This window comes from Hyaena hyaena, unplaced genomic scaffold (assembly GCF_003009895.1).
Source record: "Hyaena hyaena isolate Hyena2069 unplaced genomic scaffold, ASM300989v1 scaffold_965, whole genome shotgun sequence".
In the NCBI taxonomy this organism is placed as follows: Eukaryota; Metazoa; Chordata; class Mammalia; order Carnivora; family Hyaenidae; genus Hyaena; species Hyaena hyaena.
In genome coordinates this window covers 104,372-176,460 of record NW_024081598.1, presented here as the reverse complement: position 1 = coordinate 176,460, position 72,089 = coordinate 104,372, and the positions used below count along the sequence as shown (strand labels likewise).

At 34.9% G+C, this 72,089-nt stretch overlaps 1 pseudogene; it reads right to left on the bottom strand.

Annotated features, from left to right (window-relative positions):
- Nucleotides 1-57,795: 57,795 nt before the first annotated feature.
- On the bottom strand, nucleotides 57,796-58,782 carry LOC120223187 (annotated as a pseudogene).
- Between the last annotated feature and the right edge of the window lie 13,307 nt (nucleotides 58,783-72,089).

The window sequence follows — 72,089 nt, the reverse complement described above, 5'->3', positions numbered from 1 at the left end:
TTGAGCCCTGCCTCTGTACTGATACCTTAGAACCTGGATGCTGCTTTGGATTCTGTCTCCCTCTCTCTGTTCCTCCCCAACTCGTGCTTTGTCTTTTTCTAAAAAATAAATAAACATTAACAGAATAAAATAAACACAGTGCCTTATGATGAAAAAAAAACAAAAACTTAATTCAATTTTCTTTTTTTAACAAAAGATTCAATGAAATGTTATTTCATTATTTTTTAAAATATAACTTTTTTAAAAAATATTTTTATTTATTTCTAGGAGAGAGAGAGAGAGAGACAGCGTGAGCAGGGAAGGGTCAGAGAGAGAGGGAGACACAGACTCCAAAATAGGCTCCAGGCTCTGAGCTGACAGCACAGAGCCCGACGCGGGGCTCCAACCCACGAACCGCGAGATCATGACCTAAGCGAAAGTCGGCCGCTCAACCGACTAAGCCACCCAGGCGCCCCTATAAATTTTAATATTATTTTTTAGCACTATGTCTGCAAAGCAGTTTTATCTTTGGCTTCTTATTTTGAAGAGTAACTTTGTTTCTTTGGATTTTTTTTCTTTCCTATAAAACTTTTTAAAAATGTATTTATATATATATATATATTTTTTTTTTTTTTTTTTGAGAGAGAGAGAGACAGAGACAGAGACAGAGACAGCACCAGCTGGGGAAGGGCAGAGAGAGGAGAGAGAATCCCAAGCAGGCTCTGCACCATCATTGCAGAGCCCTGAAGCAGGGCCCAGTCTCATGAACCATGAGATCACAACCTGAACTGAGATCAAGAGTCTTTACTGAGATCAATACACTAAACCACTGAGCCATCCAGGCGCCCCACCATTTTTTTTTCTTTCTAAACATATTCATTCTTACAAGTTTTGCCATAAAATGGCTTATCCATTGGCATAAGAGGTTTGTACCAGTCAATTGAGTCATGTCAAACAGACACACAATTAATTGTTGATTAAAATGAAATCATTGTGTTGCAGAGTTTAAAAAGAATCATAATAGTTATGAAATTTACTTTAATGAATAATGTATTTATTCTTATTTTGAAACATAACTGAATGTAAAAGGAAACCTTATTCTCATTCTATCTGTAATGAAACTAAATTAAAAAATTCACACACCTATGTTTAAATTGAATTTACAGTACTGGAAATAGTATAGGTGCAGTTGCTACTTATTTTTCCCATAAATGTTTACAATATTTTATAACCAAAATTTTAAGCATAATTAAAATCAGGCAATTACTAATAAATCATAGAAATAAATCATCATATTAAAATCTAAATAGTATCACCACTATTATTTTTCATTTATTTGACAGGGTTTTCGTGTTAGTTTTGTTTTGTTTTTTTTTCTTTAGCTTTTATAATGCAATAATTTATTGCATTATGTGTTTTTTCTGACTCTTAAAAATCTTAAATATAAAATTAATTTTCCACATTACACTGATCAAAATAGTCTTTCTAAATCTTACAATTTTTATCTACTTTTTATTCTGATTTTAATCTATTATCTTTCTCAAAAAAAAAAAAGAAAAAGAAATAAAGCTTACCTTCTTTTTCTCCTGTAGGCATTAGAATCTTGGGATCCTTTATTCAATTTTGGGAATGTTAGAGAGCAACAAGAGTAAAGGTGGGTAGTTCAGTTGTTAACCTGTCAGTCAAAACCCTTGTTATTCAACTATAGTGTCAGATTTACGTATAACAAACTTTCCTGTCAATCAAATACTTTTTTGAAAAGCTTTATATATTTCATCAGATTCACTGATAAGGAGTCTATCTGATTGACAGTTGAGGCACATAGTGTTTGGGGGAAAATATGTTACAATTAGGTGTACTTCCCTTTAAAAAAAAAAAAGTCTGGTGTGGCCATGATTTCAGTGGTTGTTAAATGGATTCTTCAGAGAGAGCAGTAGTGCATATGACTTTTGAAATTTCCTTTAAATTTAACAACAAATACTGTACTCAACATTGCAAGGATGTAGATAATCAGGAGCCCAAACAGGTTGGTTTGTGGTGAGTCCAATTACCAAAAAATGCTAATCCAGCAGTAGCTGGTAGTCCTTGCTAATGTCAGTACTACTTTTATTTATTTTTTATTTTACTTTTTGTAGGACATTTTTTATAGTTTGTTGTCAAGTGGTTTCCATATAACACTCAGTGCTCATCCCAACAAATGCCCTCCTTTATGCCCATCACCCCTTTTCCCCTCTCCTATACCCTCATCAATCCTGTTTGTTCTTAGAATTTAAGAGTCTCTTAAATTTGCCTCCCTCCCTTTCCCCAACTGTTTTTCCCCTTCCCCTCCCCCATGGAACTCTGTTAAGTTTCTCCTGTTTCACATATGAGTGAAAACATATGGTACTTGTCCTTCTCTGCCTGACTTATTTCCCTTAGCATAACACCCTCAGGTTCCATCCATGTTGGATTTCATTCTTTCTCATTGCCATGTAGTATTCCATTGTACAGATAAACCACATCTTCTTGATCCATTCGTCAGTTGATGGACATTTAGGCTCTTTCCATGTTTTGGCTATTGTGGAGAGTGCTGCTATGAACATTGGGGTCCATGTGCTCCTATGCATCAGCACCCCTGTATCCCTTGGGTAAATTCCTAGCAGTGCTATTGCTGGGTCATAGGGGGGTTCTGTTGTTAATTTTTTGAGGAATCTTCACACTGTTTCCCAGAGGGGCTTCACCAGTTTACATTCCCACCAATAATGTAGGAGGGTGCCCGTTTCTCCACATTATCACCAGCATCTATAGTCCCTGATTTTTCATTTTAGCCACTCTGACTGGCGTGAGATGTTATCTCTGTGTGGTTTTGATTTGTATTTCCCTGAAGAGAAAGGACTCTGAGCATCGTTTCATGTGTCTGTTGGCCATCTGGATGTCCTCTTTGGAGAAGTGTCTGTTCATGTCTTCTGCCCATTTCTTCACTGGATTATTTGTTTTTCGGATGTGGAGTTTGGTGACTTCCTTATAGATTTTGGATATAAACCCTTTATCTGATATGTCATTTACAACTATCTTTTCCCATTCCATCAGTTGCCTATTAGTTTTGTTGATTGTTTCCTTTGCCATGCAGAAGCTTTTTACCTTGATGAGGTCCCAATAGTTCATTTTTGCCCTTCATTCCCTTGCCTTTGGAGATGTGTCCAGTAAGAAATTACTGTGGTTGAAGTCCAGGAAGTTGTTTCCTGCTTTCTCCTCTAGGGTTTTGATGCTTTCTTGTCTCACATTCAGGTCCCTCATCAATTTGAGGTTTATTTTTGTGTATGGTGTAAGAAAGTGGTCTAGCTTCATTCTTCTGCATATTGTCCAATTCTCCCAGAACCATCTGTTAAAGAGACTGTCTAACTAATCTTTGACAAGACAGGAAAGAGTATTCAATGGAAAAAAGTACTACTTTTATATAATCACACAGAAAGCAAACATATTGATGCTGCAATGAACACAGGAGTGTACATATCTTCTCAAATTAGTGTTTCCATTTTCTTCAGAGAGATATCCAGAAGTGGACTTGCTGGATCATAGTGTTTTTTTTGTTTTGTTTTGTTTTTTTAGTTTTAATTTTTTTGAAGAGCATCCATGCTGTTTTCCTTAGTGCATTATCAGTTTACATTCCTACCAGTTTACCCAAGCCTTCTGTTTTCTCCACATCCTTGCCAACATTTGTTATTTCTTGTCTTTCTGGTATTAGCCATTCTGCTAGTGTGAGGTGTTCTCTCACTGTGGTTTTGGTTTGTGTTTCCCTCATAAATAATTGATGTTGAGCACCTTTTCATGTATCTCTTGACTATCTATATATCTTTTTTAGAAAAAGGTCTATTCAGGTCCTCTGCCCATTTTTTAATTGGATTGTTTGGGATTATTTTGTTGCTGAGGTATATGACTTCATTATATATTTTGGATATTAACCCCTTGTTGGATATATCATTTGAAAATATCTTCTCCCATTCAGTAGGTTGTCTCTTTGGTTTTTTGTTTGTTTTATTTGCTGTGGAAAAAGTTTTTAGGGGCACTTGGTTGTCTCAGTCATTTAAGCGTTCAACTTTGGCTCAGGTCAAGGTCTCATGATTCAGGAGTTCAATCACAGCATGGAACTCTACTGACAGCTCAGAACCAGGATCCTGCTTCAGATTCTATGTCTCCCTCTGTCTCTAGCCCTCCCCTACTGTCACACACACTCTCTCTATCTTTCTCAAAAACAAATAAACATTAATTTACAAAAAAAAAAAACAAAAGCTTTTTAGTTTGATGTAATCCTGAGTATATATTTTTGTTTTGTTGTCTTTGCCTGATGTGACAGATTTAAAAAAATATATTGTTAAGACCACCGTCCAAGAGTTTACTACCTGTTTGTTTAATTTTGTTTCTCATCACCTCCACATATCATGAGCTCCTTGATGTCAGAAATTGTGTAATATTCATCTATATAATCTCAAATAAAACATTCATAAATATCATAAGTGCCAAAACGTATAGTCTCACAGAATAAATCCCAGTATATTGAATGATTTGCTAGATATAGTGAGAAGTGCTATACTGCATTAAACCTATTTGTAAAGATAAACTACTGAACAGATTAATATATGGGTCGTCATAAATTCATCACAATTTAAAGTACACTGAAATTATGTAATCCTAGTTATAAATTCTGTAGGGAATCATAGAGGTGAATCAATGAAGGATGAATCATTAAGAGTAATAGCAATGTAAATATATTTAGAACTTATATAACTGACAACTTTAAACTACTTTAAATGCATTGTTTTGGTTAAACTTTGCAATTATATTAAATAGCAAGTACTATTATTACTGCACATTACAGATGCAGGAAAATGAGGGTTGAAGTTTTTATGAAAGATAACACAGCTAGTTTAGGATAGAGGCAGATCTTGAGGCAAGAATGACTGATTTTTAAAGACCCTATTTTTAAACATTGTTCACTGGTTTCCAAGAAGGTTTTGAAATAATATGTGAGCTGAACCTCAAAATTATAAATGATGGTAGGCAACAAGAGAGAGATTTCTTAAAAAAAAAAAAAAAAACATTTTGAATAACAGGAAATGGTGTTAAAAAGAGATCAGAGAAGTCAGGTTTGACTACAACAGAAAGCACAATTAATAGATGAGAAATAAATGAGTCTGCTTAGTTAGAAATTAGCCATATTTATTTAAACCAGAGAATACAGGGGGTGCCTGGGTGGCTCAATCAGTTAATCATCCAGTTTCAGCTCAGGTTATGATCTCACAGTCTGTGGGTTCGAGCCCCATGTTGGCTTTGTGCCGTCAGCTTGGAGCCTGGAGCCTGCTTTGGATTCTGTGTTTCCTCTCTCTGCCTCCCCCCACCTCTCAAAAGTAAAATAAAACATTTAAAATTTTTAAATAAACCAGAGAATACTGAATATCAAAAGATTAAGTTCCTCTGTGTCTTCTGTTTTGGTCTTGACATATGTGAAAGTAATAGCATCATGCAGTAAAATATTTGGGCACTTACAGTAAGTCTACAGTCAATGTTATCATGTTATCATAACACTCTAGACTTTGATTCTGGATCTGAAACCACTGAGTCAGGACACAAATATCCCAGCCACAGAATTTTGACCCTGAAAAAAATGTATATATGTATGTATGTATATGGTCTGTCGCTGAAACTATTAGTTGCAATCCCGTTCATTTTCCTCTTTAATATCAGAGCTCCAATTTTTATTCTTTCATGTTCCCCAATGGTTGCAGCTCAGTGTGATGATGAGATTACATTCTGACCTATAAAATGTAAGGGAGGGGCACCTGAGTGGCTCCGTTGGTTGAATATCCCATTTGTGATTTCGAGGTTCATGAGTTCCATCTTCTCATTGGCCTTGCTGCTGTCAGCAGGGAGCCTGCTTGGGATCCTCTTTCCCCCTCTTTCTGCCCCTCTCCAGCTTACATTCTCTGTCTTCTCAAAAATAAATGAACATTAAAAAATAAGATGTAAGGGAAAATGCTATGTTGGACTTTTAGGAAATCGTCTTAAAGCGAAGGCATGCACTCTTCCCTTTCTTTCTTTCGGAAAATCTGGAATTGTTGCTGCTTCACCAACTTGTTATGAGGTGAGCTTAAGAAACAATGGAAAAAATATACAGAGGATAGAGCATATAGACATGAGCTTGGATCCTTCACATCATTGAACAGAAGTCATACTAGCCCTGGATTGCCTACTTCTGGACTTGGTTTGTTTTTTTTTTTTACATGAAGAGTAATTCACATTTAACTTGCTTAAGTTAGAGATTTCATTTTGCTTGAAGCTAATCAATTACACATATATTACTGAAGTAGAAGCTTTATGCAATTGAAACTTTGTTTATACAGGAAATGCTGCATGATGCAAGCTACTGCTTGGATAATTTTAGCATTACTGTTATGTACATGGTTGATGGTTAAGATATTTTCATGATTATGTGGAAAATAGGAAAATGAAAAACGTAGTTGCACTCAGAACAGTTCAAAGGCATTTGAAAATTATCCTTATTTTGAAGATAATAGATAATGCAACTATGCACTGAGAGCTTTGGTTCCACTTTATGTTTTTTTTTTTTTTTAATGCATCTGTTAATTGTTTATTACCTTTGGTTTTCACTCTTTAATTTCCACATCAATTCTGATTATTTCTGTCCTGAAATATTTTACATTTGAAACTGTTTCCTTTAGAGTCTTCTTTTATTGGCACCTGCGGCATTTAGATTTTTTTCTAAACCTCAGAGTCTAAATTAAGGCTAATTCACTTCATTATTTGTAAACAAAGCATCAGTCCTCTATGAATTCAGAATTAAAATGATGTGGCTATTCTGAAAATATAGCATGAGTCCATTAAAATGCTTTTATTAGAACAGATGCCAGAATTCAAGTATATTCATATGTTGCCACATAATTTTGATTTGTTACCTTCCATTTAAGTTTCAGATTGTGTATACATAAAGCAGAATCTTTAAGTACATACAAAATCTTAGTTGAATATTTTGGAAGACACTGCAAACTCATCAAAGATGATTGAGCTGGAGAAAACTGCCTAGATGTTGGTTTTCCACAGATGTACTGAGAATCATTAGTACTAGGTTATGATGAGCTCAAAAACATTTCAACTTCTCAAAATATAAACATCACTGGTAATGACATGCAGATTACAGTAATGGTGGTAAAAAGTTTTAGCACCATCATAATATTCCATTTTAAAGTGAAAACATCTGTGAAATGCAGTAATTCATTTTCATCAACTGATTTTGCAGAGATTATTTCTTTTTCCATAGGAACATCTATTTTCTAATGAGCAACAGCCAAAAAGCAAATAAAATTAATGATATAACTTTTTATGTTCCTTGTTTCAGAGTTGTAACCATTTCAGCTTCTTTTTTCAATTTCTTCTTTATGAACAACAAGGAAAAAAATCATAATGAAATTACATATTGGCTTTCAGGTTAGGATGGGGCCCAGAGGATCAGGACCAGAGTCATCTTAGCTTGTTTTTATCCTAGGCAATTTAGGATTTCCTTGCTCAGGCAAAAACAACATTTGGGTCTCCCAAGATTCACCTTAGCTCACTAGGGTCATGGGTTTGACTTCAAAGTTTGGCTATAGAACCATATTATAAGACAAAGCGTGATCATTTCCCCAGGATAGCCTCTCCTATATTTGTCCTTCAAATCTGTATCTATAGGAGAAATCATAGGTAGTCTGAATCATAAACTTCTGAGATATGATAACATTGATCAAAATTATTAGTTAAATAAAGGATAAAAGTATCTTCCATTATTATTATTCTGCATAATACTAATCAGATTTTGATCCATGGATATTTCCCTTTTTTTTTTTAACTGTAATTGTCTTTTTAAAAATTATTTTACTTTATTTTAGTCATCATAATAAGTATATCCTTTAATCCCCACCCTGTATTTCCCCCATTCTCCCTACCCACCTCCCCTTGGTAACCATCAGTTTATTCTCTATAGTTAAGAGTCCGTTTATTGGCTTGTCTCTGGATATTTCTATGAATGTATTGCAAAAGTCAGCATTTTATCTACCTCTGACAATAAATGAAGAAACCTATTTTGAGCATTTTACTTATACTCTGCTGGAACACCTAAAGAAAACCACTAGGAGGCATATTTACCTACAATGCAGAGACCACACAAAGTTAAAAAAAAAAAAAGATTGTGCATGAGATGCTTTTGTATAGGCTTTATTTCTTTTTTCTTCACAAGCTGTGCTTTTATTTCATCAGTTTCCTTTCTAAAACTTTGGGAGCCACCTTTGAAATAATAAGGAATTCTATCAGCACCCATTGTGGCATTGTAAATATATTTCTTTAGCCTACCGTGAACAAGAAGATAACAAGGGACAGTTCAGTTTTTCCTAAATCTTAACAAAAAAAATTATCTAGACACTTCAACTGTCATGTATTGTATTTTCATTATGAGAAAGAATGGAGTTGAGTAAGCGAGAACACTAGTCATAAAATGACTTTTTGGAAACACAGTGGTGGAAACAGTCATCCCTGCTTCAACAGTGAGAGAACATTTCTTCCTGGAGTACACAGTCCTGGCAGAGGTAATAAATTTCACCTTTTTATGTGTTGTCTGGGCAGGCTGCCACAAAGACATTTCCATTAGGATCTGAGAAGGAGGAAGATCCTATTGCCCATATGGGGGGAGGGGGTGCAAAGATAACAATAGTAGAACTAAGTTTTAAGGAAATCCTTAAACCTTTTACAAACTAGTTACCCAGAAAATTTTAAATATTATGTTGAAATTTGAAATGCTTAATAGCTAGCAATGTAGTATACCAGAAGTTCTTTCTTATAAATGAGGAGCTAGACATTTTTTTGTGTCTGCTGGGATATAATAGATTACATTCAATCATTCAATATGTCCATAAAGCTGGATAGTTTTTTTTTTTTAATTAGTAAGTGATTACTTAAAATAAAACAAAAGTGGGACTTAGCCATAAAAAAAAATGAAATCTTGCCATTTGACATGGATGGAGCTAGATATTATAATGCTAAGTGAAATAAGTCCATCAGAGGAAGACAAATACCACATGGTTTCACACATATGTAAAATTTAAGAAACAAAACCAATGAGTGAAAGGAAAAAAAAAGAGAGAGAGAGAAAGAGAGGCAAATCAAGAAATAGACTCTTAACCGTAGAGAACAACTGATGGTTACCAAAGGGGAGGTGGGTGGGAGGGATGGGCTAAATAGGTGATGGTGAGTAAAGAGTGAACTTGTGATTAACACCGGGTTTGTATGGAAGTGTTGAATCACTACTTTGCACTCCTGAAACTAATATTACAGTGTATGTTAACTAACTAGAATTTAAATAAAAACTTAAAAACTAAAACGAGAAATTTCTGCAATGATTTTTATTTTTAGTAAAAAAAAAACAGAACTATCATAGAAGCAGATTCCTAGGGGCTGTGGGAGAATGGAGTGATATTAGTCAAAAGGCACAAACTTCCAGTTATGAGATTAATAAATTCTAGTGATCTAATGTACAGCATGGTAATGATAGCTAATAATATTGCCTTATATACCTAAAAGTTTCTTAAAGGGTAAACTTTAAATGTTCTCACTACAAAAAGAAATGTAATCACGTGACAGGATGGAAGTGTTTGCTGATGCTATGGTAGTAATCATTTTGTAATATATGTTTATCCAATCAACAGGCTGTATACCGTAAGCTTACAACAATATTAAAAGGAGCTAGTTTCAAGTTATATTCCTAGAGACTGCTCAGGTCGAATATTTGTGTCCACCCTGAATTCGATATTGTTGAAATCCTAACCCCCAAGGTGATGGTTACAGGAAGTAGAGCATTTGGGAGGTGGTTAGGTCATAAGGGCAGAGCCCTCATGAATGAGATTAGCATTCTTATAAAAGAGAACAGAGAAAGTTCTTTTGCAGTGAAGTTACACAGAAGTGAAGACAGCCTTCTAGGCAGAGAGCCTTCAGGGGACACCAAATCTGTAGGTGCCATGGTTTTGACTTCCAACCTCCAGAACAGGTGAGAAATAAATATTTGTTGTTTTTAAACCATCTAGTTTATAGTATTTTTCTTATAACAACCCAAATGGACTAGGACAGGGCAAATTATCATTTTGAAAGAAAATAGGTGTTTTTAAATATTTACAGGGCAAGTGGAACAAAACAGCATTTTGTTCAAAAACTTAGCCATGTTAAAGTCCATACAAATACACAAACCACAAATAAAAATTTTGATATTATTGGAGGTTACCAATTTTTAAAAATGTTTTATTTCTAAATTATTTTTGGTACATATCCAGAAATAAAGATAGATATTATAAGACTAGGGTAATGTCTATAGAAATACATACATTTGCAATTCCCCTATGCTCCTGCATGCAAAAATAATTTTGAGAGAATATATGCAGCCTAACTAAAGTAGTAAGAAAATTGTCTACATGGGTGCTGTTATTCATTTATTATAGTTTGTTTGCTATAAGCAAATTACAGTGAGAAGGTGTTAATTAAAATATTTACTTAATATAAATAAAAGTGATGAAACACTCTTTGGTACAATATGACACAATATTTAATTTTATCCAAATATTTTTATAAAGTTAGTTTTCTCTTGCATCTTTGGCTGGTTAGATGAATTTTTAATTAAAAATATTTTTATTTCTAAATAAACTACTTGTTAGAAACTGATGAACTGAATACAATTTCTGATTCCACTCATGAATGCTTAACCACTTTAGGAATTAGTGGCCCCCTCCATAAACAAAGCAAACTAGATAAAATATAGGAAGCAATGATTTAGTAATTTTATAAGAGTATGATACCTAAGAGAAACAGATTGGACACTACACTTGCCTAACATATAGCTTGGAGGTAGTTTCCAGACCCCGTGCAAGTAGATAGAATAAAACACAACCATGGGGTTTCACCTGGGTTGAGGAGAAAGAGATCAGAACTCAGAGAGGCTGAGAATTTGCCTGACAGAGTAAAAGAAGACAATGCCACACATTGTCTGTGTGTGAAAGAGCTCTAAAAATCTTCCAGAGGAGCAGCTGGAGGTGTTGGCTGAGCTACTGATGTAAACAACTGAGAGAGGAAACCCTCAAGGATGGACAAAGAACCACCAGAAAAGAGTAGGATGAATAAATCTCAGAGATCAAACAAGGCTGAGGATCATCTGTGTTCCTGGAGTATAGGGATCTTTCTATATGGAGCATGGGATACAGCCTCAGGAATATGCCTTCAGAAAAGGGTTAAATTGACCCAGAATAAAAGCTGCCATGGAATCACTATTAAAATAAAAATAAACACTTTAAAAGGAAGACTTACAAAGACCAAACACATCTGCAAGTAATTGAACCACGTACTAGAATATAACTTAATGTTCACCAAAGGAACGCAACAGATGCCTTTCGGTCAAAAATGTTAAGTTTCAATATCTGGAATCCAGTAAAATATTGTCAACATCAAAAAAGCAGGAAGATATGACTCATAGACAGAAATAAAAGTAATAGCACTCAGTAGAAATAACCCAAAAATTGTGGGGAAGATGGAATGAATAGACATAATAAATCTTGCAAATAGATTAAAAGATGTAAAGGAAAACATATACATAATTGAGAATGAAATGGAAGGCATTAAAAAGACCAAATGGAATTTTTAGAGATGAAAATGAGAATATGTGAAATGAAAAATACATTATATGGTATTAAAAAGAAGATTAGACACTTGTAGAAGAAAAGACCAGTGAACCTAGAATAGCAATAGAATTTATATGCAAATGGAGCATGAAAAGAAAAGGACTAAATATAAATGAATATAGCCTCTGTGGCCAGTAGAATATCAAGCAGAAAAATATACATGTACCTGGACTATTAAAAGGAGAAAGAGAAGAGGAAAAAGTAGTAAATTATTTAAAGAAAGAATGCCCAGAAATTTTTCAAATATGTTGGATTCTATATCCCATAAACTTAGGAAAGTCAACTAAATCCAAGCAGAAGAAAAAGAAAACCACATAAATATACATCATAATAAAATTACTAAAAAATAGAGACAAAAAAACACATTCTGGAAAATAGCTGTGGTAGAAGATATAAAAACTTTCAAAAATGGAAAATATGTGGGAAAATGTAATACGCATATTTTATGTTAAATCTACTTTAAAGATTATTGAGAAAATAGGATAAGATGACATTTATAACATGTATAGAATGAAAATGCATGAAAACCATTATAGAATATTTGGAGTGGAAATGTAAGTATATACTGTGTTTCTCTAACACTATACATGAAGTTTTGGGTAGACTAAAAAGTTACAGATGTTTGTAGTAAAACCTAGAGCAAACATTGAAAAAAATCTAATAAAATGAGTAATGATTAAATGGATCATTAAAAGTGTAATTTAAAATAAGTAAAGGAAAAAGGAAGAAGAAACAAAAAATACAAATAGAAAAATGTCACAAGATTGTACAGTCATACAATCATTAGAAAATTAGATTATATAAACATGCAAATAAAAAGTTAAAGGTTTTCTAACAGGTTAAAATTCAATACCGACTGTATCTTTTTTGCAAGATTTGCAATTTTATAAAATGACAAAGATGAAGTAAAAGTTGAAGCATGGAAAAATATTAAATTAATTCCTAATTCAAAGAAAGCAAGACTTGTTATATTAGTATCAGAGAAGGTAACTTACCAAACATGTAATACTAATAGGGATGAAAAAGCACACCTCATAATAAAAAAAGGGCCAATTTAACAAGAAGAAAAACGTACATCTGTACGAACATAGCAGAGTTAAAAAAAATGAAGCAACACCTGAAAGGACTTACATGAAAAACAGATAAATCCAAAAGTATAGTTATTTTATGAACATTTCTTTCTTAGTAATCAGAAGGACAAATAGACAAAAATAAATAAATAAGTAAGTAAGTAAATAAATGTGTAGAAGACCTGAAGAACAACAAAACAACTTGTTCTAGTTGACACTTAGGACACTTGTAGTATATCCAGCTAACATTCTTTTCAAACAGTATTGGAACTAGAACCATATTCTTGGCCGTAATGGAAGCCTCACCTTATTGAAATCATAGACAACATTCATTCTGATTAGAATAGAATTAAACTAAACATCTGCAATGAATAATTATCTGGAAAATCCCCCAAATGTTAAAATTAAAAGGTGTACTTTTAAATGAAAAAGAAATCACAAGAGATATTAGAGGTATAATTAGATCAGTTAGTATAAAAAATCATTTCAAAATTTGTAAAACACAAATAAAACACTGCTTTGAAAGATATAAAGATGACTATAACATGCACTGCTTATATTAGGAAAGTAGAAAGGGATGGGATCTACCTATCTTTTTCTACATAGGAAAACATAGGAAAAGAGAAAATAAGTTGAGCAACAAAACCAAAAACATAGTATTGATTGTAACACAAGTATGAAATAAGTATATGAGTCTATCCTGTTATCAATAAACAATAGACTCAAAGACAAAAGAGAGAGAGAAAGAAACATCTTCCTTAGAAAAGATTTCCAAATAACATATCTGGATAGTCTTCTTTCTAGGAGATTAAACTTAATCATGTTCCCTACTCCCCTTGCCACCTGAGTGGGGCTTGACTTGGTGATTCGCTTTGAAAGAACAGAGTATGGAAACAGAAAGACAGTAACTTTGACATGAATAGACCTGGCAGATATATCTTAACACTACTTAATCACATGATAAAGGTTAACATCACTGGTGGTGTCATTCATGTTGACATTTTTTATCTCTCTGATATTATGTGATGAAAAGGGCAGCTTAACCTCTCTGACCTTCTTCCCCCAAACCTGTAAACTCTGTCTAAACATAAAAAGATCATCAGAGAAACACAAACAGAGATATTTTACAAAATAACTGACTAAAGGGTCTTCAAAACAATCAAGATCATGAGAAATAAGGAAAGACAAAGAAATTGTTAAAGACCCGAGACTAGGGAAACATCAATAAATGCAATGTGACGTCTTGACTTGGATCCTGTAAAAAAATGGCATTACACACGAAACTGCCAAAATCCAAAAATGTTTGGAGTTTAGTTAATAGTAATGACCCAGTGTAATCTCTTATTTTTTTTTTTAATGTTTTATTTACTTCTGAGAGAGAGAGAAAGACAGCATGAGCAGGGGAGGGTCAGAGAAAGAGGGAGACACAGAATCTGAAACAGGCTCCAGGCTCTGAGCTGGCTGTCAGCACATACCCTGACACGGGGCTCGAACCCATGAACCGTGAGATCATGACCTAAGTTGAAGTCGGATGCTTAACCGACTGAGCCACCCAGGTGCCCTTGTAATCTTTTAGTTTTAACAAATATACCACAGTAACGAAAGATCTTAATATTAAGGGCAGCTGAATAAAGACATAGGGGGGCGGTCTTTCCTATCTTTTCTAAATCTAAAGAATTCCAAATGAAACATTTATTTTTAAAAAGAAAACCATTAGGCTATATTATTATAAGACACAGGTTATTAGGCCAAAGAATATTACCAAAGATAATAAGCTCATTTCTTATTTATAAAGGAGACATTTAATGGAGAGAACATAATCCTAAGTGTTCTTGCACTTTAAATAATAAAAGTTCAAAATACATAGAACAAAACCTGTTAGATCTGAAAGGAGAAATAGACAAATTCACAATTATAGTCAAAGATTTAATAATTTTATCTTAATAATTAATAGAACAAGTAGACAGAAAATCAGTAGAGATATAGAATACTTGAATAACTATCAAAAAAGTTACCAATGAATAAATCATTTTTGAGAATCTTAGAGCAACACCTTGCACCTTGATAGGAAAACAGTAAAGGCTGAAGATACAGACAACTAGCTTTTTATATAAAAGTTGTTAGAGTTCTGTTGCAATTAGTTTTATAAGAACCACAGAAAGAATTTGATATAGTTTGCATGAAATTTAGATTAATATAAACTTATAATTTATTATACCTGCCATAAACTTAGAGAACTTTATCCTAAAATTGTTGATTGTCTCTTCATATGTCAACTATTTTGTAAGATATTCTATTGAGAAAGGAGAAAATAACACGTTTTCTTCTAGCTTTTCTTATTTTTATTTTCACATAAAGTCAGTTGAGGAAAAACAATAGCATCAGGATTTGTTTTTCACAATGATACATTCCTAACTTACACTTCCAGTTTTTACTCTGAATGTGCTTCTTTCAGCATAGCCCATAAATCTGTTTTTGAAAAATTGTGCCAATGGGGCTAGGTCCTCATAACCCACGCTCCTCTCCCACAGAGATAGACGTGCAGGTGGAAGTTGGTGCTAACAGGAAGCAGGGAGGTGGATGTTGAAAGCCAGGCTGAAATGAAAGTAATTCAGATAGTTTACCAGGCACTTTCTTTGCCCAAGACAACCACAGACCTCTGACACTTACATGGAGATTTCACTTTGTCCTCTTAATAGAACCAGACTTGATCAAGTGAAGCTCCCTACATCTAAAGATTCATCAGCTTCATGGTTTACTTTTTCTAATCATCATAGTCTGTTCCCTCTAGTCTTAAAAGATGATTTGGGTACTTCTTGATTTTGTAGTTTTATAATTTTTTTCCAGCATGTTTCTATTCCTCAGGCAATTGAAGATAATATTTTCAAAGTTCCTCAAAGCTGTTGTATTCTGGTAAGTATAAGCAGCCTGAAGTAGATGTTTATATTGTGAACAGTGGTGACACCTGAGTCTTGTTAAAAATTCATATAATTTCTCTTGATTTCTGATATCAGGAATGTTAAAATGAAAGACAAAAGGAATAGTTTTGTTTTTTTTTATTTTTTTTAATGTTTTATTCATTTCTAGGAGAGAGAGAGACAGTGTGAGCAGGGGAGGGTCAGAGAGAGAGGGAGACACAGAATCTGAAACAAGTTCCAGGCTCTGAGCTGTCAGTACAGAGCCCGACGCAGGGCTCGAACCCCACGAACCGTGAGATCATGACCTAAGCAAAACTCGGACGCTTAACCTACGAAGCCACCCAGGCGCCCCTGAAAGGAATAGTTTTGTGATCAAAGATGGGTGGGTCAATGAAGAACTAAGAGGCCAGGAAAAAATTTCCTTGACCGATAGTATTATGGTGTGTTGCTGACTCCTTGTAATGGGATGGTGCACAAAACTAATGCTTTCTCATGTGAGGTTGTTGGGGCAGGTCATCCAGATGATGCAAGTTGACCTATGAGCTGGACCCAGGTAATTGTATGCTCTTCCCTACTACTAGTCTTTGGAATGTACTTCTCACCCAACATTCCCATAGCCAGAGATGTTTCAAGGATGCACCCTTGAGAGAACAATATGTTGTTGATACTATCTGGACAGTACATTTGACTAAACTTAGTTAAGGTCTCTATATAGACTCAAGATTCTTGTGGGTGGGTATGGAGATCTACTCATCTTGAATTACTTTCATATCTGCTTGGATTTCAACAGCCACCTCCCTGCTTCCTGTTAGCACCAACTTCCACCTGCACATCTATCTCTGTGGCAGAGGAGTGTGGGTTATGAGGACCTAGCCCCATTGGCGCAATTTTTTTCAAAAACATATTTATGGGCTATGCTGAAAGAAACATATATGGAGTAAAAACTGGGAGTGTAAGTTAGGAATGTATCATTGTGAAAAACAAATCCTGATGCTATTGTTTTTACTCAACTGACTTTAATGTAAAAATAAAAATAAGAAAATCTAGAAGAAAACGTGTTATTTTCTCCTTTCTCAATAGAATATCTTACAAAATAGTTGACATATGAAGAGACAATCAAATTATAAACAATCAACAATTTTAGGATAAAGGTACTTTAAGGTTATGGCAAGTGTAATAAATTATAAGAATATTAATGTATTTGTGTTCTGTTGATATTTATCTTTCCAGTTTTTTTAACAAATCTATTTTTTAAGTTTATTTCTTCATTTTGATAGAGAGAGAACACGCAAGAAGAGTAGGGGTAGAGAGGGAAAGAAAGAGAATCCTGAACAGTCTCCACACCAACAGCAGAATACAAAGCAGAATTTGATCTCATGAAGTCATGAGGTCATGACCTGAGCTAAAATCAAGAGTCAGATGCTTGATGATGACCAACTAAGTCACCCAGGTGCCCCTACTTTTTCCAGTGTTTTAAATTTTGTAATTTGGTTTTAACTTATTTTTATTTTAAATATTCACTCATATAGTTAATTTTGGTCATTATTATTCCTCTTAAAAAAGAGTTTTCAAAATTATATAATTTTATGATCCCATATATTTAGATCCTAAGGGAAAGGAAGATGAAAAAATAGAGTTGCACTACACTTAGAAAAACTGAGTTAATCATTACTGGAATTATACAAATCAGTGATTGATAAAAATAACACCCACATTGGGGTTCCTGGGTGACTCAGTTGGGTAAACATCTAATTCTTGATGTCAGGCTAGGCCTTGATCTCAGGGTCACAAATTCAAGCCCATGTTGGGCTCCATGCTGGGTAAAGCCTACTTTAAAAATGCAATATTTGGGGCACCTTGATGGCTCAGTCAGTTAAACGTTCGATTCTTGGTTTTAGCTCAGGTCATGATCTCATGGTTCATGGGTTTGAACCCTGGTATCAGAGCAGAACCTGCTTGGGATTCTCTCCCCCCTCTCTCTCTCTCTGCCCCTTCCTTGCTTTTGCTCTCTCTCTCTCTGTCAAAATAAATAAATAAAATTTTAAAAAGTGAGTATATTTCTAAAAAACAATAACACACACATTTCTGTATTATCCTTGTAAAAGATCATCTGAATGAGCAGGTGAAACATCCTAGTTGTGTCATTATGTAGCAAACTTGTTCAAGAGAAATCTCCATAGTTGCATGGTAGAGAGTATTTATAACAAGCATACCCATGGAGATGATTATAATGAACTATAGGTGTTAGTCTAGTTTTCCCATATCCATAGCATTAGAAATTTTGAAAGAAGTTTGATATATAATTGTGTGTGTGTGTGTGTGTGTGTGTGTACAGTGCATGTGTACTCCATCTGTACTGTTTTTTTAGTTTCCAAATCCGCTAGGTTTGCTTCTACCTCAGGGCCTTTGCTTTTGCTCTGCTTGAAAATATTTACAGTAAATGTTTGCATAAGTGGCTCTCCCATATCATTCAGGTGTCAATGCACTTCTTACCTTTGAGGGAGGCTTTTCTTATTATTCAAACTAAAGGTGGTGTTTTCTACTACCAATCATTGTTTATTCTCTTTCACTATTTATTTTGCCCTTAGAACTTTATATCTTATCCTCTATACCTGAATGGTCCTGTACATAGACACTAACTACTTGTGACTTTAAATTTTATAAATTGAATAAAATTTAAAATATAATTTTATTTGGTCAGTCACATTGCCCACATTAAATAGAAATTTAAGATTCTTCTGCTTTAATATCTAAATGTGGATAGTGGGTACCATATCAAACAGACTATCTGTTATTACAGAAAATTCGATTGGGGAATGATGCTCTATCACGAAAGCATCAAGAAATAAGTCTTTGCCAATTATTTCAGTCATATGTGTAGAGCCTGAACAAATTCTAGGCACAGAGAAAGTATTCTATTAGTTTTTGTTGAATAGATTGTTAAGTAAAATCCATCACTCTTTAGCTTCCTCCAAGAACAAGAAACTGAACTACTTTGCAAATTAGCAAATAACAGAATAGCACAAAAACCATTAAAATGTGAAAGATATTCCAGATCCTAGGTAAACATTTAAATTTCAAAAAATCAATCCATTATTCTCTTGTTTTCTTTCACCCTCTTTCTCTCTCAAATAGACATATGTAAGGAAACGGGACATTTAGAGAAATTTTCTATTTTCTATTCCCTAAAAGATATAAGAAAATGCTGCATCCATAAAAATAGAGAAAGCAGTTATGGAGAAAAATCAATTTAAAATAAAAAGTAATTACATGTAAATGGAAAACTTGATTGGTAAATGCAAGTCCTTGATTGAAGCAGTAAATAGTAGACTGATTGGTACAGAAAACTGAAAAACAAAAGTAGAACACAGTCGCCTGGGGCTCAAAAAAAAAAAAAAAGACACTGGAAGTTAAGCTTGTATAAATTTATGTGAAGAGCGTATCTAGGAGATCCTATCTCTGTATAATAAGAAACAGATGATAGAATGGAACAGAGGTGATAATTTAAAATGTCAAGTAACAATAGAAGGAAACTCTTGATTTGAAGGAAAATCTGAGTCTTCAGATAGAGTTCCAGATAAAAATTAACTTAAAGGAGATAAACAAGTTGTTACAAAAAATTGAATTTCAAAGGGAGTTGTAAAAAAAGTTTTAAAGCTTACACCCATAAACTCTAATCCAACAAACTCCCCATTACTTTTTATACAAAAAAATTAAGACTCTTCTGGCAAAATAAATAAATGTAGAGATTTCTTTTGGTGGGAAAGATACCAAGGAGTTGAATGGTGAGAATTATGCAAAGCAATGCTATTATGTCCATTCAGTTATAGTCATTTACAATAAGAATTTTAAAGTAACCTTTGGCTTCCACACTGTGTGAGACTTCCAGACAAAGTGAGTTGCTTATTCTATTAAGGACCCAAGAAGGGTCAACAATGGCAACAGCACAGAATCCACAACAGTGGAGTGTGTGGGTATAGGTGGGTATGCATGGGGCTGTGTTTCTGATTTCTATCAGACTTCTAATTGTTCAAAAAGGGTAAGGAAATTAAGGTTTTTGATTATTTTATCAAGAAGTAGTATCCCAAGTATTTTTCAGAACCAGTTTTAATGTTTCTTTCTGCTTGACTTTTATATAAGAAGAATGGGCATGTATAATAAGTCTGGTTTGTGTTAGACCCTACAGTTGAACTTTCAAATGTTTAATTTACGAACGTATCTATACTACATGATAACCTTCACGAAAGAAGACTATCATAGACCAGGGCATCTGTGTCGCCAGACCAATTGTTTCTTCTCCCAATTGGAAAATAGGCAAGAAAGAGGAAGATGAACCCCAAACCAACAAACAAATACATGACAGAAACTTTATACTGCCTCTTTTATCATTTAAGGAAAATGTATTATTATCTCCTTTAAGAAGAAATCCTGAGGCAGAGTGATTCATTTGATGACTAAACTCTTTTATCATGGATCCATGATTGTTCTGTCCATCCATTGTCAGCTTTGACCCCAGGCCAGCCCCTTGTAGAGTACTAAAATTCCGGTAGCTTCAGGCATCATTTACTGACACAAAAGCATTCATTGAAGGAAAAGGGACTATATATTCTTGTATGTGTTCCTTTTTATGAGTCTAGAAACCTTTTCCAGAAGCACCTAGTGAGTGTCCTCTTTTATCTAATTTACTGGAATTGTATCATATTCTAATTTCTAAAGCAATCATTGGCAAGGGGAATGAGACAATGAGGATTGTCTTCACTTCTCAGCTGGAAGTGGAGTTACTCAAACATATTTACCTGTAAAAGTCTGTGGTTTAATTATGGAGAAAGAAGAGAGAGGTTGGTGTTGAATAGGCAACTAACAGTGCTGCTATACTACCCAAACCCTTCAATAATAAATGGCACTTGTAGCAAAAAGCTGCATAGCCCAACAGAGTGTTCTGAAAATCTATTGTGTTATTGCGTGGTAACTGCTGGTTTAGTGTCATCTCTGCCAGTTGAGCATTGATAAACAATAGCTAGGCTATAGTGTTTTTGGCCTTCTTTGAGAGTAATGACATATGGCAGCTCTCTGGGCATAGAAGACAGGAGATTGCTATTTACAGTTTCAAGTAGAGAGACAGGTTTTAATGTGAGGAATCTGTAGGTCTCTGGGGTTTAGCTAGCCTCCACTTTGCTGACAGATGATACCATGCAGGGCAGAATCAACTATTGGTCCCATGAGGCTGATATTGAGTTAGGCTCACTAGCTGCACTAGTGAATTTTGAAACTGAAATGGATTTGGGTTAGAGAGCAGAATTTACATTTCAGAGAAGATCGGTCTCCCAGAAAAATGATGGTTGAACTGTATATGTGAGAACTTGGGTGAAGATTTTTCTTGTTATTAAAACAAGTCAATATAATTATTGACTAAAATATTATGTATGCATGTACATGTTTATGTGCATATATGTGTATATGCAAGTATGGTTATATATGTATGTGTATACATACATCTGTCTTTTGTATGGGTCGAAGAGTAGTTCAAGGTTGTGAAGTCCTTCAATTTGCTGTCTGTAAATCCAGTGCGAGTTCTATAGATTCAAGCCTATTTAATAATGTGCTCCAGGTTATAGAAAGTCAGCCTGTGATTCTCTTCATGAGAGTATTGGCCTGGACTCATCTCATGCATTATTTTATGAATATAATACAAAGGAAAATACTTTATTTATTTATTTATTTTTACTGGAAGTTTTGGTGTAGCAAATGGTATAGTGTGATTTCTGTTTAGGGAAGGGCCACTCTGGCGTCTTCTTTTATTTTTTTAATTAATTAATTAAATAATTGATTCATGTATTTATTTGTTTCTAAAAATAGTTTATTGTCAAGTTGGTTTCCATGTAACACCCAGTGCTCATCCCAACGAGTGCTCTTTCCCATGCCCATCACCCCCCTACTCCTCTCCCCCACCCCCATCAGCCCTCAGTTTGTTTTCAGCATTTAAGAGTGCCTCATGGTTTGCCTCCCTCCCTCTCCCCAACTATTTTTCCCCTTCTTCTCCTGCATGATCCTCCATTAGCTTCCTTCTAATCCACCTATATGTGCAAACATATGGTATCTGTCCTTCTCTGCCTGACTTATTTCGCTCAGCATCACACCCTCTAGTTCCATCCATGTTGCTACACATGGCCAGATTTCATTCTTTCTCATTGCCATGTAGTATTCCATGGTATAAATATACCACATCTTCTTGATCCATTCGTCCGTTGATGGACACTTAGGTTCTTTCCGTGTTTTGGCTATTGTTGAGAGTGCTGCTATGAACATTGGGGTACATGTGCCCCTATGCATCAGCACTCCTGTATACCTTGGGTAAATTCCTACCCAAGGACCCAGCAACTGCTGGGTCATAGGAGAGTTCTATTGTTAAGTTTTTGAAGAAAGAAAATACATTATTTATTTGAAAATATTGTAAACTATAAAGCTTTATAGTTAGAACTTTTAAAATGTATGCCTAAATACTTTTTAGGAAAAAAAAAAGTTGGATTTAGCAGTATAACATAAAGTAACAAGTCTAATCAGTTTACATAACAAAAGACTAAGTTGTTGGAAAGTCTTCTCTGCTTGCCTTCAAAAACAACTTAAGTAATGTTGCACCTATTTTCCATTATAAAGATGAAATGGAAGCTTAATTTTGAAAGTTTGATTGTATTTTCTTCCCTAGCTTTTAACAATAATAAAAGAGCAACTATGAGTGCAAGACTTATGTTTTTGATTTCTATTGCTCTTTTTTGTTTCTATTTCTTATGCAAAAGAGTAAGCTAATTAGATGCTATCTTTGACCCTTTACCTTTAGATCCTTTATGCATTTTGCAGAGGTATTATGAATGTAAGAAATCATTTGGGTATGACTTGGTCCTTTAATTGTTGTCATGAGAACAAAATATCAAATTATTCTTCTGAAGCATTTATTTATGTTCTACTAATAGGCACTGAAAAGAAAAGATTGCAATCCTCAGAAAAATGGTATACTAGTTAGCATATACACACTAGATACATAGAAGTCATTTGGAGAAAGTATCATTTAATTAACTGAGGTTTTATCACTGTTAGTTTCTTGTAAACTGAAAATATTAAAAATGCATCAAGCAGAACATTCAAGAACAATGAAAAGAGAAATTTATCTGAAATAACACAAATAGCCCGAATATAATACATGCTTAAATATTATACACATTGTAGTATATTTACAATAATTTTAGTTGTCTTGTGTAGCAGAGACTATTTGAATTGCTATCAGTAAGGATATAAACAACCAAGAACATTTTGAAAAATAAATTGAATGTTGCAGATGATTATTTGTCCCATATGTCAGTCTATATCAACAATTACATTAAATTTTATAAGAACTACTAAATACTAAAAATCAGTATTTGCTGGCTTGCTAGTCATTTTCTGTTGAAATAGCCCAATGCTCTATATTTTCTATAGTTCTCCATAGGTTCAAAAAAATCACCTACAGAATAATAGAGGAAACAAAACCTTGTTATTAATTTAGGTTTCTAAAACATGGTTAATGTAATGATTTGCAAATGTGACTGAAAATTAGAAAAATAATAGTAGACTGATTTTTGTGCCATCTCAAAATTTCTTTACTTTAATGATGAGTCAACACCTATTTATTAAATAGTGTGTATTCAAAACTAACATATGAATGCATAATCAGTATAATTCATGGGAATAAATGGTTAAAACTGCAACTATAGAATTAATTCACTGTTTTTATCTAAAGGAGTGGGACTCCTGATGTTGGTTTCTTATAGGCATACTAATGACAGATCATCTGGAACAAGAATACCTCTAGTTGAAAAATGCTAATCTCTAGGCTGCTTATAGCAGATAGGATTACTTACAGTGAAAATTGTTTATGTGCGACTTGCTAAAAAAAAGTCACACAATTTATGTAGATGTTTAAGATGGAGAGGTTTTATAACCTAAGTGGCTCCTTCATGTAAATGAGGTGACTCCACATTTCTCTTAGAAAGCTGACCCTGTGCCTAATGCATCTGCTGTGAAAGAAAAGAATCTGGGGTGCCAACCTGAACATCCTAGACATTTCTCTGCCTCTTGATTTAGTTATCAGTAAATTGATAAGAGCTCTGGTTCTTTTCAGGATTTCATTATTGTTTGTGTCATCTTACTTTGCTCTCAGGCACTTAAATGTGTAACTCGGGTTGAAAGGGAAAACATGCATGTACAACATTAATATACCACTGCCTGAAAATAGTTGGTCTGCTCAAAATTTCATTTGTTTAAGTTCCAAACAGTTGTTTTAAATTTTTGTTTTAACTTAACATCTTATGTAAAGTAGACAACATAGCATTATGGTTAAATTGAAGTTTGTGATGTCAGATAGGATGCATTCAATTAAAGAAATGCATCTACTTTCACTTTACTTTTCATTTTGGTGAAATGGATATATTACTAGGACTTTGTGTATTTGTTCTGAGAATTTTGTAGCATATCACATATAAAGCTTAAAAAATAATGTTATAATTGTAAGATATTATTCCATTTAAATTTCATTGTTATTTAAGAATTTTATCCCTCCAGAATACCCTAAATTATTGCTTTTAGACATATATTACATATGTCATGAACATTGGACAAGAAAGTTTACTGAACAAAATATATCTGCATATATATTCATATGTATTAGTAATAATTTTATGCAACAATTAATTTCTCATCAATTTTTGTGTGATATATGCAAGAATTCAAATATATTTGAGTTTGTCTTTTCTTTATACCTACGTTTTTATTTGTATGTCTTACTATACTCAGCACACATTATTAGGAACTGAAGAAAGAGAGATAACAGTGTGGAAGGAGTCACACTTCCCTTCCACAGTATAGATTTGTTTCTGGGAAGCTGATACCCATCCAAGAAATACATTTTCCAGAAAGTTTTACATTTAAGAGGAGCTTTGTAACTAATTATTACTATTGGAAAGAAGGCAAAACAACAAGTATCCCTTTAGACCATAGTTGTAATGATGTAGTTTTTTCTATTGTCTTTGGCTGTGAGCTGACCAGAAGCAGAGAACTCCAGGGCTCTCTCATGTCAGAGGTACAAAATGGGAGAAACCAGGAACCCCAAATCACAGCATTGAATATCACTCACCAAACCCTTGCATTGAAACATTGCACATGGGGAGAATTAATTTTTTTCCTACTGTGTTACTCTGTGATGTTATGTCTATTTTTATTCTGATAACCAACTGCTGAAATTTGCTGGGTTATCTAGTATAGCGTTAGCATGATGGCAATGGTGCATATTTAAACTGTGTCAGAGTGAAACAGTACTCTTTGTCTCTTCTACTTTTAGTGAGACTGTTCATATCTGAAAGTGTTTAAGATCTATACGTGTTCTGTTCCAAATATCTACCATGTTCATAATAGGAGGATGTGTCAATAAAGGGAAAGGCTGTAATGTGAATGCACATTATAATCATTTCCTATTTGGAAATAAAATCATGTCCTATTTTTGATCTATCAACTATATTCTATTAAACCAGTAAAAATTATATTTTTCTTTATGTACATTATCTGATAGTGTCATTTGTCCATAGATGTATTAGAGTTCTTCATGAATGAAGTACAGACAATCCACTAACTCTTTATTTGTCATTAAAATAATTTCAACACTACAGAAATATAGAAATATGGTATGATACTTGTTATATTTTAAAAAGCTCACTATCTTAAGGAAGTGCAACAAAATAAAATTGTTCATCTATATGCATGCTAACAAGTAAAAGCTAAACTATCAGTTTTACTAGGTTTGTGTAAGAATTTGGAGGCTCTTCATTATTTTAAAAGATTGACAGTTTTCTATTCTCTTTTTAATAAAATTGCTTGAATTAGCTAAAAATTAAAGGTGCTTGACTTTTAAAAGAGAAGAATTATATAGTACTATAAAATACCTAACTGAATCTAAAATTACTTCACTTCACATTTCCTGAAGGACAATTTAAGTATTAACAGTCACATAGCTAAAACTTGAATTTGATACTTTTTCATATACTTAAAATTTTGCAGTTCCTCATAGAATATATATTTGACAGATTTTCTACAAGAAAAAGGAAAAAAATAACAGATTTAAGGTACTACTTGGACAGAACTGTCCATATGATCCCAACATGTTTTGACATCCCTTAGTTTAGTTCACTGTTTCTGAATGACATTAGGTACTTAGAAATCAGCACAAATAGGGTGAAAAATCATTACTCTCTAAGAATGTCTTGTCCATACAAACTAAAAGTATCTATTATAAGGGAATATTTGATGGTGCAGATAAAACCAGTGAGATATAGTTCATTGATAATTGGAAAATGTTTTGAGAAGTCCATGATCATAACCATTTTGTGCATTCATATATATAATATTTATATTACATAAATTATATACGCTTATCTTATAAAATATCCTAAATGCTGGCCAAATCATTTTGTTGAAAATTTACATATTATATTTAATGGTACGTTCTTGTTCTTAAAAATTGATTCACTTAAATATTGCCATCTAAATAGTGCCAGAGGACATTGAGAAAGAAATGAATTACATAGGCCCATTTTGTTCCTGGAACTGGACCAGAAACTTCTGAATAAAATTAATAGGCCACACTGTCTTATGGGCTGCTAAGTTATTTTCTTAAATGCTAAAACTCTTACTGGTTTCACACATTTGTTGTGTTAGGACATTCTTTAGGCCTACAAAAAAATAATGGTGTTGCTGCGCCTGGGTGGCTCAGTCGGTTAAGCATCTGACTTCGGCTAAGGTCACGATCTCATGGTTCATGGGTTCGAGCCCCGTGTCAGGCTATGTGCTGACAGCTAGCTCAGAGACTGGAGCCTGCTTCGAATTCTATGTCTCCCTCTCTCTCACCCTCCCATGCTCACGCTGTCTCTATTTCTCCTTCAAAAAAAAAATAAAAAAAAAAATAATGGTGTTTCACTGGCCAGCCAATTGAGTCTGATTACCATTTCTGTATATTTTAAAATATTGATATATATTGTCTTTCTTTCAAAAAGTCAGTAGAATTATCCTTTGTATCATGCTTTCATCATAAAATTAGCTTGGTCATCTATGAATTTAACCAAAACAACTTAACTCAGATATTTATCATTTCTCCAAACTGATATATAATTATTAACCTCTGTCATGTTTAAAAAATGTATTTCATTCACATAAATTAAAATGCTATTTAATTTCACTTTTATCAGGAAATATTGCAAAGATAGACTGGTCATGATATGCAAATTCTGATGTCCTTTTGGTTCTTCATTTCACCAAATGCATGTATCCTATTTTCAATGTTTTAAATACTGAACCAAAGTATTTAATTATTACAGCATACAGGATATCTTTGTGTATTATGTAGCATTACTTTGGGTGACATCAAATGGGAATTCTTCAGCATGCTTTATTTGTAAGAACCAGGAAACCGAAAGGAAAATTAAAAGGCCTACTTTTGAACAAGTACAGAGCAAATTAGATGATAATTTTTGTTATACCCAGATCGCAGTATCCTCAACGACCAGAGACCACCGGGGAGACCGAGTCACGCATGCAAAGGCAAAGGGCTTTATTACGGGCTCGAGCTCGGGCTCCCAGACCTCACCAACGCAGTGGATCCGTGCTGAGAGCCTCGAACAAAGGTAGAGTAGGGTTTTTATGGGGTTTGTGATGGGGGAGTTACAGAAGTTGTTGACATGGAAACAGTGATCTAATTATAATTATACAATATTATTGACAGCGGGTTTAACCATACACATTGTCTAGAGTATTTGTTACTTTTGGCGAGACCCAATTACAACATTTAGAGTACTTTTAAATTCAACCAATTACAGAGTGAGCCTAGGGTCTTGTTTGGTGACTAACGGGTTAACTTTAACATTAGGTAACAGAGTTTTATCTATAGTTGCTGGCCTTTCTGGATTGGGCGTTGCCAAGGTAGTGTGAAGTGGTGGGCAGTTTCTTTGGCCTTGGGCAGTGTGTAGCTGCCTGATAGTTCCAGGGAAATTGAAACTTAGGCCTTCTAGTTTAGAGGAGAAACTTAAGGCCTGTTATGGAGTTTGTGTGGTTTAGACTTGTGTCCTTACATTTTGTGCCAAATGATATCCAAAATAATATTTTTTGTGGAATATACTTTGAATAATCCAAGGAAAATGATAAGATACAATAATGTCTGTGGTCTGTGCCTTAGAGGAGCCATCATGGAGGAAGTAGCATTTATGAGGAATGCAAATTGGGAAGAGAAAAGAATTTCACTAAAAAAAAAAAAAAAAAAAAGCATTCCCTGTGGAAATGAGTGGTTATTTGAAAGAGCAGCATTCATTACAGGAGCTGCAGTTAGTTTCAGGTTATTGGTGTTTAGTATGACAACAGAGGGGTGAGTATGCCAGACAGAGATGAAGCGTGTACATTGAGGGTTATGGAGTAAATCTTCATTTTTTAAAACCATCAGCAAAGACACTGAACCTTAGTTTGAGGTCCAAACTGTGATGTACCTAATTTACGAGTTTTAAAAGTTTTCCTTTGTCTCATAGTGATCCCTTAGGTAGGATTCATGACCAAATGGTCAAACTAAAATTTTCAACACCAGTTGGAGAGGTCAACTGCCAGGAATAGACTAAAACTGAAAGCTGACATAAAGCAGAAGCTATTTCTGTGGAAACTTGTTTTGTAGCGTCCTTATGTAGCACTAAATAAATCGGCGCTAAATGTTCCAACTGCCTTTGCTAATGTGATCACTTATGTTAGAATCTTCTCTCTGATTATTGCCCATTTTAGCTTATTAAATGTACACAGTATGCTTCCTTTTGAGGATAGACGTTTCTGTATCAGTCCTGTGTCCTGCTTTTACACTTTATTTTCCATCTTTTAAGTTTCTGATCTGATTTTATAAGGACGTAGGCACGTCAGAGGGCCTTTATATTTCAATACAAACATTTGTTACATCTGAAAGTTCTTCACTATTTCATTATTATTAAATCTGTATATTGATATACACATATTGTTATTTTCCAAACATTATATAGTCTGTTTTATGAAATGAGCTATAACTGGAGCTGGATAAATTGATTTAATTTCTCTGTATCGACCCAGGAATCTGTAAGTGAATCAAGCACTTCAGTTGATTCTGTTTCACGACCTCTTTCACTGACCACACTTTAAGAAATCTGTGTATTATATACTTAAACATCATCAAAGCCATCTATGAGAAGCCTTCAGCTAACATCATCCTCAACGGGGAAAAACTGAGAGCTTTCCCCCTGAGATCAGGAACACGACAGGGATGTCCACTCTCACCACTGTTGTTTAACATAGTGCTGGAAGTCCTAGCATCAGCCATCAGACAACAAAAGGAAATCAAAGGCATCAGAATTGGCAAAGAGGAAGTCAAACTTTCCCTCTTCGCAGATGACATGATACTCTACATCGAAAACCCGACAGACTCCACCAGAAGCCTACTAGAACTGATCCAAGAATTCAGCCAAGTTGCAGGGTACAAAATCAACGTACAGAAATCGGTTGCATTTTTATACACCAATGATGAAGCAACAGAAAGAGAAATCAAGAAACTGATCCCCTTCACAATTGCACAAAAAACCATAAAATACCTCGGAATAAACCTAACCAAGGATACAAGAGATCTGTATGATGAAAACTATAGAAAACTTATGAAGGAAATTGAAGAAGACACAAAGAAATGGAAAAACATTCCATGCTCATGGATAGGAAGAATAAATATAGTTAAGATGTCATTACTACCTAAAGCACTCTACACATTCAATGCAATTCCAATCAAAATTGCACCAGCATACTTCTCAAAACTAGAACAAACTATCCAAAAATTTGTATGGAACCACAAAAGACCCCGAATAGCCAAAGTAATACTGAAAAATAAAACCAAAACGGGAGGTATCACCATCCCAGACTTCAGCCTCTACTACAAAGCTGTCATCCTCAAGACAGTATGGTATTGGCACAAAAACAGACCCATAGACCAATGGAACAGAATTGAGAACTCAGAAGTGGACCCAAAAGTATACAGCCAACTGATCTTTGACAAAGCAGGAAAGAATATCCAATGGAAAAAAGACAGCCTTTTTAACAGATGGTGTTGGGAGAACTGGACAGCAACATGCAGAAGAATGAAACTAGATCATTTTCTCACACCATGCACAAAAATCAACTCAAAATGGATAAAGGACCTGAACGTGAGACAGGAAACTATCAACACCCTAGAGGAGAAAGCAGGAAACAACCTCCTTGACCTCCACCGCAGCAACTTCTTACTTGACACATCCCCAAAAGCAAGGGAATCAAGAGCAAAAATAAACTGTTGGGACCTCATCAAGATTAAAAGCTTCTGCACAGCCAAGGAAACAACCCAGAAAATTAATAGGCAACCAACGGAATGGGAAAAGATAGTTGCAAATGACATATCAGATAAAGGGTTAATATCCAGAATCTATAAGGAACTCACCAAACTACACGCCCGAAAAACAAACAACCCAGTGAAGAAATGGGCAGAAGACATGAACAGACACTTCTCCAAAGAGGACATCCAGATGGCCAACAGACACATGAAACGATGCTCAGCATCCCTCCTCATCAGGGAAATACAAATCAAAACCACACTGAGATACCACCTCACGCCAGTCAGAGTGGCTAAAATGAGCAAATCAGAGAACTCTAGATGCTGGCGAGGATGTGGAGAAACGGGCACCCTCCTACACTGTTGGTGGGAATGTAAACTGGTACAGCCCCTCTGGAAAACAGTGTGGAGGTTCCTCAGGAAACTAACAATAGAACTCCCTTATGACCCAGCAATAGCACTGCTAGGAATTTACCCAAGGGATACAGAAATGCTGAGGCATAGGAGCACATGTACCCCAATGTTCATAGCAGCACTCTCCACAATAGCTAAAACATGGAAAGAGCCTAAGTGTCCATCAACAGATGAATGGATCAAGAAGATGTGGTTTATCTATACCATGGAATACTACATGGCAATGAGAAACAATGAAATCTGGCCATGTGTAGCAACATGGATGGACCTTGAGGGTGTTATGCTGAGCGAAATAAGTCAGGCAGAGAAGGACAAATACCATATGTTTGCACGTATAGGAGGATTAGGAGGAACTTGACGGAGGAACAAGGGGGAGAAGAAGGGCGGAAATGGTGGGGGAAAGGGAGAGAGGCAAACCATGAGACTCGACTCTTGAATGCTGACAAAAACTGAGGACTGATGGATATGGGGGGAAGGGGGGGGATGGGCATGAAGGAGGGCACTTTGGGGATGAGCACTGAGTGTTATGTAGAAACTAATTTGACAATAAACTATTTGTAAAAAAAAATAAAAATAAAAAAAAAATAAAAAAAAATAAAAAAAAAAGAAATCTGTGTATTATAGGTAATGATGTCTTAGAAAGGAAAAAGATGTAGGTTCTTTGTTGTTGTTTTATTTTATTAGAAATTTTCATATATAAGACTAGCTAATTAAATAATGCAATAAAGAAAATAATTATGTATAAGACAATAGATTTTACATTTGGTAATTTATAAGGTACAAATTAATGCAGTATTTTTTAAGTGATAAATAGGTCTTCTGCACTGCTCTGGGTGACAATACATATTTATGAATGAATAATGGTTTTATAAACCTGTTTGTGCTGAGGGCAAAAGTGAAAATAATTAGCTTTAATTAGAATCTGATTTAGGTAAGAGAATGCCAGTTTAGGCTATGTATGGTTCTATGGTCATTGCTGTCCTTGCTGTTTTTGAACTTCTGAAACTCTCAGATGGGGCTCTAGTAACTGTATATTGTCATGCTTATTAGTAGCATTGCTGTTTTAGATGGCATGATAGCTACGATAAGCTGACCTGTGATCCCTGAAACATGGATTCATTCTATATTTTCTCTCTTCTAAATTAACTGTATTCATTGTATTAAATCGGCACACAAATGGAGATTTATCAGGTAATTGCAGGGAAACTGTAAGATACAAATCACTATTTTAAAACAAGAATTGACTTGTTTTATGGTTTAAGACACTTCTGACTATCTCCTACTGCTTGCTCACATCATTAACTTCATTTTTCCTCCAGGGGGTTTTGTCTCCATCAGGGTTTAGCCAGAAAAAGAGACACAGCTTTATATTTTTATAGGAGAGAAAATGTAATGCAGGGACTTGGTGACATAGGTCAGGGAAAAGCGGAAACCACATTAAGAGTAGCAAAAGCAGGAAGCCAGTGCTTTCGCAGGGTATTGAAGAAAGTATAGATGGCACTCCTGGAGGCCAGGCCTGTGTCCCTGGGGTGAAGGAACCATGGGGCATCCTTCTTCAGGGCCAGACCCTGGAGACATGCTGCCAGAGGCAGAGAGGAACAGTGAGAAAAACCCCGACTTGGCCTAGTTTCCTCCCTCTAATGTTGCTCAAATGCTTTCGTTGAAAGTAACCAGACAATATCTGAGCCAGGAAAGCAACTACACTGAGTTACAGAGCAGAACAAGGAGCACAATGCTTGGACCCGAGGACAAAGGCCCAGGATGTGCACAATGTTTCACAGAGCAGACTTTCCTTCTGCATAGACACCTCATTCTGCTCGGACTTCTTTGTAAGAAAAAAAAAATTAATTAAAAAACACCAGGTTTGCACTGACATAAAAGTACAGTTTTTAGCAGCTTACAGAGAATATTTTTCTAAGAATTTGAAAATAAATAATAACATATGAGCTGAATAATCAGTGCTACTTTCCCTTAGTGAAATGATGGTGAGCAGTGTCATTAGATTACTTCAATTCAGAAGCTCAGGTGATCTAATTATACTTACAAGATATTTTTGTTCTCTTGTCCAAAGATAATAAGTACAAGGGCATGATAGGTCTTTTTAAGGCCATTCCAAGAAGTTAAGAAATAGATCTAAAGTTTTCTTCAGTTCTCTTTGCTATTCCATGTAAAAGATGAAGCTGGGTACTAAAGTGGTAAGACTATATTTTATTCAATAACTTCAATAAAGAAGAAAGTCCAGCATGATAGAAATGAATTTTGCTGAAACAAAAACCGAGAGACTTGAAAGGCTGAGGTGTGGTAAGGGGAAGGCGCTGATGACTGTTAAAGGGTTGACTAGACCTTCTAGGTTTGTCAGTTGACACTTCCTTGAAGGGGAAACAGACTCCTCCTATCTTTATGGCAGGAGGCAGTGGTGTAAGTTAGAGCAAGGCACTCATCAATTTATGCCCTTATCCTCCACAGGGACTCGTAGGGAGAGGTAGAGTCCTCTCCCTGAATGTTTACATTTCAAAGACACAGCTCTCAAGTCCTTGCAGAAAGAGTATTCAGTGGTAGATTTACTTCTCTAAGGACACAGAAAGGATTTAAAATTAACAGCCTTTTTAGAGTAACTGCTCTACGAAAGCGTTCAGGAGCCTATCTGTCTATCCTCAGGTTTGGGCTGGAACAAACAATAAATTCTCCTGGCATTTTAAGGGGAGCTGAGGTCATTCTAGGAAATGGCTTTACAGGGCTAGAAGCCATGCTGGCTTGGCCACGCCCCTTCATGCAGTGGTTTGGAAGAAGTTGTTCTGTGCTGAGAAGTCTGCAGTTCTCTTAGTTCATTGATAATCATACCTCTATGATTTAAAAGTGGCTTAAAATTATTCTGTAAATCATCTGCCTCTACACCTCTAGCCAGAATTTTGGGGTAATCTCAATTATGGTACTTACTAGATTGCTTTGTATTTAGAATATCAGAATCTCCAACTGCAGAGTAAGCACTCAGAGGGCAGAACCTATACTTCATTCACTTTTTTAATCTTTCTGTTTAGCAAGGAACCAAGTATAGATAATAAAATTTAAACTGTAGTAAACTTTATTGCTTGCATTAAGCACTCTGGTAAGTGCCGATGATACCTCATCTTATTGAATCTTCACAGTGTCCTCTTCAATAAGGGCCTTCAGGGCCTTACTAGTCACGGGTATTCAGCACGGAAAATAGAAATTCAAAGTGAATCCGCTTACAATTGAAAGCAACATTTCATATTTAATGTTAAAAATATATTGGCCATTTAGCTTGAAAAAAGAAATAAGTGCAATGAAAATATGTTTATTTTACCTTTCGTTTAATGAAATGTAGGTTGTAACTGCCACTGGATGAGAATTCCTAAACAGAATATTATTTGGCACAATTTTTATAAGACATGACAGTAAAAAGATGGCATTCATTGTTTCTCACTTCACATAATAGTATAATTATGAAAAACAGTACTCTTGTAAACAAATATTTGAGGGCTTTATCAAGTAAGACAAAGGCTTTTTTTTTGAAGCATGCATACTTGTATATTTTATAACTTTTCTTGGTAGACTTTCTCTTCTTCATTGTTATTTGTCTAACTCTGTCAGACCTTCATTTTCACTTTACTTTTAATATTTTTTTCTAAAAATAATTTCATCAGAATTAATTCATCATGAATTCCTACATCTTTGACCATTTTTCTTAATAACTTTCTATAGTAGATTAATGTTATGTTTATATTTTTATCAGATATATTTTAATCATGTAATCTGTTAAGAGTCTGTTAGGTAAGTTGATCACATACTTAACTTTTCCTGGGAGTGTCTTGGTTTATGTCTGGGAATAATTATTAATGAAATAATTTTTATCTCAAAAATATTGTGATTTGGATCATAAATTATATACTTGTCTTAATAATAGTTACCCTCTGAGGACAATTATGAAACCCAATCATGTTTCTAAGTGGTCACATAAGTAGACCTTTCTTAACAAAATGACACTGTAAGGTAACTGCTATTGGTAATTCCATTCTACAAGTAAGGATACTGAGGCACAGTTGACTTGGACTTCTTGCCTGATAACATAGTTCATAGATATTTTGGCTATTACCCAAACCCAGGTGGTACAGCACCAGGGCATATGCTCTTAACCAAATTCACAATATACTGCTCCCTTTGCCCAAGAAGACATTTTATTGAGGGCATCTAGGTGGTTCAGTCTGTTAAGTGTTTGACTCTTGATCTCAGCTTAGGTTATGATCTCATGGTGATTCATGGGATCTAGCCCTGTGTCACTCTCTGCACTTACAATGCAGAGCCTGTTTAGGATTTTCTCACTTCCCTTCCCCCACTTGTGCACGCAAGTGCTCAATCTCTCTCTCTCAAATAAAGAAATATTTTGTTGATTATATTTATTAAATTATTATTTTATTTATATATTATTAAGTAAATAACTATTTTGTTGATAAGCATCTGTAAATGCTAATCATTGTTTTTCTATAAAATTATAATCTACAAAGAAAACTATATTGTTATTATTATTAATTAATTAAAATATAGTCTAAGAGAAGCTAAATCTTTTGCCCACATTTACTGGATGAACAAAATAGAAAATCCAGAAATAAATTTATAGTTATATGGTCAATTAATCTTCACAAAGTAGGAAAGAATATCCAATGGGAGAAAGACAGTCTGTTCAACAAAACGTGTTGGGTAAACTGGACAGCACCACACAGAAGAATGAACTTGGATGATTTTCTGACACCACACACAAAAATAAATTCAAAATGAATTAAAAACTTAAATGGTAGTTGGGAAACTATCAAAATTCTAGAAGAGAACACAGGGAATTAATTCTTTGACATCAGCCATAGCAACTTCTTTCTAGATATGTCTCCTGAGGCAAGGGAAATAAAAGCAAAAATAAACTATTGGGATTATATAAAAATAAAAAGCCTCTGGCCCACAAAGGAAACAATAGAAAATACTAAAAGGCAACCTGCAGAATGGAAGAAGATATTTTCAAATGATATATCCAACAAAGGGTTAGTACCCAAAATATATAAAGAATTTATACAACTCAAGACCATAAAGCCCAAAAAATCAATTAAAAATAGGAAGAAGACATAAACAGACATTTCTCCAAAGAAGACATCACGATCGCCAACAGATACATGAAAAGATACTCATCATCACTCAGCATCAGGGAAACACACATCAAAACCACAATGAGATATCACCTCACAGCTGTAGGAATGGCTAAAATTAACCACACAAGAAACAACAGGTGTTGGCAAGGATGTGGAGAAAAGGAACCTTCCTACACTATTGGTGGTAATACAAATTGATGCAGCCATGGTGGAAAACAGTATGGAGGCTCCTCCAAAATTATAAATAAAACTATCTCATGATCCACCAATCACACTACTGGATATTTGCCCAAAAAATACAAGAACACTAATTCAAAGGGATACATACACCCCTATGTTTACAGCAGCATTATTTACAATAGGTAAGATATGGAAGCAGCCCAAGTGTCCTGTATCTGTATCCATTGATTGATCAATGGATAAAGAAGATATGATATGCATACACAATGGAATATTATTCAGCCATAAAATGAATGAAATCTTGCCATTTGCAACAACATGATTGGGGCTAGAGTATAATGCTAAGTAACATAAGTCAGTCAGAGAAAGACAAATACCATATGTTTTCACTCATCTGTGGAATTTAAGAAACAAAACAAACAAGGAAAGGGAAAAAATGAGAGAGAGAGAAATAGAGAGAGTGAAATCAAGAAACAGACTCTTAGTTATAGAAAACAAATGGAGGGTCACCAGCGGGAAAGTGGAGGCGCATGGGTGAAATAGATGATGGGGACTAAGAGTACACTTATCATGATGAATACCCAGTAATGTATAGAATTGTTGAATCACTGCATTGTACACCTGAAATTAATAAAACCCTGTATGTTAACCCTGTATGACAGGAATTAAATTAAAAAAAAAAATGTGTGGTCATCAATTGGGAATGGTTTCTATAAAAAATTTCAAACTGTGTCAATACATATATATATTGGGATTGTGTGTAAAATTTTATTTGAAACAAAGTTTTGGTACAAAAAAGGGAAGGTTGGAACTACTAATGTACTAATTAAAAAACAACAACTTTAAAACAAAAAAAGGTCTATAAGGTATAAATTAGAATTTCACAGAGAGAATAAAAACAAATATTAAAACAACATAAAGATTTTTTTACCTGATAGTTAATTTGGTTTATACATGGCATAATTCTGAAGATTATTTAATTTCATACCAAAGAAAATGTGATTGATGTTTTACTTCTTGTATAATATTCAAAGATCAAGCATTTTGGAATTAAATTATTTTCATTTTTAGGAATTATTCTGACTCACCAAAGAGTATACAAGACTGTTGGATAAAAAAAAAATCTTTGCTTTTAAATCATGAATTATTGATCTTTTTAAAAATTTATAAGCTTTTGAAAGTAACATTTTTTGCTTATTTTTCTAAGTAATAATAATGATGCATTCTACAAAATGGAATGTAAGAAAGCCTGATGCCAAATCTACAATGTTAATCAGATGGTTTAATAAAAATTCTTTTTTTTAAGGTTAACAGTCTTTTATTTTAGTTGATTTATTCATTTCTGAGAGAGACAGAGAGAGAGAGAGAGAGAGAGAGAGAGAGAGCATTCCAAGCAGGCACCACACTGTCATCACAGAGCCTGGTAGGGGCTTGAACTCACAACCTGCAAGATCATGACCTGAGCTAAAATCAAGAGTTGGTTGCCTAACCAATGGAGCCCCCCAGGCCCCCCAGTAAAGAGTCTTTATGGAAAAATGTACAAACCACAGATAAGCAAGAGAGGGCACAGGTCCTGCAATCTTGCCATCAGCCTGCAAGGTGTGTACTGTGCCAGTACGATCAAACATTCAGTGGGTTTGTGCTCCATAAAAGAGACTGCCTGCTGTTTCTTACATTTTATACTAAAGTGTGAGAACCATGCAGTTTGCTTTATACACAGTGCTATTTGAATGACCTGGCGTTTATAGTACCTGGAGAGACTGGGATCTTTTGGTAAATTGCAGTGCCCTTTTATATGGGTGAGGAAGCCACCCTATGGGAAGCTGATTTCTGTTGAAACCCCTCCCGCTGGGAGAAAGAGACAGCTGTGTTTCTATCCAGGATGTTGTCTAGGAAATCCAGACTGAGCAACTTTTGGCTGAATCTTTTCATTAGGCAACAAAAACACTCATGAGCCTAGTAAAGAGAAGCTCTAGAAATATTACCTAAACACCCATCAATGCTTTCATTTAATCAGACTTTCACACTTTTCCAGCTTATGTTAATGTGTATGTCTTTTTTTTTTTTAAATCAGGGTTACCATGGATGATATGAAAGTGGAACAAAAACATTTGAGAAAATCTTGCAATTCCATCTATAACTTAAAACTTAAAAGAGGCACATTTTATTGATTATCTTCCTAGTGATATAAGAACCATACAGGTATCCTTTGGCAAAAAAGAAAATAAATAAATTAAAAAAAAAACAATCTGTACATTGAATGAAACAACAATTAATTCTGTGGTGACAAATTCATTGTTCTAGTTCCTAGTTTCAAAATCGCTTTATGAAATATGTGAGGAATATATATGTTGCTGTAAGAAGTCAGTGTTTCTGTGATTTATTTAATGTTTTATTTTTGAGAGCAAGAGATCACGAGTGGGAGAAGGCCAGAGAAAGAAAGGGAGACTCAGAATTGGAAGGAGGCTCCAGTCTCTGAGCTGTCAGCACAAAGCCTGACACAGGGCTCAAACCCACTAGCTGTGAGATCATGACCTGAGCTGAAGTCAGAAGTTTAACTGACTAAGCCACCCAGGCGCCCCATGTGATTTTTGTCCCATAGAGATATAGGTAGGCATTTTATCATTATTTTAATAAAAATCCAGGGGTATTTTTAAAATTATAGTGATACAATAATTTACAAGTGTATTTAAGAACAAGTATATATGCTCAAACTTCTCAGAAAGATGAAAATAAGATTCAGAGAATGTATGTGAGAATTATCTCTGGCAAAGAAATCTGATTATTTTACCTGAGCTACAATACCTCTGACCTAAAATATGTTTTAAGACAATATAAAAAATATACTAGGAAGAAGGAAAAACTTTAAAAATATGTAGATTTATATATTTCTGCTTTACAAACAAAAATCAAGACATTGCTAATAGTTTATCCTGTGTAAAATAATTTGTAGTGTAACTGTTTTCTGCTGAACACACAAAATTTGTTTCTCACTTCAGCACATTTAATCTATATATAAATTGAAGTAACTTTCAGTCTCTAGAAACTAAACGTAACTAAGTAAAATAATGGGTACTTAATAATTTGGCATTTTTATTTAGTTATTTGTTGCTGGAAAAGTCTATGGTTGTTGTTGCAGTATACATGTATATCTTAGCAATCTGGATAATAATTACTTATACTGTCATCTAATTATTTTGGGACATACTTGAAATATTCTCAGAAAAAGTAATATGTTAATTTACAGTATCGATAAAGAGGCAGGCCTTTTCTTTTTTCTTTTTATTTTTTTAATTTAAATTGAGGTTAGTTAACATATAGTGAGTAATCATTTTAGGAATAGAATTTAGTGATTCATTATTTACAATGACACCCAGTGCTCCTCTCAATATAAATGCCCTCCGTAATGCCTATCACCCATTTAACCCATTAGCCTACCCACCTCCCCTTCAGCAACTTTCACTTTGTTCTCTGTATTTAAAGGTCTCTTATGGTTTGTCTCTCTGTTTTTTTTTTTTCTTTCTTTCTTTTAATGTTTATTTATTTATTTATTTATTTACAAATAGTTTATTGCCAAGTTGGTTTCCATATAACACCCAGTGCTCATCCCCACAAGTGCCCCTCTCCGTGCCCATACCCCCCCACATCCATCAGTCCTCAGTTTTTGTCAGCATTCAAGACTCTCTCATGGTTTGCCTCTCCCCCTTTCCCCCACTATTTCCCACCTTCTTCTCCCCCTCGGTCCTCCGTCAAGTTCCTCCTAATCCTCCTATACGTGCAAACATATGATATTTGTCCTTCTCTGCCTGACTTATTTCACTCAGCATAACACCCTTAAGGTCCATCCATGTTGCTACACAAGGCCAGATTTCATTTTTTCTCATTGCCATGTATTATTCCATCGTATAGATAAACCACATCTTCTTGATCCATTCGTCCGTTGATGGACACTTAGGCTCTTTCCATGTTTTAGCTATTGTTGAGAGTGCTGCTATGAACATTGGGGTACATGTGCTCCTATGCCTCAGCATTTCTGTATCCCTTGGGTAAATTCCTAGCAGTGCTATTGCTGGGTCATAGGGGAAGGAAATTGAAGAAGACACAAAGAAATGGAAAAACATTCCATGCTCCTGGATAGGAAGAATAAATATAGTTAAAATGTCATTACTACCCAAAACAATCTACACATTCAATGAAATTCCAATTAAAATTGCACCAGCATACTTCTCAAAGCTAGAGCAAACTATCCTAAAATTTGTATGGAACCACACAAGACATGAATAGCCAAAGTAATACTGAAAAATAAAACCAAAACGGGAGGTATCACAATCCCGGACTTTAGCCTCTACTACAAAGCTGTCATCATCAAGACAGTATAGTATTGGCACAAAAACAGACACATTGACCAATGGAACAGAATTGAGAACTCAGAAGTAGACCCGTAAGTATACAGCCAACTAATCTTTGACAAAGCAGGAAAGAATATCCAATGGAAAAAAGACAGCCTTTTTAACAGATGGTGTTGGGAGAACTGGATAGAAACATGCAGAAGAATGAAACTAGATCAATTTCTCGCACCATACACAAAAATAAACTCAAAATGGATCAAGGACCCGAATGTGAGACAGGAAACCATCAAAACTCTAGAGGAGAAAGCAAGAAACAACCTCCTTGACCTCCACCGCAGCAACCTCTTACTTGACACATCCCCCAAAGCAAGGGAATCAAGAGCAAAAATAAACGATTGGGACCTCATCAAGATTAAAAGTTTCTCCACAGCAAAGGAAACAACCCACAAAACTAATAGGCAACCAACAGAATGGGAAAAGATAGTTGCAAATGACATATCAGATAAAGGGTTGATATCCAGAATCTATAAGGAACTAACCAGACTCTACACCCTAAAATCAAACAACCCAGTGAAGAAATGGGCAGAAGTTATGAACTGACACTTCTCCAAAGAGGACGTCCAGATGGCCAACAAACACATGAAACGATGCTCAGCATCCGTCCCCATCAGGGAAATACAAATCAAAATGACACTGAGATACCACCTCACGCCAGTCAGAGTGGCTAAAATGAGCAAATCAGAGAACACGAGATGCTGGCGAGGATGTGGAGAAACGGGCACCCTCCTACACTGTTGGTGGGAATGTCAACTGGTACAGCCCCTCTGGAAAACAGTGTGGAGGTTCCTCCCTCTCTGTTTTTATCTTAATTTTGCTTCCCTTCCTATTTTCATTGTTGTGTTTCTTAAATTCCACATATGAGTGAAAGCATATGATATTTGACTTTTTTGACCGACTTATTTTGCTTATCATAATACACTCTGGTCCCACTGACGTGTTGTAAATGACAAGATTTCATTCTTTTTGATTGCCGAATAATATTCTAGTGTGTGTGTGTGTGTGTGTGTGTGTGTGTGTGTGTGTGTATGTGTGTACATTTTTATCCATTCATCAGTTGATGGACATTTGAGCTCTTACCATAATTTGGCTATTGTTGATAGAGCTGCTATAAATATTGGGGTGCATTGTGTGTGTATGTACCACATCTTCTTTATCCATTCCTCAGTCAATGGACATTTGGGCTCTTTCCATAATTTGCTCAATGCAGATAATGCTCCTATAAATATTGGGGTGCATGTTCCCCTTTGAATGAACATTTTTGTATCTTTTGGATAAATACCTACTAGTGTAGTTGACGGGTTGTAGGGTAGTTCTATTTTTATTTTTTAGGGCACCTCCATAGTTATTTCCAGACTGACTGCACTAGTTTGCATTCTCACCAACAGTGTTAAGTATTCTCCTTTTTCTTCATCCTCGCCAACATCTGTTGTTTCCTGAATTGCAAAGCTCACAAAATGAGCAACCGTCATTTAGCAATAAAATGCAATTAAAACAAAATATTTGTGATTATATCAGAACGTTGTAAAATTTCGTGAAAGAGAATTGTCAGAACACTTTTTGAGATACTTCTGCAGAATTAATGCCAAAACGATCAATTTAATAGTATAATTACTAACCGGATATCAGAACAGTAAAATGCTTGTGCTTTTTGACATTGAGATGATGATTTGCTCCTTTAACTGCTACCATATAAACCAGTTGAAAAGTAATGTAAGTTTAACTGATTTATCATAAAATTTCTGTCCTATTTAAATTTTGATTTGGTTTTAAGATGTGTGAAAATTGCTGTGAGTACAGAAATCTATATAACTATAAAATGATTAGTATTAGAAGTTTCAGCATTTTACATAATAATAAAGTGAATAAATGATCTATATCAGTAACCAAGTACCTTCACTTTGCAAGTTGTACAAGGAAAGCCAAGCAGTGCATACCCATGTTACTTTAAGGAATTATAAGTCTTCTCTAAATTATCTTTTTTTGTTTGTTTGTTTGTTTGGTGTTTTAACTCCTGATTGTTTGATATGAGTTATTTGACTTGACTCCTTTTTTGTTTTTAAATTGATACCTGTCCATAGTGCCCAAAGTAAATGCTAAGTTTAGTTCGTAGAAAATCTTAAATTTAACAAGATAAAATACACAGAAAATGATGTGGTCTCATCATGTAATGTTTTGTGGATTATCTATATAAATAGTTTTTTAAACTTGGTTTATTAGACAGTTAATATATTAACATCTCTACTGATCACATCCTAGTACAAACCCTCCTCCAGCTCACCCTATTATACAGTAGGAGTTACAGCAACAGCTGAAGTGTGAAAGGAAAACAATATTTCTTTAGACAAATTTCTAGGCTGTTGCTCAGTACTTCTTTATCTCCATTCCCTGTTTGTCTCCTCGGTGCCCACTTCTATGCTCCTAAATTTGGTTGTGTTGTCTTGCTCTTCAGTTTTAGTGATACGTTCAGATGGTAGCTCTCTTTTCTCAATGCCCCTGACTCAGATGCCCACTGAATTTTTACTTTCACATTTACTTCCGCTTTACTTCTCCTTGATTTTGATGGCAGCTACCGCTGCATGTGGGAAGGTCTCTGAAACAGCAAAGACTCACTTAAAAAAAAAAAAGTATTTATTTATTTTGAGAGACAGGAAGAGAGAGAGAGAGAGAGAGTTGCTGGAGGGGCAGAAACAGAGGGCACGAGACAGAATCCCAAACAGGCTCCTCACTCTCAGTGCAGACCCCGACACAGGGCTTGAACTCAAGAAATGTGAGATAATGACCTGAGTGAAATCAAGAGTCCACTGCTTAATCGACTGAGCCACCCAGGTGCCCCAAGACTCACTTAAAAAATAATTTATTGATTTATTTTGAGGGAGGGACAGAGAGAGGGGGAGACAGAATCCCAAGCAGGCTACAGGCTGTCAGTGCAGAGCCGAATATGGGGCTCAAATTCATAAATTGAAACGCCTAACGGTGAGATCATGACCTGAGTGGAGATCAAGAGTCTGACATGCCCCAGCAAAGACTCACTTTTTTTTTTTTTTTTATTTTTTTTATTTTTTTATTTCTAGGAGAGAGAGAGAGAGAGAGAGACAGCATGAGCAGGGGAGGGTCAGAGAGAGGGAGACAGAATCTGAAGCAGGCTCCAGGCTCTGAGCTGGCAGTCAGCACAGAGCCCGATGCGGGGCTCGAACCCACGAACCGTGAGATCATGACCCAAGCGAAAGTCGGACGCTTAACCAACTAAGCCACCCAGGCGCCCCAAAGACTCACTTTTTAATGCTAACCTCCATATCCATAATGAAATGAGAATTTCTTCATGTAGTTAGAAATCATTTAATGTGTGTCCACATCAACTAAGTATGTAGTTCTATTCTTGTCACTGGAAACTTAGTATAAGAAAGCTCTAAATGAACTTTGTAAAGTTAAACCTAAAGTTCTCAAAGAAATAAATTTCTATCAGAATCCTTATATAATGAGTACATAATAAATAACTATATAACCCAAGCCATGTTGTGTAACATGCTGTGAAGGAATGTAAAGTGGGCAAAGGATAAACAGTGGCCTAATGGACAGTATTTTTATTTTTATTATTTATTTTTTTAAGTTTTTTTTAAATGTTTTATTTATTTCTGAGAGAGAGAGAGAGAGACAGCATGAGCAGGGGAGGGTCAGAGAGAGAGAGAGAGACACAGAATCTGAAGCAGGCTCCAGGCTCTGAGCTAGCTGTCAGCACAAAGCCTGATGCAGGGCTTGAACCCATGAACTGAGAGATCATGACCTGAGCGGAAGTTGGACGCTTAACCGACTGAGCCATCCAGGTACCCCTAATGGACAGTATTTTTAAATAGCTCTATTGAGGTATAGTTGAAAAACAAAACTTGCATTTATTTAAGGTGTGCAATTTGATGTTTTAAATATGTGTAAATTGTGAAATGAGCACCATAAATGAATGAATACATATGTCACCTCATATAGGTATTGTCTTCTTTTTTTTTTTATCTTTGTGGTGAGAACATTTAAGATATATTCTTTTAGCAAATTCCAGGTATACAATACAGCACTGTTAACTTGTGTCACCATGATGCATATTAGAGCTTCCAGAACTTACTCATCTTGCATTACTGAAACTCTGTACCTTTTGAGCAGCATCATCCCATTTCCCCCTCCCTTAAATCCTAGCAACTGCCATTCTACTCTGTTTCTAGGAGTTTATTTTAGATTACACTTATAAGTGAGATCATGTATTAGTCTTTCTACGTCTGGTTTATTGGATATAGTGTAAAGTCCTCCAGGTGCATCCATAGTGTCACAAATGGCAGATTTTTTTTTCTTTTTCTTTTTCTATTTTCCTTCCTCTCTTCCTCCCTTCCTCTCTTCCTAAGAAGCTGAATATTGTTGGGGATGCATTTGTTTAACACAATTGAGGACAATTTCCGGTCAGAGCCAGAACCTGATACAGGTGGATAGAGGGTGGGGATTCCCAGGAAGGCAAGCAGGGCACACCTGGGAGTCTGTAGGGTGTGCTATGTGGCTTTGCCAAATGGCTTTGGGTATTGGCCAACAGTAACCTGCAGCTGCAACCACTTTTCCCAGAGGGAGCCCGTTCTCGCGGGATCTCACAGGATCTCAAGAGGTCAGTGCGGGCTGGCAGGGAATTCCTGGGACGCGAAACTGCTAGAAGGAAGCCAGAAGCCGCACATCCAGGAGGGTCTGTCTCATGTCGCCTATCACTCAAACTCCAACCCTTTTTGGCTCCTCGCCAGTGTACAGGTATATTTATATCACATTTTCTTTATCCATTCATTCGTTCACTGACTTTCCCATTGTTTTCTTATCTTGGTTATTTTGAATAGTGCTCCATTGAACATAAGAGTACCATATTTCTCTTCAGGATCCTGATTTCGGTTTCTTTGGATATATTCCCAGAAGTAAAATTGCTGCATATATAGTAGCTCTAGTTTTGTTTTTGTTTTTGTTTTTTTTTTTTTGAAGAACTGTCATACTATTTCCTATAATGATTATACAAATGGTTATCTTCTGTCCTTTTGGTAATAACGAGTGTCACAGATGTAAAATGATAGATCATTGTAGTTTGGATTTGCATTTTCCTGATGATTAGTGATGCTGAGCACCATTTTATGTATCTGTTGGCCATTTGTATGTCTTCTTTTGAAAATGTCCTTTCATGTTTCTTACCTATTTTTTATTCAGGTTATTTGATTTTCTTAAAATTTTTTGCTATTGAGTTATGTATGTTGGAGATTAACCCCTTATCAGATACATGGTTTGCAAATATTTTTTTTCACATTTCATAAATTATCTTTTCATTTTGTTGGTTGTTCCTTTGCTGTGCAGTAGCTTTTAGGTTAGATGTACTCCCACTTCTCTATTTTTACTTTTGTTGCCATGCTTTTAGTATTACATGCAAAAAACAATTATTGCTGGGTCACATGGGTGGCTCAGTCGGGTTAAGTGTCCAACTCTTTATTTTGGCTCCGGTCATGATCTCCTAGTCATGAGACCATTCCCTGCATGGGCTCTGGGCTGGGCATTGAGCCTGCTTAAGATTCTCTTTCTCCCTTCCCATTTGCCCCTCTCCTTCCCCCTAAAACAAACAAACAAACAAAAAACCACCACCACAACAGTAATCACTGCCAAGATCAATGTCAAGAAGCTCTTCCCCTGTTTGTTTGTTTTTCGTAGCCATTTTATGATTTCAGGTCTTATGTTGAAGGCTTTAATCCATTTTGAGTTGATTTTGGTGCATAGTTTAAGATTCAGTTTTAATTTCATTGTTTCTGTGTAGAGATACAGTTTTCTTTAACATCATTTATGGAAGAGACTATCTTTTCCCTATTGTGTGTTCCTGGCACCCTTGTAGAAGATTTGTTAACCATAAATGTGTGGATTTCCAGTCTTTATATTCTGTTCCATTGATCCATATGTCAATTCATTTGTGTACACTAACAATGAATTATCTGGAAAGGAAGTGAAAACCTCATTTACAATATTAACAAAAATAATAAAGTACTTAGGAAAGTTAACTGATTAGGTGATATACTTGTACACTGAAAATTTAAAGAGCATTGACAAAATGAATTAAATACACACACAAAAGAAGTATTTTTCAAGAAGAATGAAGCTAGAGGCATTATATTTTCCGATTTCAAAATACATTATGAAACTACAGTAATCAAAACAGTATGGTACCAGCAAAAAATACAGTGTTTTAAAAAGTATTATAAAAATGTGGATGGTATTTTTTAAAAGCATTTTCAAGACTGATGCTTCCTTTTTTATTTTTTCCCTGCCTGTCACCTCAACTTCTTAGTGATCATTGTAACCATTTGGGTATTTCTGAAAACAAGACCGTAATAGATCTTAAAACAGGGGAGCAGAATTTTTGTCTAAACAGTAATAATAGATTAGTTGCTTAGAATTATGGAACATCTGTCCCCCAACCCCATTTCCTATTTCTTTCCACTAAACGCCGAGTCTCCACTCACACTACCTCTCCTTAATAGTGTTAAGCAGAAGCTTAATCTTCTAGTTCTAAAATCCGTTTGTCAAGAGGTATTAGGCTAGAAAAGGCTGTAGTAACTAAAATAAAAACCCAGAAAACAAAACAAATAACACCCCACAACAGCAGAAGAAACAACAACAACAACAAAAAAAATGAAACAACCAAGAGAGCAGAAAATACAGACCCTGAAAACCTCCAACTCTTAGGGTTTGGCGTAAGAAATGGTTTTTAGTAAATCCTATGCCAGTTTGATGATGGTACAAGTTAGCTTTTTCCCTGTAATGAGACCCTTTGGAAATCAGGTTTTTAATCTTATGGCCTCAAAAAGTTGTTAAAGTCGAGGAAAGGAGGCATACTTCCTCTTTCGTGCCCTAGGCCAGAAATAACACACATACTAACCATCCTTTAGACAGAATTGGCACATGATCCCAAACTAATTTTAAGGAAGATTAGATAATATTGGTAGTTGGTGTGAAGCATGAATGTTTTCCAGGTATTTCAGTCATATGGAGTCATAAGTATAGTATCTTCATATCTTTCCCACTCATCAACTTAGAAAAACACTATTTTGTGTTAAAGAACAAAGTGAGAACATAAGCCTTATAACTGTTTATTTGCACTTGCTCATGCCCCCTGTTCAATCTAGTTCAATACTCTAGCAGTCGAATATGCAGTGAGCCAAGTATTAATTTAAGACCTGGATAAATCTAAAAAAAAAAAAATCCATTTATAGCATTTCTCTGCTCTCATTACCTTTTCCCAGAAGTGTGTTCGAGGCTGGCTAATAAAATTAGATGTGTTCAGATGTTAATTATTATGAAGAGCTAACTCCTTTTGGATTTGGGACAGTGTTGAGAAAAGTGTTTGATGACCCTGCCAGTTAGGCTGCTTGGACTATCCGCCAGTTTAGAGAAGACCACAAGTGCAGACCATTGGTGAAGTCAGTAGAAAACATGAGGAGCTCGTTGTATATGGAAAATGTGCAAAAAATGGAGGCTGAGCATCTCTGCTATATACATACAGGAAGTCATCTAAAATGCCACAGTAGTTTTGCAATCAGTTTAAGATATACATCTCCAACTTACTGGTCATGTTGTTACATAAGGGTTTTTTTTTTTTTTTTAATTTTGCAATAAAACCTAAAAGTAATGAGCTAAGAAAGAAACCCAGCATATTTAATGGTTTTCTGTTTTTAAGACAGTTGATAATTGACATGTAAGTTAGACAAAATGTTTGTAGGCATATAACATCCATCATGAGGACTTTGGTATTATTGCTGCCATAAGATTCAGCAGACATGTATTTTATCATATTTGAAAAAAAGGAGAAATCAGAAAACACAAATCCACTGAAGAAACATGAGCATTTTCTATGATTATTTGAAGACGACTGTATTAGGGGCACCTGGGAGACTCAGTTGGTTGGGCCTCAGCCTCTTGGTTTTGGCTCTGGTCATGATCTCACAGTTCAGTTCGTGGGGTTGGGCCCTGCAGAGCTCGGCACGGAGCTTGGGAGTCTCTCTCACCATTCTCTCTCTTTATGCCTCTCCCCCACTCGTGTGTCCTCTCTTTCTCTCTCTCAAAATAAATAAACCTAAAAAATATAAAGAAGACTATACCGTTCTTTAAAATAACTAATATGTACAGTGGTAGAGGTGCTATTATTTATCAGTGAATGAAGCATAGCTTTTCTTATAGGTCAAATAACTGTTCTAAATTAGCTCATTTTTTAACCCAAGTTTTCTTTTGCATGTAAACTGCTTGCCACAGATGCGAACTTATTGATACTCTGGATCTCCTAGCAAAAGGTGGCAGTTTTAATGGTGGCAGTTTTAAAGGTGCCAGTTTTATTTTTTTTAAGTTTATTTATTTTGAGAGAGAGAAAAAAAACAAACGTGCACCTGCGTACAAGTGGGGGAGGGGCAGAAAGCAAGAGGGCGAGAATCCCAAGCAGGTTCTGCACTGCCAGTGTGGAGCCCAATGTGGGACTAGAACTCACAAACCATAAGATCATGACCTGAGCCAAAGTTAGATTTTTAACCCACTGAGCCACCCAGGTGCCCCTAAACGTGGCAATTTTAAAGCAGTGTTGTCAAATGCTTCAGGTAGAGAACCAGAGAATTTCAGTAATCTTTCACTTTTTCATACAAGTTATGTAATGAAAGTAAAGCATATAGAAATTGATTCCATTTTAATTGGAACATCTGGCATTAATGAGAATGTTATTATACATCTAAAAAAGTTCTATATTGAAGATAAAGTTATATTTTTTATATAATATGACTACCAATTTTGGTGGAGTAGATCATCATATTAGTAAGTCTTCTCCCTAAGTTAACAAACCATTGGATTCATAGGTATATTAGAAATTATTTGTTGTACATGTGCCATACTATATTTTATTTAGAAAGTAATAAATCCTCCAATCTAACTTGAAGCTAATATTGCCAAAATTTACATGTATTTTTACATATACATAGAAATTAGATGTTTATTTTATTTTTTTTTATATTTTTATTTATTTCTAGGATAGAGACAGCGTGAACAGGGGAGGGTCAGAGAGAGAGGGAAATACAGACTCTGAAACAGGCTCCAGGCTCTGAGCTGGCAGTCAGCCCAGAGCCCGACGCGGGACTCGAACCCACGAACCGTGAGATCATGACCTAAGTGAAAGTCGGACGCTTAACCGACTAGGCCACCCAGGTGCCCCAGAAATTAGATTTTAGAATGTTTTTGTAAAAACATTGGTGTTGGATACATGTAAATGTTCTGCAGCACAGAGGTAGCTGCTTTCTCTTTGATAAGAAGCTATTTATCATCAATATTTAAAAATATTTAATACTTTGAGGAATTATTTTATAAATTACTTTGTAAAAACTACACAAATACTGGATTTTCTAGATGATGTTTCCAAATTTTTTTCATTACATCCAAGAATGATAGATCCCAAAACACCAGTTTTTTATATTTTGCATGAAATTTCAGTAGTTGATCAGTCAGGTTGTCAAGTCAAGGTCGTGAATCAGAAGTTTTATCAGATCAAAGTTTACTAAGTATTTTTAAGGGTATAGAGATCAAAGTCTCATAAAAGCAGAGAGTTCTAGAGTATCACTGATAACTCTGATTTAAACACTTTAAAGAGTTATGCTGGATACCAAGTTGAGAATAGATTCTCACATAAGGGTAGAAGGAGAGAATCTTAACAGGCTATGGCTGTAAGCCAGAAATGTAGGTGACTCAGAGCAGAAAGGAAGAGATGCAATATTTCCTGATGACTTGAATGTGAGTCCTGTGTCCCTTCATGGGAAGCTTTGCCTGTTAAGAACAAGAGACATGTTCCTTTTTGCTATATTTGAAATAGAGTATCTATTATTGCTTAAGTTACCAAAACAAAAATAATAATCTTAAAAAATTGTAAAATATACACATGTTTTCACAAGAGGAGGAAATACACTGTTTATTTGCATAGCAAGAAATATATGTGTAACATATGTATATACATATCATGTAACACAGTGGAATAATTTCCTTAAATTTTTGTCAAAAGGAAATGGGAAAAATTGTTCAGCTATGTTACTAGACATAGAACTCGTTCTAAACTCATGTTTGACTCCTCACCACTTGAAAAATCAATATTTGAGAAACAAGTGATGGTGGGAAAGGAAAGATGCTTTATTCATGAACCTGGCAACGGGGGAAGATGGTGGACTAATATTGTAAAGACCATCTTCCTGGTACGGATGAAGCTGGAATGTTTTTTAAGGGGGAGATGTAGGAAATGGAAGAGCTACATGCAAAAGATGTTGGTGCCCAGGCGGTTACTCTATGTCAACATGACCCTGAATAGACTAGCTGGCATGAGTAGCAGCTGTTTTCGAATGTAGTCAGATCTTCTATAAAAGTCTAGCCATTCACTCCTCAAGGCCAGTGGTCTGCATATCTCAAGGAAGGTAAGTTTGTTCTATTCGCCTTAGGTCTGGAAGCAGAGAGTGCATAAACTTGAAGCAAATTAACCCTTAAGACTGGTTGCAATGCTGTTACAGCTATGAACATGAAACGTTTTTGTTAAAGGAAAACATTAAAGTTTTCATTAGTTATGTTTTTAGAAAGTACTGCTTTAGAGATATACCATTATATTGAAAAACATTTTTTAAAGAAAGATAGAAAAGCTTATGTAAATTTTTGCTGAGTGAACTAAAGATATTTCAGTAACCTACAAGTTCCTTTAAGAGGTAGTTCAGTTTTTAACCACACTGACTTATAACAATTTATAATTCAAATGAAAAATTTCTAATCACCGAAATAGGTTTACTATATTTGAGCCCTTGTATAGTTTTAACTTTTGCATATCTTCTCAAATAACTTCATGAATTTCATTGTATTTAGAGAAAGGTTAACCTAACATAATTAAGCAGACCCAAGAACTTCTATTAAATAGTGACATTGTTTTTTTTAACCGAGATTCAGCTGTGATTAATTGAGATCGTTGGATCAAGATTACCTTAACATTGGCCCTTTATTTAATAGAATAAATAAAACAAGGTGAAATTTGAATTAGGCATGTGATAATACATTTCACCCTGTTACCAATATTTAGCCTAAACATTGTCAATGTAATGACTTGATCTTTTAGAGAAAGTCCTACCCCACAAGTCCTGATTAATGATGGGCCCAAAATTTATTACTTCTAAGTGAGATGGGCCTAAAATATATTGAAATAGAGATATAAATTAAACAAATTTCAGTCTTCTTATGAAACTGCACTGCACTGTTGAATATGAAATAAAACTATTATGGGTATTTAAAAACATGGAGTTTGGTTGTTTTGTGATGGACTAAACAGAATTTAAAAAACAAGACCTGGGAAATTGACTGAAATTCAGTTGATTTCTACCCAAGATGTGAATGATTGATTCCCATATCAGGTTTCATTGGTCATTAGGGAACCTCATCCCTCAAAAAATGAGGTTACCTACTTTTAGCCTTGTTAATAGAATTGGTTTATTAATAACAAGGATCATTGTCTCATCTCATTGTTAAGGATATAAGATGCAATGCTATCTTTTTAAATTCATCTTTATTTTCAACAGTAGCTATACACTTCATTTAATGAGTCAAATGCATGGTAAATATTAAAATTTATAAATATATGTTTAAAAATAAACACTCCTGGGGATAATATATTTCAATTAAATATCAAGGGTATAAAAGTGTGATGTGTTATCTTTCAAAACTATTATGCTTTTGAAAAAAATGTGTTTCTTTTTTTGCTTATCCTTAAAAATGCTATTTTCAGTAATACAACTATCTATGACTATACAATTTTTGATATAATTTCCAGTAAACCTAAAATGTTCTCTAGTTTTCTGTTTATAAGCCTTCATAGATGCATACAGCAAAGAGGAAGATTCAAAGGATTATTGAAATGATTGATCTAGGATTTTTCTTTTTGAAGAATCTCAAGAGGCAATACTAAAAGTTTTTTTTTTTCTATTTTTCAACACTTTTATTCCTTCAAAGATTTGGGATGTGATGTCATTTTAACCATTATTAATAAAATATATCTAGCTTTAGCATAGGGAAGTAAGAAAGTTGAAAAGAAAACTTTGTGTGTGTGTGTGTGTGTGTAACATATGTCAGTATAAAAGTAACATAAGCTATATTGGACGTATACCGTATTTTACTACTGTTATCATACACATAATTTGTTATTTCCCCCTGTATGGGATACTGTCCTAGAATAGTATATATTTAGTGACCTAAGAATAAACACGTGTTTTGTTTTATCATATCAAATAAGATTTTCATGCTACAATTTTCTCCTCCTACTCCTAATGAATTATTCATTGAGCTGGGACTTTTTTCCTTGAAAAGTTAATAATATAGCTAAAAAATAACACTGCCTATTTTTGTGTTAAAAATCTTAAATTCCTCTTAAAAGTTTTATACATAAGAAGGATACATCAAACATACAATTTAGTTACTATGGTACAGAGAGAATTCTAAATACTTTTGCCTGCTCTGTTCAAAATTGAAATATCTAAAACCACACACCTGCATTTTTATTCTGTTATCTGCTTATTATTTGAGATGTATATAAGTAAATTAACTTGAGAGATTGTATAATTATCAAATACAAGTGAAGATTTTCATTAGTTTGTGGAGTTTGCATAATCTAGAAATATTATAGTATTTTGTTTTTAAAATAAGCTCTCTGCTTTGATACTAATGAAGTCTCATTCAGTGGAGCTTCATTTTACCTAATATTTCTTCCCTTTGTCCTGCCTGTAATGCTAAGAAATACATCATTTGTTTCTGTGAAAATTAATGTTTACAATATTGGTAACTTTCACTAACTGTTCAGCAAGAAACACTAAGGACTAACCAATCAAGCATTTAAACTCAAATACTTAAAGCACCCAGGCTTATAAAAAGTACAAAGCTTATAAAGATTTTCGGTGTTTAATTTAAAATGACTTTCCCTGTGAAAATTTTCAGCACCATCATACCTCAACATGTCAGATTTGCTCTACCAGTAACTTCCATTTACTCAGAGCAGCATAGATTTTTGGTAAATATATAATAACAGTGATTTTCACGAATCTGATTTTGTTTGCTTTAAGGCAGTTATGGATAGTAATAAAAGGCCCACCGGAGTGCATTAGGGTTGTTTAATGTGTTTTGGAAAATGATATCCAAAGTACAGACCCCTGTCGGCTTACTGCAAAGTGATAGGAACACCCTGATGCCCTGTGATTACCTACAAGTAGAACCCTGCAGAAAGTATAGAGGCTGCTTTCCACTCAGGCCAACTCTTGTCACAAGATTGTACCAGGATTCTCCCTTCGAGGATTGATTTATGGGAAATTTTGTTCAGTAATAGCCTAGGTTGGTGATTCTGAGTAAATAAATGTTTGGGTTTTTTTTTTTTTTTTTTTTTACTAAAGGAGACAGTGGGTGTGTTTTTAAAAAGTGACAAACTGTTGGTTTCATCCTTAATTCTTCCTGGAGTTTGGGTTTGTAAGCCAACAGCTTTTTTTTTTTTTTTTTAAATGTTTTATTTATTTCTAGGAGAGAGAGAGAGAGACAGCGTGAGCAGGGGAGGGTCAGAGAGAGAGGGAGTCACAGACCAAAACAGGCTCCAGGTTCTGAGCTGACAGCACAGAGCCCGACGCGGGGCCCGAACCCACAAACCGCGAGATCATGACCTAAGCGAAAGTCGGACACTTAACCGACTAAGCCACCCAGACGCCCCGCCAACAGCTTTTATTTTTGTTGCATAAGGGAATTCGTACTACCTTTCTGTTCATGTACACAGTCATGCTAACATCAAATTATGAAAACAGTGGACGTTTTCCAACTGATTACATATTATTTCCCTAACACACCTTTAAAAGGTAGTCATTTCGTCTTTCCAGTAGGTCTCTGATCATTCCACCACAAACACTGTTTAAAATCATTCAAGGGATTTGATATATATTACATTTTTAAAAAAGCAAACCAAAGTATTAAGGAAGAAAGCCTGTATGTATTGCTTCCAAATAAAGGCTAGATTGGATGGAAGTAAAGAGTTCTGAACAGGAACCAAGGTCTGACCTGGAAAACATTGTGATCTATCTCAGGCAGACTAATAAATTCCCTGGATTAAGAGGAGCATCTGAAAGTTTAGACAGGAGTGTGACCTTTAAGTTTCCTTTTAGTTATAAGAGTCTGCAATATTCTGTTAAAACTTGAGTCTGCAGAGTGGTTGAGAATAAACTATGGCAGATGTACCTGTCACGGATTCTTCAAGGAATTGGAGCCATCCATTTGTGAAAGCAATGGGATATGCTAAGGAAATCTTAGGCAGCTGACAGCCAGTGAATCATTCAAGGATAGGTCACATGACCCTTATCTTCTAGCAGTCTCATGTGTGGGTTCTGTGAAAGCAAGCAGGATGTGTAAAGCCCAGGCTCAGATGGAGGGCACTGCCACCTCTTCAGCATGGTTTTGGCTAAAGCAAATCACAAGGCTAGCTCACTCAGAGACCGGGAAAAGCTTGTTGAATGAAGTTGCAGAGTCACACTGAAAAGGGCATTACTACGGGAAGGGGTAAAGAATAGAAAGGAATCTCTATTAAATCAACCCAACATCCACATAGAGAATGTATTTTATTTATTCACTTCACTTTCCATTTGATTGGTTTCCATTGATTTACAAATATCCCATTGAATATTTCACTGATTCCTTTTGGATTCCCTCCTTTTAAAAAATTCCTTGACAGAGTTCAAGAAAGCAAATAGAAACTTTCATAAACTTTAAAAGGTTTCATATTATAGATAATGTTTTACCTAATTTTTTAAAAAGTATCTGAGGTTTGTTCTTTGTGTTTGACCTGCACTTTTATTCTACATTTGACATTTTTGTTCCTAAATGTTAAACTTCTAATATCATACCTAAATGTGAATTTTTGTTTTCTCATGTATCTCCTTTTTTTTCCCTCTCTGCAACTAATCAGTCTGATAATTTGTATGTTTCTTCTAAGTGACAGCCAGTCATTATTTCTTCAAGTGTTTCTCCTTTTTTTTTCTTTTTCCTATCCACCTGGAACTCCCATGGATCTTGCTTTGTTTTCCATGTCCTTATCAGTTTTAGAAGACTTTTGATACAGAGCATTTATCAGTCTTCTAGCTCTCTAGTGTGTGTGTGTGTGTGTGTGTGTGTGTGCTCTAAGGTCTTTGTTATGCATACTTCGAGTTCTTGCTCTAGGTCATTTATTTCTTCTGTTTTCTCGGATTTAAGTTTTTTAGTTTATTGTGAGGTTTTGTATTGTTTCTGTAATTTTTTAATTTCTCACAGATTTTATAGATTTTCCTCTTCCTACCTGAACATTTTTAGACAGTGTTCCTGGGATATGAGGGCTTTGACCCACCTGATGAATTAAGGAGCATGAAGCCTTCAGGGTCAGGTCAACTTTCATGTTGTGATCTGGGTTCAACCCTGTCGACCTTAGGAAGCCTCCCATTACTTCACCTGGGCATCCTCCCTACCCCCGACACACACACACACACAAATTACCTCCTTCCATTGACCTACTCTATATTTTGGAGAAAGAAAGGGAAATATCAGGATCTGACAAGATGAACTGCACTTGTTAAAATGCTTCTCAACCCAGCCTCATCTGACTTCCTAATGTTGGAGTGCCTTGGAGGCTGTGGCTGGAACTACTCCTACTCCATTTGTAGTGGGGCCAGGTAATCATGCCCGAGGGCATGGGTGAGAACAAGGAGCACAGCTGGAAAGCTGTCTTACCACTTTCCTCTATTCTAGATGGCTGGTTCTCTGCTTCCCTAGGCTATCATTTACCTGCCCTCAAACCCCTTGCATACACAGGGATCTTGCCAGATTCTGTCTTCTAGAAGGTTTCCCAAGATTGTATTATTATTGTTGGCTGTGTATATTTTATAGTTTGTTTTTTGGCTCTGACGTCTATTACCTTCCTCTTCCATCCATGATGTCTCCAAGGATGAAGTTTGAGAGGAGCCAGCAGCTCTTGCTTTTATGACATTCTGTTTAGAGGCAAGTTCTAAATAATTGTTATTGTCCCCCTCTTAAAATGAGGAGCACTTTGTAACAACAATTTAAACTTCTTTCTCCAGGCTTGGTGCTATACTTTCTCTGTCTCTCTCTCTCTCTCTCTCTCTCCATATACATATATGTATATGTATATATTGATCTGTTGCTTATGATAAAAAATAACATTTAATGGCTTTTCCAAAGCTTGCTGAAGAATAGCCCCACAGCACAGTCCAATTTATCAAACTTTAATGTTAAAAACTTACACCCTCAGGCCTGGAGGAGAGCACAGAAGTATACAATTTAAAATTATCCTGGATGATTCTCATTTTCTTGGTCCACACCTCATACTGTCAAATAATTGCTAAGGGCAGTCTCAACTCAGTGAGTAAAGCACAGTAGACGCCTATGGATATGTTAGGAACCTGCTATCCCCCTTCAAGGAAATAATCTACCTTCTTAAAAATTATATGCACTTTAGGCAAGAATGAACATCATTTTCCAGGAGACTACTTTACAAAGGAATTTCTTAGATGTATGTATTCTAGTAATCTCTCTTATTATTCTCTATATTAAATATACTACCAAAAACATTCCAAAAATGGGTTTATCTGGTCCTGAAGGATTTTGTGCCTTGTAGGTAGTGTGGATTCAGGCCATGAGTCTGTGTAAAGGTTAGTTGAATCTCTCAGTGGAGACATTTTCCTCCTTTACCCAGAAACAAGATGTGAGCAAATGCATTCTTTATTGCCCACTTTTGTGGGGTTGACTTTTATAGATTGCTTGTTCACCAAATGGGGGGGGGGCATGAATTTATGCAGGTATCTCTCATCTGACTATCTTCTCAGCATATGCCCAAAGTTTTGCATCAGTTACCCAAGATGACATTGGAATTGCAGCTTGAATTTACATAAATTTTCAGAACACTCAACACAGTCTGCATATCACGATTTGTGTTTATGTTTCTTAGCATTTCTTTTTCTTTTTTTTTTTTTGTCCTTTTGGCTTTATTGAGGGTTTCCTTTACTTGTGAGCAGACTTTTTGGTTTCTTCTGTTTCAATTTTTTGAGTTTTGAGCTATATATTTTGAAGTATAAATTTTCTCTGTAATTACCTCACAAAATTAGTTTCTGCCGTCTGAATGTCCACTTGCAATACCATAGAACCTTATTCATAATTTTATCTAATAAACTTCAGCACTTTATGGTTCAACCGTTTGTTTTATTTTTGTATTTTTATTTTTTTGGCAGGGTATATGTCAATGTAGTGCTCCCCAAGACCTTCCCCTTCTTCAGGGTGTCTGGGATGAAAACTGTCCAGAGGTTGGGAGATCCTCATTGTTTTGGGGATGAGCTGGACAAGGATTCCTCAGCAGCTAGGGCCTCTCTTTTCCTATTGCTCTTGCTGGGGATGGTGGTCCAGGAGGCTCTTACCCCTTGGAGGCCATGTAAAGCATAAGGTCCATGACCCAGTTGCTGTAGAAAAATTCATTGTCATACCAGGAAATCAGCTTGACCCAGTAGTCATTAAGAGCAATACCAGCTCTCGTATCAAAGGTAGAAGAGTGGGTATCACTGTTAAAGTCACAGGAGACAACTTAGTCCTCAGTGTAGCCCAGGTTCCCTGTGAAGGACCCTCCAGTCTCTGCTTCATTACCTTATTGATGCCATCGTATTTAGCAGCCTTCTCCAGGTGGCTGGCTGCATCCATCGCTGACCTATTAGGAGTGGTGACATGGAAGACTATGCCAGGGAACTTCCCATTCAGTTCAGGAAAGAACGTGCCTCGGTGGCACCAGTAGAAGCAGGCATGATGTTCTGGGCAGCCCCTTGACAATCATGCAACAGCTTCCAAGAAGGGTTGTCCACAGTCCTCTGGGTGACAGTGATGGCATGGACTGTGACCATGAGTCCCTCCATGATGTCAGAGTTGTTATAGATTACATTGGCCACAGGGACCAAGCAGGTGGTGGTGCAGGAGGCATTGCTATCAGTCTTGAGGGAGTTGTCATAATTCTCATAGTTCATGACCATCACAAACATGGCAACATCAACAAAAGAGTCAGAGATGATGTCCCCTTTGGATCTACCCTTCAAGTGAGCCCTGGCCTTCTTCATGGTGGTGAAGACTCTAGTGGATTCCACAAAGTACTCACCACCAGAAGCATCCCATTTGATGTTGGTGGGATCTTGCTTATGGAAGATAGAGATGGGCTTTCCATTGATTACAAATTTCCCTTTCTTGGCCTTAACTGTGCTTTTGAATTTGCCATGGATGGAATCATCCTGGAACACGTAGACCATGTATTTGAGGTCAATGAAGGGGTCACTCATGGCTACAATATCCATTTTGCCAGAGTTGAAAGCAGCTCTGATGACCAAATCTGGCCAAATTAGTTTACTCCAACTTTCACCATTGTAGTTAGGGATGCAGCTGGTACTGTGCCAGAAGATATGACTGTCTGTTGAATACGGAGAAGTTCAACCATTTGTTTTTAAATCCATATTGAACTAATTGACTTTTTTTCTCATTTATTTATTTTAATATTCTAGCAAAGTGGTTGGTATATATTAGGTTCACATATAAGTATTATATAAGAATGAGCCATTCAGATGAACCCAATAGAATTCTTTCCTTCAAAATACCATCCCATAGAATAGAATTAAGATCCAAAAATACCCAGATACCTTTAAAATCTGTCTTAAATTTTAAAGAAAACCAAAGAAAAAAAGTTTTTATCTCATTGAAATCTTCTATCCAGTTTCATACATTTGATAATTTTGTAATTTAAATTTAGTATATACATATATGTATATTTTATGTATATGTGTGTACTTATCTATGAATATATACTTATATACACACCTATGTGTATATATATGTGTGTGTATATATATACACACACATATATTTATGGTAAGAACTTTGTTTACAGAATGTACTACAGTACTGTGTGTAAAAGTGTCTCATTAACAAATATAATTCAATGTGTTAAGAAACTTGCTTCCCCCCCCATATCATATATGTTAGTTATACCACTTATGTGTCTTAGCACTTTTTCCAAACAACATCTGGCCTCTTTTTTTTTTTTTTATTGAGTGCCATTTAATGTCTTCTCTCCCTGTTTGTAAATTATATGAGAGAAAAACAGTAACGAAATGGCCACCTACATGGAGTTTACATTCAGATGGGAAATGACACCAAATATTGCTTCTATTTGTATTTTCCTTATGATCTAGGCAATGTTTCTAGATAGCTGTTCTCAACAGTAGTAAATAGAATATTGGCTCCAAACAAATTATCGAAGAATAAAGAGCTACTCTAAACACATTTCTCAGCTCTACATAATAAAGTTGTGATCAGTAAAATGATAGTTTGAATCCTAGAGCTACAACCTAGCTAACCATTCACCTCTTAAATTATTTTCTTCTTCCAATGCCCATTTAACAAAAATCAAACTTATGTAAGTATGTTATTAAATATAAGTACACAATTCTTTTGGAACACTTTTGCTTATCTCCTTTCTATTTTGCTCTATACTCATAAATTTATTCTCACCACTTGTACATACCTTTATATCAGTGTTGCTAATATCATATTTTTTTGATATCTCTCAAGAATGTTCCCTTGACTTTCCTCTGTATCTTTGGGTTTCCCAATTTTAAAGACACTTTATTTGCTATGTTTAGTAGACAGAGCTCTTAAATAGTGTGAATAAATGATGGTAGCCTTTGTTACTATTCTGTCTTCCTCTTTCTTTTCCCAGCTTCCCCCTCTCCCTCCCTACATACACCATCAGCACTTTGGTAAGTGATGTTGCTTCAATATAGAAGGGAAGAAGGTGCTACTTACTTTCTCAGACTTGAGGAATGTGCCGAATCCATCTTTTTAATTTATTCTCTTTTTTTTAACTGCATATTTAAGATGAAGCTTTGTTTAGTCTTCCTAGCCAGGTAGCTCTACACATTCTAGAAAACAATCTTTCTTGATTATAAGGTGATTCTAAGATGTCTCTCTCTTATTTCTTCTCTTTTTTTCTCTTTTTAGTATAGACTGTTTCTCAAAACAGAATAATAAAAGCCAAAACTTTGACTCTATCTTGGTAATACAAGTATATTTTTGACAACTTTGATTCAAATTTAGAGCATTATTTGCATAAGAAAAATGAAGTCCTTTGCTATAATTCTACACATAGAGTAAAACCTGAATATTAATAAGATTTTTAAAACTATTTTGCCAGTCATCACACTGAACATAAACATTCCCTCAGAGACTCCTTGAGTTAAATTTTCTGTTAGAATTTGAGTACACCTAATCAAAATATTAATTTTAATTTTATTTTATGAGCATCTCTTATAGAATTTGAATATGTAGCTAGAGAAACCCTAGTGAACTTCCTAAATTAGTCATGGAAGGAAGAGATGATAGAATGTGAAGATGGGGAAGCTGGGCTTTCCATATAGTTTGTGACATGCAGAGACCCTGATCTTTCATCATGCCCTCTCAAAAGGCTATGGATTCTTTAAGGAAGAGACTATTATTCCTTTTTCTTAATACCGTGGCATGGTAGCTACTGTCTAATATATGCCAAATAAATTAATGAACACATGCATTAATATACATCTAATTCATTTCTGCCTAGATGCTTGGCCTGTAAGATCAGATTTGAAGTGATTACTGATTACCTTTCTATCCTCAGTCCTCAGTGTCTGTTGTTACCATTATTCATGGCATTTTAGCCACATTCATCTAGGAAGGAAAATACTTCCTTCTACCACCTTTGAACTTGATACTGCTTCCTCTGCTTGAAATTCATTGTTGCCAAATTTTCACATGCTATTTACCTTCTCAACATTTAGGCCTCAGCTAAAATACCACCAATTTAAAGAGATCTTCTCTTATATGCCTGTCTAAGGTAGCAGCCCTTCACCGAAACCCAGTTGTGCTAGTTCCTCCATTACTTAGTTTTGTTTTTTCATCTCATCTTACTTCTGACACCTTTAATAATTTTAGTTAAATATTTGTTTATGATTGCACTAGGGCAGAAGCATTTTATTTTTTCCCAAGCTTTATCCTTAAGATGCTGTCTGACACACAGAAGATACTCTATAAACACTTCTTAAATATTTGAGTTAGTGAATAAGTATTTGTGTGTGTGTGTGCGCGCGCGCACGCACGTGCGTGCTTACATCTCTGGTAAGCTGGAAAATTTTTAACAACTGTCTTTCCAATAAAGTCCTTCCTGATTTGTAGCATTTTCTGATTTCCACAGGATAGATAAATACTCCCACCATGGCCAATTTCAAGGTACTAATGTTATGTCACTGAATTTGGAATTGGGAAAATATGTACCCAGTTTCCCCTTTTAATCTGTGCTAGCCAGCTAAAGCTGGCTTCAAAACACCAAAATTATTTTCTTCTATCACATAGATGCTTGTTAACAGACATTAGGGTGCACAGCCTACTAGACTCTGCAACCAGAATTCCCCAGTCTGTTTGCTGCCAGTTCACTAGACCTGCTGATAACATGCACTCATTTGGTTGTTAATTTTCCATCTGCATGTCCTTTCCTTCTCTCTGTGTCAAATGCCTACTAATACTCTAAGATGAAACTCAAAAGTAACTTGTATTTCATAGTTTCCATCAAATAATAATTTTTTCGTGTATACTTAAATAACTATTTTATTGTCCTATGTGTTTCTCTTCCTCATTTAGTTATGTGTTATAGTAAGGTATCTTGGTGTCTGTGGTGGGACTGTGGCTGGCTGTGGACAGAGGACATATCAGTACATCTCTAGCATATAGTAGATGCCTAATGAATAAGGAAATCAATAAATATTTGTTTAATTTAATGGAATTTTCATAGTTTAGTGGATTTCAAGTGAAGTGACAGTTCTTAAAAGTTAAAATAGTGCTAGTTCACGTCCCTTCTCAATAAGAAAGAATAATTTTTTACCATCTTATGTTTTCTGGTTAATAGTAAATTAGGATGTACAGCTCCATAGCAGGTTGGAGAGGCATAAATTATTCTTTCCTTAAGAGTAAGAGGGGGTTATCAGAGAGGAGGGAGATGAGAGGATAGGGGTTGATGAGATTTAAGAAGAGCACTTGTCATGATGAGCACAGGGTGATGTATGGAAGTGTTGAATGACTATATGTACACTTGAAACTAATATAACACTGTATGTTAACTATCTGGAATTTAAATCAGAACTTAAAAATAAGAGGGTGGTATGTCATCAACAAAGCGGGAAAAAAAAGTGAGAGACATGCACACTCCTGTCTTGCAAATCCTCCACTTAAACAACCCAACATGGTTTTAAAATGCTGCCTTTGAAATACAGTCCATTATAATCACAATATACATTTTAAAGGTAATATTACTTATGAAATATGATCCATAGTTTTTCTTAAAAATGAACCTTCATCCTTAAAATATCCCAGCCCACTTAGGATTCTCTGTGTAGGGTTCTGCAGTCAAAGCCAGGCAATAAGAAAGTATAATCTTGTTTCCACTAGAACTTTGTAGATAACATGTATTCTATATCAGGATTCCATTATTCTTATGTCAGTTAGCCAAATATCATCATAGTACAATCCCAGAAAACCACACTATCAAGATTTTTATAATAGAAAAAAAGAATGATTTTTTTAGCTTTTTCTTTTATTTATTATTATTTTTTTTATAAATAGTTTATTGTCGAGTTGGTTTCCATATAACACCTAGTGCTCATCCCCAAAAGTGCCCTCCTCCATGCCCATCCCCCCCCACACCCATCAGTCCTCAGTTTGTTCTCAGCATTCCAGAGTCTCTCATGGTCTGCCTCTCTCCCCCTCCCACACTATTTCCCCCCTTCTTCCCCGCGGTCCTCCGTTAAGTTCCTCGTAATCCTCCTATACGTACAAACATGGTATTTGTCCTTCTCTACCTGAGTTATTTCGCTCAGCATAACACCCTCAAGGTCCATCCATGTTGCTACACATGGCCAGATTTCTTTCTTTCTCATTGCCATGTAGTATTCCATCGTGTAGATAAACCGCATCTTCTTGATCCATTCGTCCATTGATGGACACTTAGGCTCTTTCCATGTTTGGCTATTGTTGAGAGTGCTTCTGTGAACATTGGGGTACATGTGCTCCTATGCATCAGCAAAAGAATAATGATTTTTAAGAGAACTAAAAATCAGTGGTGTGTCAAAGGACATCATAAGAAACTCACTAATTAATGAAAACTTTATAGGAAATACAACAGATTTTATTAATCATTCTTGGTTTGCAATACAGTGAGTATATATAGCGTCTCAAGTGATTAAGATTCACAAAAACCAGTTCAGCATATAAGTAGTATTTAGTGTATCGTTATTTAAAAGAACATGTTAGTTTACTAATGTCCTCTGGGTTCATTTTTATATTGCTGTAGAACAGATTTACCACACATTTAGCAGCTTAAAACAAAACATTATCCTATATTTTCTGTCGTCAGAATTCCAATCAGGATTTAATTAAGTCTTGAGTTCTTGGTCTCACAAGACTGAAATCATTGTATCGATCAGCTTGTGTTTGCATTTGGAGGCCGTACTGGGGGAAAATCCACTTTCAAGTTCATCCCATTGGCAGAACTCCTTTCCTTGTAATTGTATGTCCAAGAGTCTGTCTTCTTACTCGCTATTGGCTAGAGGCCACTCTGAGCTCCTAGATGCATTCTACAGTTATTTCCCTGTGACACACACTGCTGCCTCCTTCAGTTAGCATACAGGATGGCAGTTTGCTTTGTTAGACAGAAAGCAGAAAAGTGTCTTCATTGGGGAGACACACACACACACACACACACACACACACTTATATGAATCTAATACCATCATCTTCACATATATTGTAACCCAATCAAAGCAGTGACATCTCTACACTTTTGCCATATTCTGTTTGGCTTGAAGCAAATCATAAGAACCCCACACTCAAAAAGAGGGAATTCTACAGGGTTGTCAGTCACTGTGAGTTAATGTGTGATGTTTGTGCCATTCTCACAGTACAATAGCCTGTTACCATACATGGAGAGAAGTGAGCGCTGAGTGTTGGTAGAATAAAAACAGATTTTCTATAACAAATATATTTTCATGGTCGATAGTTCTAAATTATAGTTTCAAACTATCTCAATCTTCCCCATTGAGCAAAAAGCCCAGAGTTCATTTTCGTCAAACTTTAAAAGGGCGTATTTTATTTCATTCTATGAAGGAGAATAAGCTGGAGACATTTTCTGATATTTTATTTACTGGAAAAATAAAGGTAAAATCTTACCAATTAAATTATTGAGAAAATTGGATGTCAATTTTTTCTGTACTTAAATAGTACTTTCTGTTTTTGGTCCCCTAAAACAGATCATCAGTATAACACAAAAGGCTATGTTTGGCAGTAAAACCTATGAGGACTCGGTGGCTTATCTAAGATGTTTAATGACATATTTTGTAGTTGATATAATTTTCCTCATTGATCAGTTTCTCAGTGGCCTCACTTTATTTGAGCTTGTTAATTTCAGTGAGATCTATCAGGCACAATACCAATTGCTTTAACATTCTATGTTTTTTTAATTTTTTTTTTCCTTTTCTGGCTTTTTATTACAGTGTTTTGTGTTCTCTCTGCACTCTCACTATTCCTGTCCCAGTGTATCAGTGCCATGCATTAGCAATTTTCTTGAATAAGACAGGGCAAACTGAGATTCAGCGTTTATATTAACTGTTCTTTTTGGTTGGTGTTTATTTCAATCTCAATGCTCATGTGAGGTATAGAGGTGAAGAAAAAAAAAAAAACAAAAAAAATGATAGCACTTTCCTTCAACTAACAACATGCAGTAGAGATTCAAGATAATTGAAACAGATAGACACAATAAAGCAATTAAATTTTTACTTCTTTTTTTAATTTAGCTTCTGGCACTCAACTAATACAAATCCTACACACGGACAAGGTAGAATAGGGCCTGGGATAAAGAAGATTGAGAAAATTTCGCAACAATAAAACTAAATCTAATTTTATTTTTATTTGACTTTCAACCAAAAGACCAAATGTTGAAATCAAAACAAACCCTAAGGCTTGTACATGCCAGTGTACTCAACAAACCAGCAACTTGCAGTATTATATTGAATAAACAGCTTCGTGTCTGATGGAGAAAATCAAAACCTTGGAACAAATGCTGTTCAGATTTGGAATACAAATTTTGATTGTGTACAAGGGAAAACAACAAGAAAATAAAAACTAAAACTAAACTATCAGACAAGTAGAGAAACTAAGCTACTTTTGCTTGTGAGGATAAATTCTAAATATATTAAAATTTATATATGGATTTTAATTTACTATATAATTTTCATGAACTGGGAGAATTCCTTTCAAAAATTATTTTGACACTATAGAATTACATGAAATTATTTTCAGATAGTATTTGATGGTGTAACTATTACTGTTATGCTTTTTTTCATGATGTTATTAGCGTTTATATTTTCCAGTGTTTTTTTCTCCATTAATGTTCTTGTACTATCAGCCCAAATCCTGAAGCCCATCATAGATTTGTATAAATCAAAAATGGTTATCACTGTTAAAATCATATGGAATTCCCATTTAGGTTCAGAATATATGTTCTTAGTTTTGAAGACTGTATTTAGATGTACATCATCTTATCTGTGAAATTAAAAGAAAATTAATTTAGTTTCAAAAAGTGTGAATTAAATTGCTGCTATTTAAAGGTAATTTTCCAGAGTTTAGGATATAAAATTAATGAAAAAATACAAAAAGAATGAAGTGCAACAACTATAAGTGCAAAGCAATGTATTTAGGAAAAATAAAGAAGCCAAAAAAAATGACAAGGTCCAATTAACATCTCAAATTTAATGTATTCAAAACTGAACTTATGATCTTCTCCTCCTAATATGATCCTTCTCTCCTCTAAATTTGATCTTCCCCTAATGCTCCCAATCACTGTAAATGACATTTCCATTTTTCACGTGTCTCAGACTAGAAATCTGGGTGTCATCATTTACATTTTTCTCACACATACTGCCTGCAGCCAACCTATCACGAAATTGTGCTATTTTCTTTTTATTCTGCTTGTATCTCAAGTGGTCTTCTTTTTCCCATTGCCACTGTTATCACTTTAGTTCTAACTGTCATCATTTTTTTTTATCTCTATTCACTAACCTGACAATATATTTTTCAACATTTCATCTTACATTCTTTATTATTGTAAATAATAAAGATCTTCTTTATTATTGTAACCAGGGTCAATGATATTGTAATGGTGTTATATGCAGACACATGGTACCTGGATTTGTGTGGAGCACAGCATAATATATAGAGTTGGCCAATCACTATGTTGTGCACCTGAACTAATGTAACATTGTGTGTCAACTTCAGTACTTCAATTAAAAAAAAAAAAAAAAAAAAAAAAACACCAGATCATATTATTTTCGGTTTTAAAATCCTTCACTTGGTTTTATAATAAACTAAGGGTGATATTAAGAATCCTAAACATGATTGATAGATTTCTGTATGTCCTTGTCCGTGAATACCTCCCCATTTTTTTTCAAGCCACGTTAATTTTGTTCACTTTGTCTTGATCACACCATCGCTGTTAGATCTATGTTACTACCTTCTCTCTTTCAGCCTCTTCATATGGTATACTCTTACCCATTCTGACCACATGTCTGATCAAATGTTACTTTATTCTTGATCCTATTGTAGATTATTTCCTGTATTGACTTTGCATGTTACATTAATCTGAGTAATTTTCATTCATACCATTTTTACTCTAATGTTATGATTATTAAGTATTGCCATTATGTCCCTCTAGATATTAAAGAGGATAAACCCAGAAAATGTATTTGTTCCTTTCTCCATGCCCAGTTACCTGGCACTGGGCTATTTCATAATAGGCAAAGAAAATTATTGTTGACTAAATTAGTAGGGGGGCTAAAGATTAGCTTTATAAAAATTTAGTATTCAAATAATGTTGCAGTTCTCTAGTGTGGTATATTTTGCCACACTAGAGAATTGGAGCGAGGTAACAGAGGAGTCATTGAAATTTAAAGCTGGAATAAATCTTCAAGTCTCCTACGTCATCCTTTTACCAACTAAGACTCAAAGTGAATAAGAGGCTTGTTTGATATCATGCCATTAGTTAAAGTCAGAGCAAGGACAGAACGGTCTTCGATCTCTTGGTCTAGTGTCTGTGCTATTGGTATTTTGGGTTTTGTTACCATGACTGTATAAATTTCTTTTACTCTTAATAATGGGATATTACTTTTATATATACAGGTCACTTATTCATGTAAGAAATTACTTTTTGATTTCCAAAATATCACGAAGTGCACGTTTTTCTACATACCTGACCTGTTTTTTTTTTTTTTTCTATTCCTTAAATATAGCTGTTATTCAAAGTTCTGTTTCTGTTCTCCTGCACTTTGTGTATTCGGTAGCAATTCAGGATTATTCCATATACTTCAGATATTTCAAGTAGTTGAAAATCATAGTTGGTTCGTATGATAGGTGAACCAACATTTAAATCCCCAGGTGACCTAGTTTCCTTGTCTTCGTGAACCAAATCACTATCTACTGGATATTCCTAGTAGTAGAAGTTGGAGATTTCATACTATCCTAAACAAAGTAAGAATCATCATGTACACTCCAAAGCACTCTCCTCCATCTGAGGCTTGATGTACTGTACTGTCATTTTTCTGCATGCCAAAGCCTTCAGCAGGCGAGAAGTCACTCCTGTTCTCCACTTCAACCCAGTCAACTTGTCATTAGCTTTTGTGGGCTGTCTCACTGAAATATTTTTAGGTTCTGCTCCCTCCTCTTTATCCCTACTGGCCTGACCCTACTTCTGCTGTTCCACTTCTCTACACTAGATTATTGCATCACATTTAACTGGTCAATTAGTTATGTCTTTTTTAAGTCACTTCATGGCATGTCCAGGTTCCCTTTTAAGCTAAAAGTTCACTATGGTGTTTTTAAATGTTTCAACAGCAAATATTTCACCTGCCTTTAATATAAAATGCAAATATTTTAGAGTATTTCTTATGATTCTTGGTCACAAGTGACCAAGCCCAGCAAAAAGAAATTTACTGCTTCATGGAATCTAAGGAAGGAGTCAGCAGACTACCAGAAAGGCAATGATAAATCTGGACATTATATATAATTAAACACAGGGACTCAAACGCCATTGAGATATTCTTTCCTTTTTTGTTTTTAAATTTCCCTAAGTATTAGCATAATTCTATTGTACTTCTCAGTTTTTTGAAGGGAAGGAGAACATTAGTTATAGACAGGACCTCAAATGTACTTGAAAAAAACATATTTTCCTTAAAATTGAGGTTCTAATAATGTCTACTTTTCTAAAACATTTTTTGTTTAAGTAATAATAACAAAAAGGAGGGTGATTAGGGCCAAAGAAAGGGGATACTAAGAAAAGAAAGGGAGTAATAAGAAAAGAAATCCCTCAAATTACTTAAATTCGAATGTAAATCCAAAGTTCTTAAATAAGGACATATTAAATTTAGCCTGTGTATGTGTGTGTATTATTGCCCTACTTCAATCATATTACAAAGTTCGAACTTAACTTTCTCTTTAATAATATAAAGTGACTTGCAAGAAAAGCTGCAAACATCTCTCAGGGAAAGAAAATAAATTGTGGTTTCAGAAAATATTTACAGTACAACGTTGTTCCTGCAGTTTTGTTCAATAAGAGACCACTGTGTTGCTGTTGTTCAAAATGTGAAGCCAGGATTTTCCAACTGTTATTTTGTTAGCAGAGTCACGCAATTGACAGTGGCATCCAAAAGAAAGTAGTGTTTCTCAATACTCCTTAATTTCCATATGTAGCCACAGAACTTAGCACAGTATGCATCTGAATCTAATTTGCTTCCTTTCTTATTCGTACATAAAATATACAGTTTCTAAATTGGTTTAATGGAAGCAATTAACAGAATAATATTCACTAGAAGTTCCATTTGTGAAGAAATCCATAAAAATAGAAAATACATTTTCTAGATAGACTTAAATAACCTTCTTAGCTTAAGAAGTAAGCAGATCAGTACTATGTGATTGAACAGCATCCTTATAAATCTATCCTGAATTCATTGTGTTTTATTAGAATCCAAACTCCTTGGGGATTTCTGGTACATAGTTTTAATACTGAGTTATCAGTGCCACATGTAAGAAATTGCCTATCATTTCATATAGTTAGTACTTCCTGCATGAAAACGTTATAAAATAAACTGGCAAATATTTAAGTTATATCAAGAAGGCTCTTCTTGTCCATAAATCAAATTTAAAACTGTTTGATATTGGTCTAGGAATGGAAAGGCATGAAGAGTCAAGAATCCACAGCAAGTGAGCCATGCATTTTTGAATGACATGTGCATCACACAGCCTCTGAGTCTGAAGGGTTTGCATTTCCCAGCAATTGCTGAATGTCTAAGAGAGAACAGCTGCTTTTTGAGTGTCAGTTTTTATCTATTTCAGTAACACTGGCTCTTCCCAAATAATATGGAACATCTTTCCTACTCTCTTTTCATGCTAAGTTTATACCCATATTTGTTGTCCTTTTAACTTGAATCTTATAGCCCATGGCTTTCAGAGCAAAGCAGTCATGCTAAATTTTTGTTCTAGAAGGATAAGGATAGAGATACTTATAGTGCTTATTAAGAGAAGTATTAAATATAGATGTTGAGAATTAAAAGACCCTCCTGAAGCTGTTATGTTATTTGAAATATGAAATCGAGGAATGGGTAGTAAGAATATAGGTAAAGTAAAACATCAATAGAAAGTAGGTAGAGGGATTCATCTATGCAGTCCTCTGGTGATTTCTCATTTGCGCAATATAGGAATGCTGTTTCCAACCAATACTTCCTAAAATTATAGCTCTTACTACATTTTATATGAAATCTCATAAAAACTCAAAATTCAAGTTACTTCTTATAAGCTTAATTTGAACCAAACTACAGAGGAAAAAGGAAATATGTTTTTCCAACATATCTTTCTAGGCAAAATGTGGAAAGCATCAGAAGCTCAAGAGAAATCACAAATATTTCAGAATAAAAGTTGATTAGAAATGCAAGAACCTAGAGGTAGTTTTCAAAAGTATTGTTAAATTTGAAAGTACTTGTTAAAGTATTCAGGTATAAAGAGGTAGTGATAAAAATGTAATTCAAAGTTGCCCCTGGATGTCTCTGTTGACTGAAATAAGTAACTCCTATGTCAAAACTGCACTTTATTTAGTATGAAAATTCGTAAGCAGAAAGTAGAAATTTTCCATTGCTCTTTGTAAATAGTCTGTGTGTTTTAATATTCACTGTAAGTGATCTTATCTGGAAACACTACCTGTTGACAAAAGGCAGAATGTAAAAGTTGTTAGAAGTCAACCTGCAGATAAACACTAAATAATTAGTTGCTATGTATAATTCACAGGAAGGCTGCTGATCTGAGAATAATTAAACAAAACTAATATTTTATTACAATATTAAATATTAAAACATTTCTCATTTCTTTATGCTTCCACAATGTTTAGAGAAGGTTGCATAATACACAGTTATACAGTATTCAAGATTATCCCAAAAGTCAGGATTTACCACAGTTAAGCAAATTAACCTGGATTCCATTTATTTTATTATTATATACCCATCTACATAGATATTTTCTAGAAAGTATGCAGTTCCTTTGCTTTCTTTCCATTAGACTTTACATTTCAATAATTTGTTCAAATCTTACATTTTTGCTGATCAAATATAAACTATCCGTAAATATTCCCTATATTCCTGAGCAGGAAGTAATTATCCTTTCATATCAATCTCTTTAAAATGTTTGTGGTTTGCACACTGCCTGTTAAGTTATATTTGTTAGTAATAATTTGGATATTGTTGTCTAATCACTACTCGATTTTAATTTCCTCTAAGAGTCAATCATTTTCTTTTTCGCAATTACAGTTAAAGATGCCTTGTACCTGGTAATCTTTTTAGTAAATGTTGCCTGAATAAACATTCTGACTATATAGGGAAACAGAGTATCATATGCTTTTTAAATTAATTTCTAAAAATACCCACCAAAAATGTCAAGATGCCTTGATTAAGGCTCTAATTGATTAATTATCATTAGGAAAATTTGTAAGTAATCTTATTACATAATTGTCGCCTTCAGCCTCTTTCATTTACGCTTAGAACTCATGTCAAATTATGACATTCCAGAATTCAGGACCAGTCATTAGTAAAGTCATCATAAATAGGGTACTATTGGCAGCACTATGTATGTAATCAAACCAAATTATGATACTTAACATTTAGTCAAAATCACTTCTCAAGAACAAGTTATTTTGTACAATTTTCTTTCCTTCTTTTGGTTAATAACTATAAAATGCTTAGCATTGTGATATAAATTCTGTTGGTTATCACTTCAATTATATACCAATCTTTTATTTTGGATAATGTGATATTGACACAAATGTTATTTTTCTCTTGATTAAATTGTAGAAATTTATGCAGTGACCTATAAAATACAGTTCCATCTTCTGAAGAGTAACAGTAATTTTAATCTTCCATAAAGGCAGAATTGCCTTTTTCCAATTATGTAGTAGTTTCTAGACATGAAAAACTCCTTGACCAATATTTTATCTTTTTACAAGCATATCATATATTTGAAATTATTTTATAATGTGATTTATGTCAATGCAGCTTGTTAAAGCTTTTT